The 72,089-nt window shown below is 41.2% G+C and overlaps 1 long non-coding RNA gene across 2 annotated transcripts; it reads right to left on the reverse strand.

Moving 5' to 3' along the window:
• Positions 1-5,646: 5,646 nt before the first annotated feature.
• On the reverse strand, positions 5,647-44,736 carry LOC105721694 (uncharacterized). Of its 2 annotated transcripts, none has more exons than XR_001108405.2 (4): positions 44,498-44,736; positions 29,731-29,829; positions 15,802-15,913; positions 5,647-5,759 (listed from the first exon to the last, which is right to left on the reverse strand). It is a non-coding gene; the product is annotated as an uncharacterized LOC105721694 (long non-coding RNA). The 2 variants fall into 2 exon arrangements; XR_010340924.1 differs by lacking the exon at positions 5,647-5,759 and adding an exon at positions 15,466-15,575.
• Between the last annotated feature and the right edge of the window lie 27,353 nt (positions 44,737-72,089).

Consider the following 72,089-nt stretch of genomic DNA (forward strand, 5'->3'; position numbering starts at 1 on the left):
CATTCACTCACTCAACAAAATAACCCTGATAGATCAATGCATTTCCTTTTGTCTGTAGAGCCATTTATTTGGCAACTGAAAATTGCCGCAGGTCCTTTCAGGAGGATCCCAAAGTTCTAGCTGTGTTCCAGTGTGAAGAAAGGGCAAAACATGTAAGAAACATTATCTTAAATCTGTATTTTGCTTTTGATTCCTCACAGTAATTTTAGATGCACAGTGCCCTTGAATTCTCACAAGTTTATGAGGAAAAGAAAAAGGTAAGGCGTGACCAGGACTGAGGTACAGAAAGGAATCTCAGATGTGAGAGAGACACCTTGGGAAATGGGTAACCAAAGGAGGAAAAGTCTTTTTTTTTTTTTTTTTTTTTTTTTTAAGAAAAATCCTTCTTTTCTTCCCTTGGAAGAGGGGCTTATGAATGAAATGAAACCTTACCGATGAAACATCAAGCTCTCCTCATTTTGTGATGAAGAAACTGAGGCCCTGGGAGTAATTGGCATTGAGTATTCCAAGAATAGTGGCAGGACTTTCAGGTAGCTTTTCTAACTCCAGTACAGGGGACAAATTTGGATTCTAGAAGAGAGGGTGGAGAAAGTAATGCCTCTCTATTCTGTCTGCTTCTTATCCTATCAACTCTTTTTAAGCTCCTAGCTTGGGGCACGGATAAACTGATTGGCCTGGAGATTCAGCATTTATAGACCTTACAGCTGCCAAGTATGGATGGCTTCGAGGAGAATTTGATCACAACTATAGATGGTTGCTCCAGTCATTGTGAATAGAGTCAGCAGATGTATGAAAAATATGATGCAAGTCAGTTTTTTTGAGCCAAGAATGCTAGCACTTTGAGTATTTGCTGAATTGAATAAACACACCATTGCAATTAAGAGCTTTAAAATATGAGTTGGAGCCCACACCAACTTAGCATTTTCCATAGGATGCAAAAATTGGGGGGCTCTATGAGCTAGAGATCTGGAAGAACATGATTTTCTTTGGCTTTGCGTGCTCCGGAGTCAGCATGGAAACAGTCATAAGCATGCATTTTTATCCTTTACCTATTTCCCATGTTACCCAGAATTTTCCACGTTACCCAGAAGTCCACTCTTGCTGCCTTAAAGTTAACTCTCTTCATCATCCAAAGTTCCTCCTAGCCATTAGCTATGCCTCCATTGCAAATCTATTTACTTTTCTTCTGTTCAGCAGCAGACATATCACCTGTCTTTAAAAGCACAGTTCTGGGTGCATTGCTGACTATCGAAATCTGTCAGCTAAATAATTCTGAATCCTATAACTTTTCCTCTCAGACTCCATTTTTACTCATTTCTTTTTTTCTTTTTTTTTCCCCAGGGAGGGAGTCTCACTCTCTCGCCCAAGCTGGAGTGCAGTGGCGCAATCTTGGCTCACTGAAACCTCCACCTCCCAGGTTCAAGCAATTTGTGTGCCTCAGCCTTCTGAGTAGCTTGGATTAAAGGCAGGCACCACCACATTCAGCTAATTTTTGTATTTTCAGTAGAGACAGGGTTTCACCACGTTGGCCAGGCTGTTTTCAAACTCCTGACTTCAAGGGATCTGCCCACCTCAGCTTCCCAAAGTGCTGGGATTACGGGTGTGAGCCACCGAACCCGGCCATTTCTTAATCCTTTTGAAAGCTCCTTAGTATTCTCTTAAATATATTTTCTCCTGTTAATGGTGGTTGAAGACTTCAAGTTGTGCCTCTGGGAAATTGGGAAATTTGGAGGAGTCAGCGTTTACTTGGTAATTCTTATAGGTTATCATCAACCACAACAGAGTCAAGTCCTTGGTGTTTTACTCAGCATCCCTTTAACCCAGCTGCCCTTTAAATAGTTTGCGCTTATTAATAGCGGTCTTTGTAAATTAAACAGTAATAAAGGATTCTTTAGTTGTTTCCCATGTGTTTTATACCAGATCCTGAGCCAGCATTCTGTCTTCTCCCTCGGTACTCTCCCCCCATACAGTTCTACTCCCCTCACCCTAGTTCACAACACTATGTGAAGTTACAATATTCTGCATTTAAAAACTCACCAACTGTTTTCTGCGAATCAACAACCACCGAGGCATTGCAAAAAAAAAAAAAAAAAAAAAAATCAAATGGTAACAAAGAAGAGATCTGGATTGAAAACTATTCTACTGCCAGAGTCCCATCTTCATCCAGCCAGCAGAGACACAGGTTCAGGCAGGCTTGCAGCTCAGTAAGGGCAAGCCCAAAGCTGGGAAGAGGTGGCAGGAGGTAACTGGCATCTAACCCTTCCTGCTCTCCAGGGAGTACAACCACAGCACTAAGAAAATAAGTGCCATCATCATGGTGGATAGATGTGCTATTCTTGGCCTTCAACTCTTCCATGGAAAAACAATTGAGAGAGTTCTGTGGAAGCTGGTCCTACTGAGAATAACACTCTTCCATAGATGCCTTTGTACTAAAGCTGGGTTTCAGAGACTGTACAGATTGTCGTTTCGGTAAAGAACTACCTTACGAGAACAGAATACAAAACCATCAAAAAGTGGTTTGGTTCATTTATAAGAATGGAAGTTTTTGCAACAGCAGAAGTAACCAAAAAGTAGGCCAGGTGCAAAAATAGTAACCAGCTCAATTCATTTTTAACAGCTTATGTTTTACTCTGGAGGCTTCCATTTTGGTGATGGTGACCTCTACATGTGGACTTTTACAAATAAGCCCTAAGAAGGGTTCCCTCTTTTTTCCCCATCTTATAAAAAGCATACTCCAGTCCTTAACTCTGGTACTATACAGTGTTTAACAGAGGTAAAAACTAGTTTATGTGAAAAATCAGAATAAACATTATTGAGTATCTACTCTGAGCCTAGCACAGAGCCTGCTGCTGGTGAATGAAGATAACTAAGACACACTCTCTATCCTCAAATAGCTCACCATCTGGTGCAAAGAAAGACATGCAAAGAGACATTAGTAACACAGTGAGAGGTGCTGTGTCTATGCAGGCCTTGATGAGGGCATGAAGGGAGAAGTGGCCAGCTCTGCCTGCAGAGTGGGAAAGGCTTCCCTGGAGGGAACTTGAAAGATGGACAGGAATTCATTGGATGGGCAGCATGTTAGGTGGGACCAGGGGGATGCCAGCAAAAGGAGCACGTGGGCAAGGTCTTCAGGACAGAAGCAAACTGAGTGTTGGAGGACTGGCCGGTAAATTAAAATGGCTAGAGCCTAGTTGTGAGAGGGATGGCAGCAGGAAGTAAGCTTGGAGAGGTGAGCAGAGTCCAGATTGTGGAGGACTTGGATGTCATCAAAGGGCTTGGACTTTATCCTATGGGCCATAGGGAGACACTGCGGGGTTCTAAGCAGAGGCGTGGTATGATCAGATTTGTGCTTTGGAAAGATTTCTCCAGTAGATATGCCTTCATAGCCAGCACATTTATGAAAGCTTCTCTGATCACATTATTTAATTCGGAATCTCAAGATACCTGCATCTCCTTGTGTATTTTTGTCATGTTGATTTTATTTTCTTCCTTTTCTTGTGCACACACATGCAGCATGCCTTAATCCCCATTACCATCCCTATGATCTACTCCTTCCCTTGAACAGAAGCTTTCAAATTGCTGGATATGATGAAAAACTGGAATTAGGACACAATTTTAACAATTGGTCAACATGCAACTCCCTAGCCTCAGAAGATAGTTCAATTTGTTGGGAAGGCTCAGGCGTTTTATCTGATTTCCCGGTGTTTCTTGCTGAGCCAAATTCCAAATAGGCCAAGGACTTTGTTCGTTTCTACTTCTCTTCTCACCAGTGCTTGATGCAACCCCAGTGACTGAAGAAATGTTAAGCTGCCTGGTGAGCAATCTCACATATGAAGACGGAAATCATAAAGGACACAGAAAAGAAGGAAGAGGCCAAGTTAATGAATAATTTAGCTTCAATTGTCCAACTACCTAGGTGAGAGGGTCACCTGAGGCCAAGAATTTGAGACCAGCCTGAGCGATATAGTGGGACCCGCCTCAAAAAAAAAAAAAAAAAAAAAAATTGTCCAAATAGCTCAAGTCCCTGCCTAACACATCTCTGCTTTTCTTTTTTGACAAGTCCCTGTCAACTTAACATTTGACATCCAGTCATGGACACCGTGTTAGAGATAGCAGTGGAGACAGAGAGGGGGGTGGTGGTAACGAAGGTGATGGTAGGAGGTGTGGGATGGTGGTGAGGGAGGTGGTGGACCCAAAGTAGTTGATCACATGACAGGATTCTAACCAACTACCTTCTTCAAACAATGTATGTGAACATGAAGCTTTTTATCTAGAAAAACTATCTAACTTAGTAACTCTACCAGTGGGTTGCTATGAGAAGCAATTGACATGATATACTTAAAGCCCTAGAACATTGCCCGCCATGTAGTCACTGTTTGAAGAGTGCCAGCGATGATGTTGTCTTGATTTCAAATTCCTACTCAGTCGGGGAGAAATAAGGTCCAAGGAAGAATGAAGGCAGCTACAAAAATTTGTCTGTAAGAGGAGAGAATGAAAGCAGAATCTACTTTATGCTGGCTCACTTCTTCCCACAGCACTCTCCTTTATCCAAAAAAGAACCCATCTACTGAAACACAGCCAGCTGAGTGCACCGAGCTGGGTGGTATAGGTCAGTCAGCACTCCACCTGTCTGAACTGGTCTGGTTATTACCAAACCTCAGGCGAGGACCGGGAAAATAAGCCCACTAAAACATCACAGCCGCAGCCCAGCTGATTAATTTTCACCTTCAGAACAAGAAGCCTGAATATCCAGGATCTAGACAGCATGGGCTACGTCGGGAGAAAGAAAGCATTGTCTCCAAATGCAATTTAAAACCTTTTCTTCTTTTTCCTTTTTACTTAAAAAAAAGATACCATCTGCTAATGCAATCACTAATTAGGGAGTGAGAGTTATTCTAGCTTCCTAAGAACAAACTCAAGAGGAGGCTGAGTTTCAGGACCATGACTCCTGCTCCAGGAATAAGAAGAAGAAGAAGCAGAGTGGGACAGACACAGTGCTGCCGGCTGGAACTGCAGGAAGCGGCAGAGGCCAGGGACCCAGTTCCCTCCCCTCCCTCTAATCTCATAAACCAGAAGTGCTCAAACTCAATGTATTCTTTTTCCCCTCTCATTTTTCATAATGGAAAAAAAAAAAAACGCTGTTAAAGTTTTGAATTAAGAAACAGTTGCCATCTGGGTAATTGAATTCTGCTTGAAGCAGGCCACCTGGTTCACATCAGCGGCTCTTGGCAGGTATGGAAGTGTCAGCTAAGGTCCTGCATTGACTTCTAAACACAGTCTTACATTCCCTGAGCCACGGAGAAACCTTAATTTCAAAATAGTGAAAGCAGTTTTATATCAGGTTACCTCAATGCATGGTAGATTTCTTAGGCTGCAGACACGTAAAATTGTAGCAGTAATGATTGGTCTCGTCCACTCCTAGCCACATGCTGCCTTAAAGAAACAAAAACTGCAAAACCAGTTCCCTTTGGCTTCCTGTTTGGACATCCATGTCACAGAAATATGTGTGGCTTAAATCACCTTACTCTCCTAGAGGATTCAAGAGGCTGAGTGTTTCCAGCTCCTCCGATAGTGGAGAGAGGAGAGGGCAGCCTGGGAGAGATGTCAAGGATGTACCTCAGGTTTGGATGCCAAATCCTATCCTTCTCTGCTGCCTTCTTCATTGCCAGTTCCTCCTGTTCCTCCAGGGGAGGCATAATCATGCAGCATGAATGGTTTGCGGAAGTTGCCGTCCTGTTCCCCCCCACTCAGACTCTCACCTACGAAGAAAAATGGAGTCAGGAGCTTTGCATGCACCTCCCCACCCAGAGCTGCCTGGGCCAACAATGCTGACCATCTACATGCACAGCCAGAGCTGATGTCAAGAGAAACACTGACATCAACGTTTGGTTTGCTAGGATAAGACACAGCATAAAACAGAGCTGCTCTGAACTTGGGTGGTCTTGAGCAAGTCCTCTGAGTCCATTTTCCATGTGTCTGAAATGTCTGTAACCGAATTGAGTACAATTGGGAGCTTCCCTGAGGCAACATTGGATTCAAGAATTGGGGGTAGCTATGCATGGGATAGAACTCTTGTTCACAAGTAGGTTGGGTTTTACAAAGCTCCACACTGAGCTTATGGAATGAGAATTCTACACCAGAAATAATCCGGTCTCCCCTCCTCTTTTACAGGGTGGGATTGATGCTGAGTGGGTACACGTGCTTTCTCCAGGGTCAAGAGCTGCTGCTGAATGTGCGAGATCCCTAGTCCCTTCTCTTTCCACTGCACCACACTGTTTCCTCAGCTTCAGGGCCACCAGAAAAGAATCAGCCGTGAGAGCAGAAATGTTCTGCTTCTAAACAAAAAAATGAGGCTTATCCAAAACATGTAATTTAAAAGGCCAGCTCTTTAAAACAGAATTTTCCATGATGCCCTGTATACTTATATAAGTCACACACACACACACACACACACACACACACACACACACATACTCACAGTTTTCAAGTTGAGATAATTCATGGAATCATCTTCCTTTTAACAAAATGATATCAAGATAAAAGTATTGTTATTATTATTATTATTTTGAGATGGAGTCTTGCTCTGTCACTCAGGCTGGAGTGCAATGGTTTGATCTCGACTCACTGCAACCTCTGCTTCCCAGGTTCAAGTGATTCTCATTCCTCAGCTTCCCAAGTAGCTGGGATTACAGGTATGTGCCACCACACATATTTTTAGTAGAGATGTATTTTTAGTAGAGATGGGGTTTTGCCATGTTGGCCAGGTTGGTCTCAAACTCATGGCCTCAAGTGATCTGTCTACAGACTTGGCTTCTCAAAGTGCTGGGAATACATGTGTGAGCCACCACCCCCAGCCTTGCAAGGTAAGATTAAAGTAAAATTTTTTTCAGTGTTTCCAGGCTCAGGATTAGCTCACTCAGCTTCTTTCCCGGGAAGCCACTTCTCCCTCCAATGATGGTCCCCTGGGCCCTGTGTCACACCTGCACAGGGGCTCCTCAGGCTACTGGGCTATGTTGCTCAGCTCTACTCCATGGCCATCTTGGCTCCAGTAGAAGCCAAGGAGAACAGGAGGATCCTACAGGAAAATTCTGATGAGTACAGGGAGGGGCAAGGACTTGAGGTCCCGGGACTGGTGTGCAGCTGGAGCAGGCCAGCGCAGACACTGGGGATGGAGAGTGAGGCTAACGCAGTCTCACGTAGCCTGGACCAACTCCCAGCAGGCTCACGTATGCTCCCTCAGCCTCACGATCTCCTTTCCTAATCCAATAAAGGTCCACTTGCCTAAATTTGAAAAGGTGCCATAATATTATTCCATCCACAATATCCTGTCCTCAGGCATTTAAGTTCATGAGCTTCCTCCTCAAAACTAATTTCTGTCCAATAAGACTCTCAATATCGATCCTGAATCACTAACATTTTAAGCCTCTGAGACAGTATTGTCTCTTCATTCTCCTCCTTCTTGCCAAATGGACAGTATCTCAACTCTCCTGGTTCCTTGGCCCACTCTTGCTTCTCTCTCTGATGCCACGGCATCCTTCTAGCCACATCTCTAAGGTAGAAAGTCCTCTTCTCCTGGCTCTAATCAGATGAGACTCCATCTTCCCACATCTGAATCCTCGCTTAGAGTTCGAAAAAATCAGCCTCCCCATGCTTTGGAATAGGGTGGTGGTGGGAAAAGTACTGATGCTAGGTCCACTTGCTGGACAGGGATGCAGGGAAGCTGGAGGGACCTGGAATCCCAGTACCCTAGGGACAGGGGCTATTGCCTTAGCAGCAAAACGCCCCTCTTTCAACACAGGTGTCAGAGATTCCTTAGGTAACCTCATTTTCCTTGTTCAGGCTATTCTTCTTACCATATCCCACTGATAATAGCAGATTAGGTTTTTGTAGGAGACCCATATTGTGATTTTTCCTGGGTACTCCCACAACCTCTACAAACATCAAGGAAACGGGTCTCTCCTAGGTACTTTTTTTGAGGGTATTGGAACGTTGGCCAAATATAAAATATCCAACAATACTGCAGTACGTTTCTGGAAACCACATGGAAAATCCTAAAACTGATCTTACCCGTGGGATCTGTGTTATAATTGGATGTTGCATTCTTGACCAAAGACTTGGCATCAGATAAATCACAGATACTAAATATGTCATAGAGGCAAAGATTCACAAAGATTCACAGTTTAAATCGGTAGTTCTCAACCCTGGCTGAGCCTTAGGATTGTCAAAAGAGATTTTTAAAAATATCAGTGCCTGCACCTCATTTGGGACCTGTTAAGCCAAATCTCTATGGGTGGGCCCAAGTAACCAACTTTTTTTTTGTTTGTGTATTAAGAGCCAGGACCAAAAGAAAGACATAGTTGTCATTTGGCACTTCAGAAAGTGAAAAGAGCCACTTTAAAGTAAGTGAAAAGATTTACTGATTCTCCAAATGGAAACTCAGAGATCCCTTATTTGTTGAACGTGCCATCATCTCACATGGCGGAGAGACAGTACATATTGCACGTGCTGTCCACCAGGTCCGAATGTGCAGTGGTGCTCCCAGGTGCAATGTTCGAAGGCTAATGACTAGTGAGTTAATACATATTTACAAAGATTTCATGATGAGCATAATGTCTCCGTACTGAGGACTTGTTTAGGAGTCTTTGGAAAAAAATAGGCATACTCCCTGTTCTCAAGCATTGTTCAAAGAGACAAGAGTCCAATTATTCTGAAGTCAGGCTTCTAGCAAGTTAGTAACATGGAAACATTGCCCTTTGCTGACAGTAGCATTTGTATCTGAAATGATCTCAACCAGATAGATCTAATTATTTAAAAGTTTTGAAAATCTGGAGCTATATTCCAGCATTCTCCTATTCCCTTAGAAGGGTTGAGAGAACTGACCCAGGGAAGGGAAGCCCTGGGCTCACTCACACACTGGGCCTCCTCCAGAGACACCCAGTGCAGAGAGGAAGGCAGTCCCACAGGGCCAGCCACCCAGAGGCCCCAGGGAAAAACTATCCCTGCGCATTTCTCACCAGGTTTATGTAAGTAAAGAGGACGATAAACTCTGCCAATCCAGGAGGTTGGTTTCTATTTCAGATTCCAGTTCTTTGCCATGAATTATGTGATTAGAAGCAGGGCATTTCATGATGCTTCAGTATTTCCATTTTAAAATAGAATAGTGTCTATTCCTTACCTACCAAAACAAATACCTTACAGATAAATTAAGTTCTGTTCAAAGGTATCTGAGCATTATTACAAATATTTTTTTCTGATTTTCAGACTGACATATTTACTAAAGAGAACTCAGAAATTGCAGAGAAATAGTTATATAAGTAAACAAAATTTACCTATAATCATACTCATAATCCCACAATCATTTTAAACACACACACACACAAACAAAGAGCATTCTCTATGTGTGGTTTTATACTCATTTATACAATGATTAAGATTGTATAATGAACATTTCTGTGAATCTTAAAACAGCATTTAAAACAGACTATTTCATAGCTGTGTAACATGATTAAAACAGACCATTTCATGGCTGTGTAACATAATAAACAAATTATGGCAGTGCCATGATTTGTTTATTCATTGTTAGATATACAACGTAAGTATTTTTTAAATTTAAGAGAAGGTTAATAACCCAATAAATTTTAATCACTATTATTTATAATAATCCATTTGGAGATTTTAAAAATATATGGACATCAACTGGAAAAAATCTCAGAAACACAGACAATGAGATTTAAAAGACAATCAAGAGCAATTTTATTTTTAAAGGTCAATTCACTTATAAAGAGACACAGAGAACATGCAATAATTGCCTGTAACTACATTTCCATTGACTTCTGAGTGGTAATTTTATCTTTAACACCCCCTGCTGGTTTGCCTTATGGTTTTAGTGTTATCACTTTCTTTTTTTAGAAAAAATTGTGGTTTCATTAGACTGACATTTTTCCAGTCCTATTCTCTTCATTCTCTCCCTCGAAAAATAAAATGAGAGGGATATGAGCAAAAGAAAAACAGAACAATTGATTATTACTTTATAGAAATTCCCCCCCCCCCCACAACTCCAGCCACCACATGTAAAGGAAAGAGGCTAGAGACGCACAAGAGAATGAGGAGATACACTCAGGCTTTCTTTTAAGAACTTTGTAACTTGTTGCATTACTCATTTATTCAAGGCCATTGTCATAGGCTCTATGTCTCGTATTACTCCACACTAATTATCTGAAAGATAAACCCAGGAATGTGTGGATTCACAGGTCAGGGCCAATGTATGATCATCCTTTTTTTTTTTTTTTTGCTGCCAGGGTTACAGGCAGATCAATTCAAAGCACTGCTTGAGATGGCACTTACCAAAACAGTTGTTTGTTCCAACCAAAGCACCTTATAGCAAGCTTCCATCCTCTAATTTTACTTCCTACCACAAAGGTCAGCTAATGCCCATGTGTGATGTAAAAAAATTAAGAAACAGCTATTACCTCATTTCTGATAGATCTGGACTTTCTTTGTTCATTCAAATAACATTTATTGAATGTCCATTCTGTGCCTAGTACTGATGGAGGGACATCAACAAGAGAGGTCACATCCCTCTTCCTCTAGAGTTTCCCCCCTAGTGGAAGAGATAAATAATAGCAAAGCAAGCAAACAAATAAGCAAGATAATATAACATAGTGACCAGCTCAAAGAGGACCGTGAAGCAAGTGCTGGTGGTATGACAGAGTAACTTGGGAGGAGGCAGGTGGTGTAGGGAATATTTTTGCTAGCGTGGTCAGGGAGGGCGGCTTTTGAAGAAGTGCCCAGTCATTTACCTTCAGTCTTTCAACCTGAGTGTTGCAAGTTTCATTCTCCAAATCCTCTTCCTGCCATGATTGTCATAGCTTAGTCTAATGCCTTTCCTCTGTCCTTTCTGCTTTGGGACCCTGGGAAGAGTTTGCAGGGGCTCCACACCCCCAGCCTTTCTCATGATAGCCTACTTCTTACAAATCTACATTCACTTTACAATCATCTTTCATCCCAGTATCTCCATTATGGAAACAAGAGATAAGGTTGGAAATAAAAGGGATTCCTGTTTGTTTCAAGTATATTTTTAAATGTGCATATTTGCATTTGAATACAGATAATTCTATTGTGCTATTTGGGAATCTGCTAAAATCATCTCTTTGCAGAGGAAAAGTATTGCATCACCCACAGTAGCTTTCACCCTCACACAAAAGACCAGATTTCCAGAGAAAATGTTTCTTGGGCTGCTTTAGGAAGTCCAGGGCCAGTGATGGTTTTCAGGGTGGTGAGAACTTCTTTTTTCAGCCACAAATGATCAATGTACATGTTATCTGGAGACATGATTATAAATTTTCTTTGATGTCCTTGACTGGAGTAACTTCGGTAGTAATTTTTAATCACTGGAACAGTTTTTGGAGTTTATAATGCTTTCCTGCCATTACTCTTCCCTTGGCTGTAGTGGATTTAAGTATTTCTTGCTTCTAGATTAAAATAGCAGAGCATTGGTTCCATGTGTCAAATTCTGTGTATGATAAATCTATTTTCTCTTTGCATTTTTGTGACAACCTCATTAATCATGTGTTAGGAATGGGGAAGATGAGATTCAGAGGGTTTATGGCCTGGCTCAGAGTCAGAGGTACAGAAAAGATTTCACTCAAATCTTTTGATTTCAGTTCAACTGTGTACCTCTCAGGCTGTAGCTGTCTCCTTCCAGCGCTCAACTAAGTCTTCAGGAAAGTAATATGAAATTGAGTATTCAGGTAACCATCTTAATGAAGATTCCAGTTTCACTGGGACCACTAGTTACCAATGGAGCAAGACATTGAATATATGCATGAATATATAGATATTAAATATAATTACAAACAAGAGGGTACATCCCTCATGTATTGGCTCCCTCTCCTCATATGCAACCTCGAAGAGACCACAGGGGTACGAATACAAAATATAGCATGAATTTATAAAATTATATATAAAGATATTTACTGAAACATCAACAGTGTCTGGTATTATAGTAATAAAGAATGTATAATGTGCTAGACATTATAAAATGTCTAGCACAACATTTTAGCTCCATTGCTCTATTAAAGGAAAAAAGAAAAGACCTAAAAACATGACTAGGGCAATTTATTATTGCTATTATGCCATTTGTCCCCACATGGTTTTATATATTTCATGACAGTTCCCATCAAAATCACAGTAGGAATTCCTGAAATTATGATAAACTGATTTTAAATTTTATATGAAAGAGTAAAGGCTCTTGAGGAACTAAGCAATTTTGAAAAAGAACAAAAGAATAGAACCATTTTACTAGAAAATGAGATCTGAGAAAGATATAATAACTGAAGTTACAAAGTTTAGGTGCAGAATAAGCAAAGAGACCAAAGAGAAAAATGAAAAGTCCCCAAATCAAACTGTGCATCCATGAAAAATAAGTAATGATGGGGACAGCTTTACAAGTGCATAGCAAAAGAAAAGGCCATTGAGAAAATACTTCAGAGAAAAGTATTTCTACAGGGAGAAAAATACGGTTAAATCCCTATAGTGACCCATCTAAAAAAAAAAGCTCAAATGGATGAATTTCGAAATGTGAAAGGAAACCTGTAAAGTTAGTAGAAGAAATGTAGGGGAATATCTGTTTGCCCTTGGGTGGTAGAGAAATTATTAAATAAAGCCTCATGTGCTCAAGCTGTCAAGAAACAAACTGATGAATTGTGCAATAATCAAAAATGAAAGGTTCGATGAAGGGCATCGTGAACATAGTTAACAGTGACAAGTGACTAGTGACGGTCTAAAAGTCTTCGCAATTCCTAAAACTTTTAAGGTATCAATAGCTAGAATGTACAGGAGATTCATGCAAGTCAGTAATAAAAAACGATAGAAAAAAGTGATAGAAAAAAAGACAATGGATGTGGATAGGCAATTCACAGACGGGGAATCCTGAGTAATTAATAATCTCCTGAGGATGCAGATACTCGACCTAACGACGGAGAACAGCACAACAGAGCACTATTAAGACGGTACTTCACATCCATCAGATCAGCGAAAACTATACAGTCAGACAACACCAAGTGCTATTGAGTGTAAGTTGGAACAAATCCTTTACCCTACTGGTATGGGAAGGTAAATTACTGTAGCTCTTCCAGAAAGCAATATGGCAATTTTTATAGAAATATGTATCTATGATCCAATGACTCAGCAATCTCCTTCCTCAGTACATGCCTCAGAGAAACTGTCCATAAATGGAAACTAAAAATTTCTCTTGACAGGCCGAGGTGGGTGGATCCCTTGAGGCTAGGAGTTCAAGACCAGCCTGGTCAATATCGCGAAACCCCATCTCTACTAAAAATACAAAAAGCTAGCTGGACGTGGCAGTGCATGCCTGTAGTCTCAGCTACTTGGGAGGCTGAGGTGGGAGAATCGCTTAAACATGGGAGGCAGAAGTTGCAGTGAGCCAAGATCATGCCGCTGCCCTCCAGCCTGGGCGACAGAGCAAGATCTTGTCTCAAAAAAAGAAAAGAAAATTTCTCTCTATGAACAGTTTCTCTGATCCTCATATAAAACATTAGTACAGTAAATTTGCAAGGAGGTTCATGAAAGAGTTTTTCAGGATAAGGGTCCATCTTGAAGTACATAGATGATTTTTGGTGTGTGTATTTGACAGAAAAGGGTGCAGCAGGCAGAAGTATTAAATCAGGTTGACATGTAACACATGGATATCTCTCAAAAACACGATGTTGAAGGAATTAAAGTTGGAAGTCAAGTAAGATTTCTAGCACAATGTAATTTATGCAATTTAAAAGCATAGATATATAAACACTTTCTTGTGGTACGCATTTATCTGAACAAACATTTGCAATTTGGACTGGAAAAACACACATTAAATATACTAGGATGGGTGCTGGAGAAGGGAGGGAATTGAATATCGAGGCTGGAGGGTGAAAAGGAGAAAATAAAAGAGAGGCCCTGCACGAAATAGGAAGAATAGAGAAGGAGTGATTCAGCACTGCATAGAAACTCCCCAGGAGGGAAAGGTCAGAGTGGTTTGGGAAGATCCAAAGGGCTTTTCAAGGAAGAGTTGGAATGCGAATGGTTATGGGTAAAGTAATTGGTACATAAAGATGATGGTAAATCACTTTCAGAATTTCCAGAAAAAAAGTCTCACTGAGAGTGAAATTAAAAAGAATCAAAATGCAATAGAAAATCCTACACAGACATGTCTACATTTCAGTAACATTGTATATACTTTCTTTTCTCATCAATCTTGTTCTTTGAAAACAGAAATCTATTAAAAGTGGCTACTACTACGATGCAAAGCTGAATGGCAGTGCTTACTTTTAACAGCCGTTCATGTATGTATTAGAGATATATATGTTGATTATGAAAAATGAAAATATAGGGTCTTACATGTCTTCTACATTAGTTTTATTCTTGGGGTGCTTATTTTTAAGAAACTTTCTCTTTTTTTTTTTTTGAGACAGGGTTTCACTGTCACCCAGGCTAGAGTGTAGCAATGATCTTGGCTTACTGCAACCTCCACCTCCTAGGCTCAGGTGATCCTCCCACCTCAGCCTCCCAAATAGGTGGGATTACAGGCATGCTCCACCACAGCCAGCTAATTTTTTGTATTTTTTGTAGAGATGAGCTTTTGCCATCTTGCCCATGTTGGTCTCAAACTCCTGGGCCTAAGCAATCCACCTGCCTTATCATCCCAAAGTCCTAGGATTACAGGCATGAGCCACTATGCCCAGCCATTGACACACTCATGCATTGTAATTGAGTCCTTGTGTTGCTTATAGAAAAGTACAAATTCATTTTGATTCAGAAGAACGCAGAAGGCTGAGTGTGGTGGCTCACATCTGTAATCCCAGCACTTTGGGAGGCAGAGGTGGACAGATCACTTGAGCTCAGGAGTTCAAAACTAGCCTGGGCAACATGGCAAAACCCCATCTCTACAAAAAACATAAAAATTAGCTGAGCATGGTGGTGTGCATCTGTAGTCCCTGCTACTTGGGAGACTGAGGTAGGAGGATCACTTGGGCCCAGGAGGTCAAGGCTGCAGTGAGCTGTGTTTGTGCCACTACACTCCAGCCTAGGTGACAGAGTGAGACTCTGTCTCAAAAAAATGAAACAAAACAAAATAAACAGAAAATATAATGGTTAAAAATCTACCTTCATAGTTATTTTGACATCCAAAAGTGTGTTGCAAGGTAGGTAAAATGAGATGACAGAATTAAGATAAAATATTACTTGTATACATAACCATATGGACCTAAAATGACAAGATAAAATTCAACAGGGATAAATGTTAGCTCCAGCATTTGAATTCAATACAATCAATTGCCCAAATAGAGAATGACAGAAATCCAGCTCTACAATAGTCAATGAGAAAAGGATCTGGGGTATTTAGTTGACTGCAGGCTTAATTTGAGCCAATGGTATAATGTGTCTGCTAGAAAATTAGCTCAGTATTTCGGCTTCAACTGCAGAAGTGCAGAGAGCAAGTCACAGGCAACCACATTTAACTGTACTCTGTGCTGGTCAGGTGTCATCTGGATGATAAGTCCAATACTAGATATCAAAATCTGTTTAAAAATAACAGTTTTGGTTATTATAAAAATAATTCATGTTGAAAAAGATACACAAATGACAAAAAAGCACATGAAAAGATGCTCAGTATCATTGGTTATCAGGAAATGCAAATCAAAACCTTAATGAAATACCACTTCACACCCAGTAGAATAACTATAATAAGAAAGTTGGGTAATAACAAGCATCAGCAACAACGTGAAGCAATGGAAAGGTACATACCTTGCTGGTGGAAATATAAAATGGTACAGCCACTTTGGAAAAATGGTTTGGCAGTTTCTTGAAAAATTGAACATAAATTCCCATATGGCTCAAGAATCCCACTCCTAGGTATCTAAGAAATGAAAACAGGATCACACAAAAATTTGCAGCATTATTTACAATACCCCCAAAATGGAAACAACTCAATGGTCATCAACTGATGTGGATAAATAATGTATATATCCATACAACAGGATACCATTTGACAATAAAAAGGAACGAAGTACTGATATATATACTACAATGTGGGTAAATTTCAAAACCATTCTATTCAGTGAAAGAAGCTGGACACAAAATACCATTTGTCGCATTATTTCGTGTAATCAAATGTCCAAAATAGGAAAGTATGTAGACACAGAAAGTAGATGAGTGTTTGCCTAGGGCTGGGTAGGAAAGAGAAGTAATTGAAATGGGAGCAAAGTGTCTTTTTAGGGTGATGAAGTGTTCTGAAGTTAGAGTGTAGTGATAGTTGCACAGCTCTGTCAATATACTAAATTTTTTGAACTATATTCACTTGAAATGAGTGAATTTTATGTTATATAAGTTATATCTTAATAAAGACTTTTAAAAAAAAGTACACGTTCATCATAAAACTCAAGCAACATAAAAAGCTAAGAGAAGAAAACAAAAAAATAACAAAGAAAATATAAACAAACAAAATGCCCCAAATTCTATTGCCTAGGAATAACTATGATCAATATTTAAGGAATATCATTCTAGATTTTTTTTTAAGATGGAGTCTCACTCTGCCATCCAGGTTGGAGTGCAGTGGTGCGATCTCAGCTCACTGCAACCCCCACCTCCCGGATTCAAGAGCTTCTCCTGCCTCAGCCTCCCCAGTAGCTGGGATTACAGGTGCCTGCCATCACTCCCAGCTAATTTTTGCATTTTTAGTAAAGATGGGTTTCACCATGTTGGCCCAGGCTGGTCTCAATCTTCTGACTTCAGGTGATCTGCTCGCCTCAACCTACCAAAGTGTTGGGATTATAGGCATGAGCCACTGTGCCTGGCCATTCCGGATACTTTTAAATACACATAGACAGGCAGAAACAGAGACAGGTAATGGGAGAGACATAATTTTGCACAATGGTGTCATACCATATGTGTTATTTTTTCTATTAAATTATTAAAACAAACTTTTCTTAAATTTAATGGAATAGGTGTGTTTTTTCAGGAAGTGACTAAGAGAGAAAAGGCTCCTAAACCAGAATCTTGGGGTTTGTGTCCTGGCTCTGCCACTCGTTAGCTATAACATCCTGGCAAGTTCCTTAACCGCTCTATGCCCCAGGCTCCTCATCCACACATAATGTTCTTAATAACATCTGTTTCACTGGTTTGTTACAATAATCAATGAAACAATTCACCTAAAAGGGTTAGCACTGTGCTTGACACAGAGCAAGCATTCAGTAAGTACTTATTACCATCAGATGTACAGTGATTATTATTCCAACATCTTTAACGCAGGAAGAGTAGGAAGTCCAGGATGAAGAAAAATTTACAATCATGTCATTCAAAGAAATAGTTAATGGTCACTGGAATGGTTCACCTGGAAAGAAGGCTAAGGGGAAATACCATGACTCTTTATATTTAAAGGCCAGGCCTGGCACAGTGGCTTACCCCTGTAATCCCAGTACTTTGGGAGGCTGACGGGGGGCATAGCACCTGAGGTCAGGAGTTCGACAAGCCTGACCAACATTGTGAAACCCCGTCTTGGGAGAGAGATCCAAGATGGCTGATCACTAGCAGCTCGGAATTGTAGCTCCCAGAGAAAGCGCACAGAACAAGAGGATGTCACACTTTCAGATGAATTTTTGTTACCCACGGACTGGAAGATTCCCAGCGGAGGAGCCCCACAGGTCGCCAGGGTGACTCTTGTGGCTGGCGTGGTGGTTTTGCCGGCGCCTCAGCATGGCGGTGCTTGGGGCAGAGTAAACAGGACTGGGTCCCCTTTTGGTCAACGTTTGGAGTTCCAGGAACGTAGAGTCGCCCATTTACCTGATTGAAGAAGGGACTCAAGAGGGAAGCCAGACCGGAGATTCCCAGGCAGAAAAGCACCACGAATCTTAATGCCGCTGTTTTGGCCAGTGCAGTGGGTTGCTCAGATTCCAGCGCTGGGAATCAATAAGTTGGACGTCCACTCAGAGACCTAATTTGAAAGTAGGCAATTACAAAGACGACAGGTGGATGAACTCACAATGATGGGAAGAAACCAGAGTGAAAAGACTGAGAATACCCAAGATCAGAATGCCTCTCCTTCTACAGGTGATCACAGTTCCTCATTAACAAGAGAACAAGGCCTGATGGAGAACGAGTGAGTTCCATTAACAGATTTAGGCTTCGGAAGGTGGATAATAAGGAGCTTTAGTGAGCTAAAAGAACATGTTCTAGCCCAATGTAAAGAAACTAAGAACTTTGAAAAAAGGTTTGATGAAATGCTAATGAGAATTGACAACTTAGAGAAGAATATAAGTGAATTAATGGAACTGAAGACCACAATACGAGAACTTTGCGAAGTTTGCACAGGTTTTAACAGTCGAATTGATCAAGCAGAAGAAAGGATATCAGAGGTCGAAGACCGACTTAATGAAATGAAACGAGAAGACAAGATTAGAGAAGAAAGAGTAAAAAAAGAATGAGCAAAGTCTCCAAGAAATATGGGACTATGTGAAAAGACCTAATTTACGATTGATAGGTGTACCTGAATGTCATGAAGAGAATGAATCCAAGTTGGAAAATATTCTTCAGGATATTATTCAGGAAAACTTTCCTAATCTAGTAAAGCAGGACAATACTCAACTCCAGCTAATCCAGAGAACATCACAAAGATATTCCTCAAGTAGAGCAACTCCAAGACACATAATCGCTAGATTCACTAGGGTTGAAATAAAGGAGAAAATTCTAAGGGCAGCTAGAGAGAAAGGTCACGTTACCCATAAAGGGAAGCCTATCAGACTCACAGCAGACCTCTCACCAGAAACCCTACAAACTAGAAAAGAGTGGGGGTCAATATTCAATATCCTCAAAGAAAAGAATTTTCAACCCAGAATCTCATATCCCGTCAAACTAAGCTTCATAAGCAAAGGAAAAATAAAATTTTTCGTGAACAAGCAAGCACTCAGAGATCTCATCACCACCAGGCCTGCTTTATAAGAGCTTCTGAAAGAAGCACTACAAACAGAAAGGAACAACCAGTATCAGGCATCCCAAAAAATTAACAAAACGTAAAGAATATATCTATAAAGAAGAATCTACATCAACTAATGGGCAAAATAGCCAGCTAGCATTAAATGACAATATTGAACTCACAAATATTAATATTAATTCTAAATTTAAATGGATTAAATGCCCCAATCAAAGACACAGACAGGTAAATTAAATAAAAAGACAAAACCCATCAGTATGCCGTATTCAGATCTATTTCATAAGCAACGACATAACAAAGACTCAAAACAAAGGGATGGAGGAAGATTCACCAATTAAATGGAGAGAAAAAAAAACAAAAAAAACAGGAGTTGTAACTTTCGTCTCTCACAAAATAGACTTTAATAGTAACAAAGACTAAAAGAAACAAGGACATTACATAATAGTAAAAGGATCAATGCAACAACAGGAGTCAATGATAATAAATATATATGCATCCAATACAGGAGCACCCAGATACATAAGAAAAGTTCTTAATGACTTATAAAGAGACCTGGACTCCCGCACAATAATAGTGGGAGATTTTGACACCACATTGTTAATATTCAACGCATCAGCGACATAGAAAATTAATAGGGACATCTCTGATTTGAACTTAGACCTGGAATAAGTAAATTCAGTGAATATTTATAGAATTCTCCACCCCAGGTCCACAGAACATACATTTTTCTCAGTATCACATTACACCTATTTTGAAAGTGACTACATAATTGGAAGTAAATCACTCTTCAGCATTTGCATAGCATTTCACAGATTTAAATGAAATATTGGTTGGCTGTTCATTTGTTATTTTATTCTCTTATTCCTTCCTGTCTCCGTTGTTAAGTACAATTATCGGCATAAAAGAGATTTTTAATACCTATTTTTAGATTGCATTCCAGCCAGGGCAATAGAGCAAGACTCCCGTTCTCTCTCCCCCTTTTTCCTTCTCTCACACACAAAAAATAAATAAATAAAAGTCTACAAGAAACATTATGTTTAGCAGTGAAATATTAAAAGAGTCCCCATACACGTTACAATTGAGGATGTGACAAGGATTCCCTGTATCAATCTAGTTACCAATAACCAGAGGTCCTAGCCATTACAACAAGGCAGGGATAAAGTGGTATAAGCACAGGAAAGGAAGAAAAAAAAAAAAAAAGAAACGCTGTCTCTACTAAAAGCACAAAATTAGCCAGGTATGCTAGTGCACGCCTGTAATCTCAGCTACTCAGGAGGCTGAGACAGGAGAATAAGTTGAACTCGAGAGGTGGAGGTTGCGGTGAGCTGAGATCGTGCCATTGCACTCCAGCCTGGGCAACAAGAGCAAAACTCCTTCTCATGAAAAAAAAAAAAAAAAAAAAAAAAAAAATCGAAGGCCAAAAGTAAAACCAAAAGATATATTCTGCAAATGGCAACCACAGCAAAGCTGCCATGGTGTAGTAGGATGAATTAAGTCCTCACAAAGATTTCCACATAATAATTCCCGGTATCCCAAAACCCATGGATGTTACCTGACATGACAAAATGGATTGTGCAGATTCAATTAAGTTACGGATCTTGAGATGAGGAGAGGATCCTGGCCTCTCCAAGTTAGCCAGATTTAATTATACAGGGCCTTAATAGCAGGAGGCAGGAGAGTTGAACGCACAGGTGACATGAAGACAGAAGAAGAGACAGGGGTGTGGAGGGTGGAGAGTTGGAGGAGAAACAGAGAGACAGAGAAGGCGGGAGAGAGACAGAGATTTGAAGATGCTGTGTGGCTGACCATGAAGATGGAGGAAGGGACCACAAGCCAAAGAATGCAGGCAGCTGTTAGAAGTCGGAAAAGTCAAGGAAATGACTTTTCCCCTAGAGCTTCCAGAAGGCACTCAGCCCCGTAATCACTTGACTTTAGAACTTCTGATCTCCTCAACTGTAAGATAACAAATTTGTGTTAAGGCACTGATTTGGGGTAATGTGTTTACACAGGCAATAAGAAACTAATACAGGAGGTTGTACTGATATCAAACAAAATAGACTTTAAAGTAAAAAATGGGTCAGGTGTGGTGGCTCACACCTGTAATCCCAGGACTTTGGGAGGCGGATCACTTGAGGTCAGGAGTTCAAGACCAGCCTGGGGAACATGGTGAAACCCTGTCTCTACCCAAAATTACAAAAAATAGTGAGGTGTGGTGGCCCATGCCTGTAGTCCCAGCTACTTGGGAGGCTGAGGTGGGAAATTGCTTTAACTCGGGAGGCAGAGGTTGTGGTGAACTGAGATCTTGCCATTGTACACCAGCCTGAGCAACAGAGCTAGACTCTATCTCAAAAAATAAACTAATCAAATCAAATTAAGTTAAAAATGTTACTAGAGACAAAGAGAGATCTTTTCCAATATTTTTATTGTGGTAAAATACACATAAAATTTACCGTAACTTTGGGAGGCTGAGGCGGGCAGATCACCTGAGGTCAGGAGTTTGAGACCAGCCTGGCCAACTTAGTGAAACCCCATCTCTACTAAAAATATAAAAATTAGCTGGACCAGGTGGCAGGTGCCTGTAATCCCAGCAACTCGGATTCTCCTGCTAAGCCGGAGATTTGCTTGAACCCAAGAGGCAGAGGTAGAAGTGAGCCAAGATCATTCCATTGTACTCCAGCCTGGGCGGCAAGAACAAAACTCTGTTTCAGAAAAAAAAATTACCATAGTAACCATTTTTAATTTTTTTTTTTTTTTTTTTTTTTTTTTTTTTAATGAGACAGGGTCTTGCTCTGTTGCTCAGGCTGGAATGCAGTGTTAAGATCACAGCTCACTGCAGCCTGGACCTCCCAGGCTAAAGCAGTCCTCCCACTTCAGCCTCCCAAGTAGCTGACACTACAGGTATGTACTACCACCCCCAGATACGTTTTTATTTTTTGTAGAGACACAGTCTTACTATGCTACCCAGGCTGGTAACCCTTTTTAAGTGGGTGGTTAGGTATTATTAAGCACATTCACACTGTTGTGTAGCTATCACCAACATCTATCTTGCAAAACTCTTCATCTTGCAAAACTGAAACTTGATATCCATTAAACAATAACTCCTCAATCTCTCTCTCCCGCAGGCACCTGGCAACAAGGCTCTACTTTGTCTCTATTATTTTGGCTACTCTAAATATCACATTTAAGTGCAATCGTAAAGTATTTGTCTTTTTGTGACTGAGTTACTCAGCAAAATAACCTCAAGTTTCATTCATGTTGTAACGTGTCAGACTTGCCTTCCTTTTTACAGTTGAATATTTCATTGTAAGTACATACCATATCTTCCTTTTCTATCCATGGACGCTTGGGTTGCTTCCACATTTTAGCTATTGTGAGTAAATCAGCTGTGTACATGGATGTACACATTTCTCTTTCAGACTCTGCTTTCAGTTCTCATGGATATATACCCAGAAGTGAAATTAATGAATCGTATAGTAATTCTATTTTTAATTTTTTGAGGAACTGCCATATCGTTTTCCACAGTGCTGTATCATCATTTTTCATTCCTACCAATAGCGCACAAAATTTCCAATTTCTCCATATCTTTACCAACACTTGCTACTTTTTGTTTCTTTCAATTGTAGTCATGGGCTGGGTGCGGTGGCTCATGCCTGTTATCCCAGCACTTTGGGTGGCTGAGGCAGGTGGATCATGAAGTCAGGAGTTGCCAAGTGACCAGCCTGGCCAAGATGGTGAAACTCCATCTCTACTAAAAATACAAAAATTAGCCAGTCCCGGTGGCGGACACCTGTAATCCCAGCTGCTCAGAAGACTGTGGCAAAGAACTGCTTGAACCCAGGAGGTGGAAGTTGCAGTAAGCCAAGATCATGCCACTGCACTCCAGCCTGGGCGACAGAGCGAGACTCCATCTCAAAAGATAACATATAGTGGTATCATAATGATTGTGAGGTGATATCTCACTGTAGTTTTGATTTATATTTTTCTAATAATTAGTGATTTGAGGATCTTTTCATATGATTATTGTCCATTTGTATATGAAATGTCTATGTAAGTCTTTTGTCTATTTTTTTGTTGAGTTTTTTTTCTATATTTTCCATATTTTTGTTGTTACTGAGTTTTAGGAATTTTCTGAATATTAATCCCTTATCAGATACACAACTTGCAAGTATTTTCTCCCATTCTGTGGCTTTCCTTTTCACCCTATTCATAGTCTCTTTTGAGTATAGATTTTTTATGAAGTTCTATTTCTCTATTTTTTCTTTTATTGTTTGTGCTTTGGTGTCATATTCAAGAATTCATTGCCAAATCCAATGTTGTGAAGTTTTGCCCTATGCTTTTTCTAAGAGTTTTATAGTTTCGGGTCTTAAATTTAGGTCTTTGATTCACTTCGAGTTAACTTTTTGATGTGGTGTCAAGTAATGGTTCAATATCTTTTTTTTTTTTTTTTGTATTTGGATATCCAATTTCCCTGGTACCATTTGTTGAAAAGACTGTACTTTCCCCCATTGAATGGTCTTGGCACCCTTGTCAAAAGTAATTTAACCATGTATTCAAGGGTTTATTTCTGGGCTCTTTATTCTATTTCATTGGTCTATATGTCTGTCTTGCGTTAATATCACATTGCTTTGATTACTGTAGCTTTGTAGTAGTTTTGAAATCAGGAAGTATGATTCCTCCAGCTGTGTTCTTTTTCCTTAAGATTGTTTCAGCTATTCATTGTTCCTTGAGATGTCATATGAGTTTTTACATGGGGTTTTCCTATTTCTGCAAAAAACATCATTGGGATTTTGATAGGGATTGTATTCAATCTGTACATTGCTTTGGGTGATATTGATACCTTAATAATTTTTAATTGCATTAAATTTATTCATTGCTTTGGGTGGTATTGATATCTTTTAACCCATGGACATGAGATGTGTTTCTATTTACTCATGTCTTCTTTAACTGCTTAATGTTTTGTAGTTTTATTGTACTAGTCTTTTGTCTCTTTGGTTAAGTTAGTTATTAAGTATTTTATTATTTTTGATGTTATTATAAATGAAATTATTTTTATAATTTCTTTCTCAGATTATCATTGTTAGTGTATAGAAATGCAAGTAATTTTTATGTGCTGAATTTGTATTTTGCTACTTTGCAAAATACAAATGAATTCATTTATTAGCTCTAACAGTTGTTTGAATTTTAAGGGTTTTCTACATATAAAGTCATACCATCTGTGAACAGAGGTAATTTTACTTCTTCTTTTCCAACTTTGGTGTTTATTTCTTTTTCTCGCCTAATTTCTCTGGTTACAACATCCAGTATTATACCCAAAAGTGAGCATCCTTGTTTTGTTTCTGATCTTAGAGGAAAAGCTTTCAGTCTTTCACCATTAAATGTGATGTTTGTTGTAGGTTTCTCATGTATGGCTTTAATTACGTGGACATAATTTTCTTCTATTCTTAGTTTGTTGAATGTTTTTTATCATGAAAGGATGTTGAATTTTGTCAAATGCATTTTCTGCCTCAATTGAGATAATGATGTAGTTTTTTTCACTTCATTATGTTAATGTGGTGTATTGCATTGGTTGATTATTTATGCTGAGTCATCCTTGCATTCCAGGAATAAATCCTACTTGGTCATGATCTATTATATGTTTTTATCATGACTGTTAGATTTAATTTGCTAGTATTTTGTTGAAATTTTTTGCATCAATGTTCATAAGAAATATTAATTCATGGTTTTCTTTTCTTGTGATGTCTTTGGCTTTTATGTTAGGGTAATGCTGACCTAATAAAATGAGCTAGAAAATGTTCCCTCCTCTTCAATTTTTTTTTGGTGAGGGGCAAGTTTAAAATGAATTGCTGCTAGCTCTCTTTAAATGTGTAGTATAATTCACTAGTGAAGCCATTAGGCCCAGGGCTTTTCTTTGTCAGAAGATCTTTTGATTACTGAGTCAATCTCCTTACCTAGTTATACCTAGTTATAGGTCTACTCTGATTTTCTCTTCCTTTGTGAATTAGCCTTAGTAAGTGCTGTGGTTTGAAACTAACTATAGAAATTATTCCTGAAACTACAGTCTTTGGGTGATGATACGCTTTGAATGTTTGTGTCTCTCCCAAAATTCATGTTGAAACTTAATCCACAAGCGTACAGTAGCAAGAGATGGAGCCTTTAAGAGGTGCTTAGACCACGAAGGCTCTGTCCTCATGGTTGGGGGCAGTGCCTTATAAAAGGGATTAAGGAGGCAAGTTCACCATTCTCATTCCCTTTTGCTCTTCTACTTTTCTGCCATGTGAAGACACAGCATTCAGGGTGCCAACTTGAAAGCAAAGACCAGGGCCCTCACCAGACACTGAACCTGCCAGTGCCATGACAGATTTTCCAGCCTCTAATATTGTGAGAAAATAAATTTCTGTTATTTATAAATTATCCAGTGTGAAGTATTTTGTTATATAAATATAAATGGATGGAGTAGGTTTTGTGCTTCTAAGAATTCATTTTATCTAGGTTGTCCAATTTGTTGGCATACAACTATTTATAATATTCTCTTATAATCCTTTTTGTTTCTATGGAATTGGTAGTAATGTCTCCATTTTCACTTTTGATTTTAGAAATTTGAATCTTCTCTTTTTTTTCTTGGTCTGTCTGGATAAGGGTTTGTCAATTTTGTTAATCTTTTCAAAAAACCAACTTTTGTTTTTGTTAATTTTCTCATTTTTTCTTATTCTCTATTTTATTTATCTTTGTTCTAATATTTATTATTTCCTTCTGCTGCTAGCTTTGGGGTTTAGTTTATTCTTCTATTCTTTATTTTAAGCTCCTTAAGTTGTAAAGTTAGGTTATTGATTTGAAATCCTTCCTTCCTTCTTTCCTTCCTTCCTTCCTTCCTTCCCTCCCTCCCCCTCTCTCCTTCTTCTGTCTTTCTTTCTTTTTCTTTCTTTCCTTCCTTCCCTCCCTCCCCCTCCCTCTTTCTTTCTTTCCTTCCTTCCTTCTTTCTTTCCTCCTTACTTCCTTCTCTCTCTCCTTCCTTCCTTCCTTTCCTTCTTCCCATCTTCCCTTCCTCCTTTCCTTTCTTCAACATAATCACACTCTGTTGTCCAGGCTTGTGTGCAATCATGCAATTAGAGCTCACTGCAGCCCCAAATTTCTGGCCTCAAGCAACCCTCCTGCCTCAACCTCCCAAGTAACTAGGACTAAGGGTGTATGCCACTATACCTGGCTCATTTTAATGCAAGCATTTATAGCTGTCAATTATGTTAACACTACTTTTGCAGTGTCATGTAAGTTTTGGTATAGTATGTTTTCATTTTTGTTTGTCTCTATTTTCTAATTTCCTTTGTGATTACAGAAGGACGTTTTATAATAAAAATGAATCAATCTATCAGGAAAACATAACAATCAAAATAATGTATGCACCTAACAACAGAGCCCCAAAATACATAAAGCAAAAACCAATTGAATTGAAAGGAGAAATAGGCAATTGAATGGTAATAGTTGGAAACTTTAATAACTCACTTTCAGTAATGGATAGAACAGCTAGGCAGAAGATCAACAGGCTATGTATGACTTTAACATTATAAACCAACTAAACCTAAGAGATTGTTGCACCCAACAAGTACAAAATACACAGAATACACATTCTTCTCAAGAGCACATGAAACATTCTCTAGGACAAACTAAATGCTAAACCATAAAACAAGCCACAATAAATTTAAAAGAACCGAGATTATACAAAGTATGTTCTCCAACCATATGGAATAAAACTAGAAAGTAATAGAAAGCTCTCTGTACACAGGCAAATATATACTCAAGTAGAAATGGATGATCATCTGTTAGGAATATCAGCCTTTACTTTCCATATGCACATAGTTCTGGTACTGGTTACACAGCCCTTTCATTCAAAGAAACCTCTCACTCAAAGAAGGTATGTCCAGGATATTTCCAGCCTCAATTAGGGCTCTAGAAACTTAATCTCACTGGAGAATTCTAAGAGATTGCATAGACTATGCCTCAGAGTTATTTTCACAGAAGATGAGTTATTTATCTGTCAACTTCCTGCCAATCACTGGTTGAAATTTGCTTCTAGGCATTAAATCGCTGGAGATTCCAGCTTGTCCTGTACTTAAGCCAAATCTGTTCCTGAGGCCAGGACAAGGCAGGGAGTTGCACTTGTTCACATCAGCAGATCTGGAATAGAGAGTGAACGTCAGGGACCAGCATCTGCCACAATACCCAGGCCTTTGTTCTGGGAATTAGGCCAATGAAGACAACTAATCAATCACTAGATTTATCCACCTGTATCTACTTAATTCCACAGATATTTATTTAATACAGAAGAAGTGTCAGGTTTTACATTTGGAGATGAGACTTCAGTGGGGAGTAAAACAGCCATGGTCTCTGCCTTTTACTCCCCAGAGGCATTTCAAACCAATCTGTCTAACACTGGACCCATTGTCTCCTCCTCCAACTTATTCCTCTTTCTTTTCTGTCTGTGTAGATGATCACCCAGGCCCAAACTCGGGAATCTTTCTTGACTTCTTTTACTTCACCATCCAATCCATCACTACACTTGCCAGCGTCCTCTCTCATCTCTCTGGCCTTTTCTCAGTACGTGGTGTTTTAAACGTGTATTATTCATTTAAGTGATAATACGACTAAGCAAGAAAAGAGTTTCAATGATTTTCTTAGTGTCTGCCAAGCTGAGTTTTTGTGGTTCAACGATTGTTGTTTTCTGCTTTGTTCTTTTCTGCAGTTAGGCTCAAAGCCTTTGAGTACAGGTACCACACCTTACTTTTTCTCTTACCCCACAATGCTGGGCACAGGGCATTGTTCTTTCCTTAACCCACAGCATTCCTTATCCGACAGTTCTGAGCATTGGCGGAGCACCAATGACTCAATAACATTTGCTGTGTGCTGACGTATCCTCGGCATGGCCATCGTATCCACTGGGCACAGGAGGCTTGGACCTACAATACTTTCAGGGGTGTGTAAATATATTTTTATTTATTTATTTATTTTAAAACCAGGAAAAATGAATATTACATCATGAAAATAATAAATATGTATAAATGAATAACGTCTGGATCATAGTTGTCTTTATACCAGCACAGTCATAAAATATAATTTTTAATATTTTTTCTTTCTTTTTATGGAGGAATGGGCCCATGAAGGCAAAATTGCCGAGGGTCCATGAATGCGATAATGTAGCCCTGGCTCTCGGTTCATCATCGCCTTCTTACCATGAAGTCAGAAGCTTCTGGACTGGGTTGGAGGCTCCACCACTGTTGTACCTTTTCATTTATGCTGGAAGAACTAAGAGAACTGTGTATTCTGCCTTGTTCTGCCTCTCTTTAAGATTCTAGGACAAATATATCCTCAAGGCCTTTTGGACTGGTTGCACGGAAGATAACTTTAAATTTGAGAGGCTCTAACTTCCAACATGGGAGATAAGATGAAAAAAGAAATCCAGACAGCCTGCTTTAATTCTATCCCAATCAAACTTTTATTCAAAGAACTATTTAAAGGACCTGACATATGTGAAAAACAAAACTCTTTTTTTAAACCTTCAGTGATATGACAAAGCTCCTGAAATGAGACCCCCTCCTTCCTGCAGCATTAGATACCCTGTGAGTGCCAAGGTATGGGCCATGCAGGGAGGATAGCTCCGTTTTGCCTGTCCCAGGGCCATCTGTGATACAAATTGTGTGCTTCCTGGACTCCCTGCAAGTTGCAAGCTGCAAGCCTTTGCCTAGCAAATCAGGTTAAGATGAACAAAGGCAGCCTTGAAGGGGGATGTCTCAGAAGGGCACTGCAGGCCAAGGCGTGTGCATAATGTGTTGGGTAAGGGTGGCGTGAAGCAGGTTGGGGAGGCAGAAAGATGTTGCTAGGCAACCAGCCCCGGTGCCTTTGTATATGTGGATATATTTTGTTTGAAGCAGCAGCTGGCAGCCACCACCTTTTTTTCTCTCCCTCCTCCTCCTACCCATGCCCGGAACACAGACCTGGGCTATATCTCTCAGAGAGGTCCTGGGAGGATAAAGTAGGGAACCTGGTTCATACTGTGAAAAACACATGTGTATGAAAAGGCAAATAACTTTACAAGACAGCATAGACCTGGTGGAGTCTGGGCATTACATCTACTAACCAAGATCTTGGGCAAGTTTATTGAATCTCTCTGACATTCAGGTTTTTTGGCTGTAAAACTGGGGATATAACTTCCTTATAGGGATATTGTAAAGATTAAAAGAAATGTATGCAGATGACCCAGGCTGGGACATAGAAGATGCCCAATAATCAGTAACAGAATGGTAAGAGTGTGGGCTCAGGTACCAGGCTGCTTGCATCCGCATCTCAGCTCTGTCACTTATCTGCAGTGTGGGGGTAATGATAGTACTTATCTAACAGGGTTATTCTGAAGATGAAATGCATTAATAATGCAAAGTGTTTAGAATAGTGCCTGGTACATAGTAAGCGCTCAATACATGTTAATGATTACTTATGACACCATGTGCAGCATATCTGCATGCATCTGCAGAACAGGTGAGTGGGTGCTGGAGTCGCTGATGGGCATGAGCTCATTTTTAAAGGGCTTTCCATTTCAACTGGCCGAGACAGGGGAGAAACTGGTGACTTTGGTGCTGTGTCGATTGAGCAAGGACTTTTGTGGAATCTGGATTCTTCGATGCACCGGGTGACCTTGGACAAGTTACCTAAACCTTTCTTTATGAGAAACCATTTTGTAAACTGAGTATAATAAGGGCACCTACCTTGGCTGACGGTGAGGGTTAAATAAGGTGACGCATCAGGTGATTAGCATAATTTCTGTCCCAGAGCAAGCAGTCAAAATCTGGTGGCTGATACCCTTTCTGGAAACAGACAAAGAAGAGAGGTAGCAGCATGGGGTCTGTGTCCATTCCAACCAGTCCTCATCAATAAGGGCAGCAGGTGGAGATGGAAGATGCTGCTTTTCATAGGGCTCTGTCTTTCGGATGAGGATGAGGGTGCTGAGGCAGAAGCAAAGCTGCTTTGGCCTCCAGGTGCCCAGAGTGACCTGGACTAGGAGAAATGTCCTTCCTTTTACTGCATATGTGACCACATCTGTCCACTCCGCGACCAGGAGGATGAAGGCTCAGGGCATCATACCCTGGCATTCTCACAGTGAGAGGGGGTGCAGGGATGGGGGCCAAGTTTCCCAAGAGGAGGCCCCCAGTGAGGAGGGCTTAGTAGAAGTTGATGGTGATGGGATCTACAAAATAAGGTGGGAATCAAAGTCGTAAACGTTTTAAATATAGTGACTACTATTAGGGCTCCATCTGGTGAAACCTGAGGCCATCTGGGTAACATGTGCTTAGTTTTATACTCTAAGAGTCAAGAGGAAGAAACCTCACCAAGAACTCGGGCAATTTTGCATAATCTCAGGAATCAGCTTGCACTTTATGAAAGAATGAACTCACACAAGTGGAGAAGGAATGGCAAGAAAGTATAGATGAGGCAAGTCCAAGCGAAGGCCCAAGTGGAGGGATGAGCTGGAGGGATGAGCTTACACAGTTTGGAGTAGAGCGGCTTTGTGGAAAACCTAAATCCATAGCTAGAAAGTCTGAACATGCTCTAGAGATAAGGGCATGTGCATGCTCTAGGGACAATGTTAAATATTTTTGAGCAGAAGGATGACAGAAAAGAATTCGTGGTTCAGGAGGATACGGGGGAAAGTGTGCCATGTGGCACCAGGAGGCCGGGGTTTGAGTCTTGACTCATCCTTGCCTTGTGACCATGGACACACCATGAACTCTTCTGAGACATACGAGGAGGATAATAGTCCATTCTTCCAGGCGAGTGTTAGGATCCAAGGTGTCATGGGAAAGCAGTCTGTCAACTGTACGCTTCTGGGCCTAGCTTCTGTCCTTTTTTATTTCTTGACTCAGCTTCATGAAGTGTGTCTTTCTTTGGGCTTCCCAAGAACCTTACAGATTGGTGCCTATTAGCTGCTGTGGGCTGCAAAAACCAGATATCCCTTGAAGTATCTTCAATAATAAGGAAATTCATAGGCTCCTATAACCAGAAGTCTGTACGTACAGTAGACTTCAGGACTGGCCTTAGCCAGGAGCCAGAGGCCCAGGTCCCTGCAGTACTCCTGGCTGTGTCCTCTTGTGTGTATTTGCTCCACCCTCCAGCTGGGTTTGAGACAGCTGCAGTAGTGCTAGGATTCAAACCTGTGCATCAGAACCTCTGGAGAAAGAGAAACAGGGTTACTTCCGGTAGCATACCCGGAAGAGTAAGGGAGCTGTTCTCAGAAATGCCAGTAAAACGTCTTTTTACAGCTCAGTTTCCCAAAGTGGTCCCATACCTACTCCTGAACCAATCATCAGCAAGGCAACGAGTTACCTTTGGATCGATGGTTCCCAACAGGGGATGTTTTTGCTTCCTGCCTCTCCTGGCCCTAAACCTGGTATATTTGGCAATATCTGGAGACATTGTGATTGCCACAGCAGGAGGGCAGGGAACACGTCTGTCACTGGCTCTGGAGGATGGAGGCCAAGGACAGAGCGAAGCATCCTACCATGCACTGTACAGGACATCCCTCTACCACAAAGAATTATCCGGGTCAAAATATCAATAGTGCCAAAGCTGAGAAGCCCTGTTTCGAACTATTAGTCCTGCACTCGGCTGGGAGAACAGCTAGTGGCCATGAAGATATAAGTGAGGAGCAGCTACCTGAGTAAAAGTGAGTTTTACCTAGGAGAGGGGGACTAAATTCTGAAACGACCACCCACAGTTTACACTGCGACTTTTGTCCATCATAGCCATTTATCTTCGTGTATGGCCACCGCTTATTTATCCCCTTTGTTAGTTTTCTACTGCTGTATCATAAATTGCCACGGACTTCACGTCGTGAAACAACGGAGTTACTATTCCACAATTTCTGTAGGTTAGAAGCCTGAGGATGGTGTGGCTGGATGCTCTGCTAGCATCTTACTAGGTTGAAATCAAGGTGGTGGGTGGGGCTGCAGTTCTCATCTGGGGCTTGGGGTCTTTTTACAGATTCATTCTTTTATTTTCTTTCATTTTTTGAGATAAGATCTCGCTCTGTCACCCAGGCTGGAATGAGTAGTGCGGCCATGAATGGTTCACTGCAGCCTTGACCTCCTTGGCTCAAGTGATCCTCCTGCCTCAGCCTCCTGGGACCACAGGCATGTGCCACTACACCCAGCTAATATTTTTTTTAGAGACGAGATCTAGGCTGGTCTTGAACTTTGGGATCAAGCAGTTCTGCTGCCTCAGCCTCCCAAAGTGCTGGGATTACAGGTGTTAGCCACCACACCCAGCCCAAGCTCATTCTTGTTATTGGCAGAATTTCTTTCCTGTGGCAATGGGACTGAGGTCTCTGTTTCCTTGAAGCTATCAGCTGGGACCACTCTCAGCTCCTACAGTGCCTGCATTCCCTACCCCATGGCTCCCTCCGTCTTCAAGCCAGCCATGATGCATTGAATCCTTCTCATGCTATGAACCTCTGCTTTCTCATCTACTCCCAGAAGACTCTACTTTTAAAGAGCTCATGTGATAAGGTCAGGCCCATCCAGATAATCTCCCTATTTCAAGGTTAACTGGCCTGGAACCCCATTCCATCAACAAAATTCTTTGCAGCAGCAATTCTATACTCCTTGTCTTAGTCTGTTCAGATTGCTGTAGCAGAATATCTTAGACTGGACAATTTATAAACGATAGTAATTTATTTGCATAGTTCTGGAAGCTGGGAAGTCCAAGTCAAGACACCAGCAGATTCAGCATCTGGTGAGTGCCTGCTCTCTGCTTTATAGATGGCAACTTCTCACTGAGTCTTTTCATGGCAGAAGGGATGAGTGAGCTCCCTTAGGCCTCTTTTATAAGGTCACTGATCCCATTTGTGAGGGTGGAGCTCTTATGACCTAATCACCTCCCAGAGGCCCTATCTCTTAATACCATTGCATTGGGGGTTTAACATGAATTTTGGGGGACTCATTCAGACCACAGCATCCTCATTACTCAGACTCTAACCCTCAGGGTTTGTGTTCCAGTCACCTTTGTGTCCCTAGATTCTAGCAGAGTAACTGACAAATTTTTGTTTTTGCTGATAAATGTTGCCTGAATGAATACAAAAATAATAAAATAAACTCATTTTCTTTTTTTGATAAAATTACTAGATTGGTCACAAAGTGGATTGTTATAAGCAGAGGATGGTATAATCTCGGCCTTAGAAGGTACATATGGTCATAGAGGAATCTCTCAGTCATTCTAGGAAGCCATGTATTTAGTGTGGGGTTCATCACAACTAGACATCCCTGGTCCTAAGCACTATATTCTTCAAGATGCGGACTAAAGTTTTGCATTGCTTTTTTGGCAGACCTGGCAAACTGCTGACATATGAAATTTGTGGTTGACTTCAAGCTTTTCTGCATTAACTAGCGCTGCACCAGGTCTCTCCCATTTTGTACAGAATTTTATGTTGCTTCCTACTAATTATCAGGGCTTCCGACTTATCATTTCAGCCTGTTGGAGACATTTGGGAATTCTGATTTTATTGTTCAACTTCTTTGCTCTCCTGTCTAACTGTATAACACTTGAAAATCTAACAAGTACATTTTCTTAGACTTTGTCCAAATAGTTTATAAAAATGTTAAATGAGGCAAGGCCCAATTCAAAGCCCTGAGGTATATTATCTCTTCAAGCTGACAACAATGATTCAATCAACACTCTTTGCATAGATTGCTCAACTTATGATGAATCGACTCTTGTATTTCTCCATCATGCTTACAGGCATATTGTGAAAACCTTAATCAAATGCTTGGCTGAACCTAAGGTAGACAGTATAACATATTCTATTATACTCCCAGGTAGACAACAGACATCTTTGCAATCAGGTGCATCACATGTCAGGATCGTTTCTTCCAAATGCTCAGTTATGCCCTGCCTTGGGAGTACCTCATACTCTTTTAGTGCAGAGGCATAGGTATCCTTTAACCCTCAGTTTTTATTTGTTGCCTTCTAACATTTTCTAAGTAACAGATGATTCTAGTAGCCTTTATTGTTGATGTGTGAGCTGGCAAGCAATTCTGCTTCTTCGTGCATGGCTTATGGGGAATTCCACTTGGGAGAGGAGCTGTCTGTCCTGACTTGCGAAGATTAAAGGTGGGGCTGCGGGGTAGGTGTGAATAACGTGACCCTATGGAAGGGATTCTCATTGAGGCACCTGGTGTTTTTCTCTTTCGTCAATTATTTACACTTGCACTTTCTCCTGCCCTCCATCATCATACTGTGGGAAAATCGAAATACCCCTTGTTCACGGGAAAAGGTTGGAGTTCCATGAACTGGAGTTCCTTATTGGCCCATAAGGTTTTCTTCTGATGAAAGACTGAAGGCTCCAGGACCCTAAATGAATCAGTGATACTGTCTGCATAGAGTTGTTTTTACAACGTCTGTGAACTTTAAAAGGAGAAGAGAAAGAGGTGGAGAAAAATTCAGTTGTAGCATCTTTGAAATGGCCCTCAGTGATCCCTGTCTTCCGGTATTCACACTCTTCTGTAGTCCCCTTCCCCCCGTATTGGGTGCTAAGGTCAGCCTGTGTGACCAACAGGCCATAGCAGAAGATTTCCAAGGTTAGGTGACGGAAGTCATTCAGCTTCCGTCTCGATTGCTCTCTCTCTTTTTTTGACCAGTCACTCTAAAGGAAGGCAGCTGCCTTGTGAGCATTCTAGAGAGGGGCCCCCGTAGTGAGGAGCTAAGATCTCTGACCATTAGCCAGCAGAAACAGAGGCCCCAAGCCAACAGCTATGTTAGGAACTTGCTGGTGGGTCTTCCAGTCTGGTCCAGCCTTCAGGTGACTGCAGCCTCGGCCAACATTTTGACTGAACCTCATGAGAAACCCTGACCCGAGCACCCCACCGAGTCACTCTTGGTGTCCTGACCCTCAGAAATGACATGAGATAACACATTTCTATTGTTGTGAGCTGGTAAATCTTGAAGGTATTTGGTTATGCAGTAAAATATAACATATACTAGGAAATGCTGAGTGAGATGGTTGGATTTCCTTAAGGAAAGTGAATAAAATGCTCAGTTCCCAGAAAACAGTGAAAGAGTAGTGAATTTCTAAACTCAGAACGCTGAAGGATAATGTTATCAAACTTACATAGATAGGCCTTTTACCATTTTTTAAAAATATCAAAAAGAATACTGTTCTTTGCTGGGCGTGGTGGCTCACGCCTGTAATCCCAGCACTTTGGGAGGCCGAGGAGGGTGGATCAGAGGTCAAGAGATCGAGATCATCCTGGTCAACATGGTGAAACCCCGTCTCTACTAAAAATACAAAAAATTAGCTGGGCACGGTGGCGTGTGCCTGTAATCCCAGCTACTCAGGAGGCTGAGGCAGGAGAATTGCCTGAACCCAGGAGGCGGAGTTTGCGGTGAGCCGAGATCGCGCCATTGCACTCCAGCCTGGGTAACAAGAGCGAAACTCCGTCTCAAAAAAAAAAAAAAAAAAAAAGAATATATCATAACTCCTTCCCATGCCAATAGACTCGACTCCAATGTAATTGTTCTAAAAGGTACATTATATCTCATACTGTGGTGCTCCATAATTTATTTACATATTACCTTATCTGTAATAATTCATATTTTACTAATTAATGTACTTATTTGCCATTATACACAATGCCACATTCAAGCATCTTTGAACACATGTACAAATATTTCTTTAGGATAAATTCCTAAAAGTGGAATTGAGGGTGTGTAGGTTTAAAATTTTGATAGATATGAGGTGGGTGGACAGATCACCTGAGGTCAGGATTTCAAGACTAGCCTGGCCAACATGGTGAAACCCCATCTCTACTAAAAATACAAAAGTTATCTGGGCATGGTGGCTGGTGCCTGTAATTCCAGCTACTCAGGAGGCTGAAGCAGGAGAATTGCTTGAACTTGGGAGGCAAAGGTCACAGTAAGCTGAGACTGCACCATTGCACTTCACCCTGGGCAATAGAGCAAGACTCAGTCTTAAAAAAAATAATAGGCCAGGCGCGGTGGCTCACACCTGTAATCCCAGCACTTTGGGAGGCCGAGAAAGGTGGATCATGAGGTCAGGAGTTCGAGACCAGCCTGACCAACATGGTGAAACCTCGTCTCTACTAAAAATACAAAAAAATTAGCTGGGCGTGGTGGCACACGCCTGTAATCCCAGATTCTCAGGAGGCTGAGGCAGGAGAATTGCCTGAACCTGAGAGGCGGAGGTTGCAGTGAGCCAAGATCATGCCACTGCACTCCAGCCCGGGTGACAGAGTGAGACTTCATCTAAAAATAATAAAAATAAAATAAAATGTTGGTAAATAATGCCTAATTGCCCTTCACAAATGTTCTTATTTTTTTACCCACCAACATTCTCATATCCTGACATCAGATAGTAAGAATTTTAAATTGCTAATTTGTTGGGCAAAAATTTTCAATTTTTCTATATTTGAGTATTTCTTATTTCTGATGAGCAATCTACAATTATTTGAATTGTTCTCCTATAAGTAATATGTCATCTTATTGGACACTTTCAAAAGTTTTGTTCATCCAAGTTTTTAGCAGTTGGATTATAGCATGTCTAGGCATAATTTTTTGGGTTTATCAAGTTTGTAGCTCACGGAGCTTCTTGAATCCGTAGGTTTGTGTCTTTTGCCAAAATTGGGAAGATTTTAGCCATTATTTTTCCAGTATTTGTCCTCTGCTCTGCATTATTTTTTATCCTTTTCTGGGACCCCGATTTTGATATTCACTCACTCACTGGTCCCTGAGGATTTGTTCACTTTTTTCCCCCAACTCCATTTTTCTTTGTGGTTTATATTGGATAATTTCTGTTGGTTAATCTAGTAAGTTTTAAAATTATAGGTTTTATATTTTTAGTTCTAAAATGTATATTTGGATCTTTGTTATACCTTCTGTTTCTCTACTGAGACTTTTCTTTCCATTAATCTCAAGAGTCTCTTCCTTACTTCTTAGATTTTTGTTGTTGTTGTTATAGCCACTTTAAAGTCTTTGTCAGAAAATTTCCACATCTGCATTATCTCAGCATTGGCATTTGTTGATTGTTTTCATGTGGGTTGAGACTTGATGGTTCATTTTACTTTGAGGGCTGCAGGCAGGATGAAGTCTCATCAAAGATGCCCGTGTCTTAATTCTTGGAACCTGTGAATATGTTATGTTACATGACAAAAAGGAATTCAGGCTGCAATGCAATTATGGTTGCTTGTCTGCTGACCTTGAGGAGACGAGAGTATATTGGATTATCCAAGTAGACCAAATATAATCACAAGCATCCTTAAACACAGAAAACATTTCCTCGCTATGGTCAGAAAGGGTTGTGACAGCAGAAGAAGGATCAGAAAGATGACACATTGTTGACTTTGAAGATGAAGGAAGGGGTCTATAAGCCAAGGAATGTGGGCAGTCCCTAGAAGCCAGAAAAGGGAAGGGACAGATTCTCCCTGAGAGCCTCCAGAGGGAACCTGCCCTCCTGACACCCGAACTTAGCCCAGTGAGACTGATTTTGGACGTTAGACAAGCAGAACTTTAACATTTAAAAAACTGTGTTGTTTGAAGCCACTAAATGGCTTAAAATGTAAATGGCCACTAAGTTTGCAGTCGTTTGTTTTGGCAGCAATAGAAAACTAACATGCTGAGTAACTTTGTATTGTATCCTAGCTATGTTATGTTACGAGATTCTGGGTTTTGTTCACATCCTTTGTGAGTATTGCTATTTATGCTTTAACAAGCAATTCAACCTGGGTGGATTCAGGTGGAATATTTTGCCAGCCTTCTGTGGGTTGTAGTTCAATGTCAGTTTTGTTTTGCAAGCCTTTGTAGCTCCTCAGATCTTTCTCCTGTGTTTGCCAAAGTCATCCCTCATAGCCTTTGGTGTGCTGTTTAGGATCAGATCCACACATGCCCAGCACAGGACTGAGCCCAGTAGTTTATAAACAACTGTATGTGGCCACTTTCTGGAGTTCTTCCCTTTTCAGGCTCTCGCTAGTACCTTTCAGTTCTCTGTGGTTCCTCTTTAATGTCTTCTGGTCAAGAAGCCAGTGCTCTCTTTACCCTCCTGGGCTTCAGGCTTCCTATGAATGTGGACACATTTGGGCCAAGTAGTAGGAGAAGAGAGAGGGGGAACAAAAGGAATGGGAGACCAGAGCTCCTCCAATCTGAGTGGAAGGGCTCTCTGCGGGCCCCCACCGTGGCCACTGTCACTGCCACGGCTGTGTGTGCCACAGAATTGCCTGGGGTAGGGCGTGAAAGAATGAAGAAAAGAAAGATAAGGGGAAAAGATGGGATTTCCCCCACACTCTCTCAGCATTACCTGCGCCTTGAGCCGGAACTAGAGGGCACTCTTTCTATCCACACCTGCTGCTCACTTCTAAATTTTGGGCTGCCACACACCCAGGCCAGGGGCTACAGAGGACGAATGGAACACTCACTGCTGAGTCAGTGGCACTCTGGGTTCTGGTCTACTTTCCTAATCCGTCTGCTACCATTTTCTTCTCAGGGTCCTCAAATGGCCACTCCCTGTGCAATCAGGCTGCGATGTGCTTGCCCCTGCCTCTTCTTTTGGTAGCTGCTAACACACTTTTCCTTAGGGGTTCTGTTCTATCAGGGCGGGCTGTGTCATGTCCTCACCACAGCTCCCTCTTTTCTTGCTGCCCTTAAATGAGAACAGACCACAGCCCAACATAAATCAATTGTGACAGAGCAACACTCTTTATGAGTGCCATTTACCTGTCCCTGCCCACTCTGTGTTCTAGGACTTTTATTGGAAAAGCCACATAGAGGTCAAACTCTGTCTGGCTATCCCTCTATAAAGAAAACCAAAGAGTGTAATGCAGTATTTTATGAGCAACAAATGGATCTGCTGAGAATGACAGAATCCTCCCTATGAATTAGAAGCATGGAAGCATACACCTCAACATGTAAGCATGTTACCTATAACAAACTATTGCCATCCTAGTATAAACTAGTTTCTCCTCGCTGAAGAGCTGGTGGAACTCTTCTGATGGTGTGGCTAAGGGAATGGAGTTTGCTGAGGTGTGAGCTTGTCCTCTTGCTCACCTCTCCATGTGTGCCTGAACTTTGAGAAAGCATTCTTATATGAGGTTCCTTATTGTTTTTTGGGAATGTTCTAAGTCACTGCTCATGTTCAAAGTCCATCTATTGCATTGCAAGGGCGGCTTTTCATCTATCCTTTATACTCTGAGAAGTGCTGGTCCTTACTTTACATATTTTTCTCATAATGCTTTTCCCTGTTTGCTTAATATGGCAGCTCGGTTTCCCAACCTGAGCAGTGAGTTGTCTGACCATCTGCCTCTGTTTTCTGCCCTTTGGTATAATTAGTCTATGCCAAAAATAATGGGTTTTTAAACTCCTTGGTAAGAAAAACAGATTACCCTCATTGGGCAGAGAAAAAGGGGGCCAGGATGCTTCCGTGCTACTAGTAAACATTTTCACTTAATTATTTCTCACCCAATTGTCATGTAGGCCAGTGCTTATCAAATATTAATATACATATGAATCATCTGAGGATTTTATTTTACTTTTTATTTTTTTGAGACAGAGACTTGTTCTGTAGCCCAGGCTGGAGTGCAGTGATATGATCTCGGCTCACTGCAACCTCTGCCTCCCGGGTCCTGGTTCAAGTGATTCTCCTGCTTCAGCCTCCTGAGTAGCTGGGACCACGGGTGTGCGCCACCATGCCTAGCTAATTTTTGTACTTTTAGTAAAGACGGGGTTTCACCATGTTGGCCAGGCTGGTCTTGAACTCCTGACCTTATTTATGATCTACCTGCCTCGGGCTCGCAAAGTGCTGGGATTATAGGTGTCAGCCATCACTCCCGGCCTGAGGATTTTATTAAAATGCACTCTGATTCAGTTGGTCTGGGATGGGAACTGAGAGTCTGCATTTCAAATACACTCACCCATGATATTGATCCTGCTAGGCCTGCTGTTGGCACTTTCAGGAGCTAGGACAGAGGCCACACAAGAGCATTTATCATTTGTATTTTAAGAGTTTTACTGATAGTGGCAGTGGTTCAAAAAAGAATATAAAAAACAAATCTGTGACTGTTACGTTGTTTAAGAAATGTTACTAAGCTCTGCTGATCATCGTCTCAGGTTGGTTCCCTGGGAAGCTTATTCTGAGATGGAGATTAGCATGTGGGGACATATTAGGTAGAGCTCTTCCCTGTGAAAGAGGCAGAGGAAGCCGTGGGGTTGTGGTGCAGTCTCTGAAGCAAGGATGCTGTTTTAGAGTTGTGCTGAGCTCAGGGAAAGGGGGCTGAGCCTTTATAACTCTGACCAGTCATTGGCTGCAGGCTGCCCCAGGAAGGGGATGTGACCTTGACCAAGGGGACTCTTTTCACTGAGGCACTTCCTGTCCAGAACAGGCAGCTGGGGCTGTTTGTAGGAGGCCTTCCAGTACCAGAGGAACCATGCAGTGAAACATCCTGGCCCCACGCAATGTGGACCCTGGTCTCTCCTCTAGCTGATGAGCTAGCTTGAGCTCTCCTCTTCATTCTTATGCTGAAATTAACAACCTCAAACATAATTCCTTCCCACTACCTAGGCCTGAAAAGCCAACTGCAGTCAAGTAGTGTCAGTTCAAGCCTCTCAGTGGATAGTTCACATTTTAAAAAGTTTCTAGGCTAGATTTTTCAACACTGGGAAGATTCCTTTTAACATTTCTTCATAGCTTCCTTCTAAATCAGAGGTTCTGATGGCCATAAGAAAATCTCTATTTGAGGCTGAGGGAGTAATTTGAGGCCTAAAAAGAAACGATCTCTCTTTCTTGCAAAGAACAAAGGCCTTGAGTTATACGAAGGCTGAATTGAAAGGAGAAGGCTTAGGACTGAAAAAGTCAATTTGTAGAGGAGTGAGGACAGAAAGAGCGTAGGACAGGCTGTTTAATGATTTAAACTCGTGCCCCACTGATTGCATAATGTGAACTTTAACCTCTGCTAAGTATAGTTTCTGCCCTGAGAATCCTTCACACTTCAGTAAAAATAGCTGTGCACTTGCATGGTGCATGTGCGCTATGACTGCAGGGAAAGGGCTGGGAGGTGCTGGGAGAGGGAGGGAGAGACGCCAGGAATCCTTGGGGCAGGGTATCTTGAGTCATCTTGCCATTTAAATGCTCTAGGCAGCAATGGAGGGAGTTGCCCAACAGAAACAGCAGCAGGAGGCAGCTGGAGGCAGCTGGATGGTGGCCTGGAAGCTCCCTGGGCAACTGTGTAATGACGCTGTGGGCTGCACCAAAGTCCACCACCACCTCCATACACCTTGCCTCTGTTGGTATCTCCCACCTGAGCTGAACTGTGACATGTGGGAGACAAAGCTTCCTGCTCAACGTAGATTTTTGCAGCCCAAACGTCGGGAAATCTAGCCCTCCAGTGTGAGAAATGCTGGCATTGAAAAGTGTGGGTAATGGAAAAGAGCCAGATACCAGGGAGCAGGGGCTCACTTGGGGCCTGGGTAGGAGCTCTGCACAAAGGTAGGCTCAAGAGCAGAGGGCCACACATACCCTACAGCGGCCTGGAGATCCCCTTGACTGAGAGGGATCTCTGTGCCACCACTGGACACAGATTGATGCCAGAGATCAGGACCAGGGTTGCTGGCACAGAATCAAGTGTCCTGGTGGTGGGAACACTAAGTTTAACACTGACGCATGGGCTAAGGAAAATACAAGAGGAATAAAGGGAAAAACAGCGTGGTTTTGCTTTTTCACTGGGGTGATTTTGGGAACCAAAGGCATCAATTGTTGCTATTTACTTACACCAGCTCCGTGCTCCGATCCCTGCGGCATCAGAATTTTGCATATGCCTCATGTTCAGAGATGAGAATGGAAATGGTATCAGATGTCCCAGGGAAGGACTGTGTTGACTTATTTGTGCAATCACCTGAGGCATTTTATGATGGCTAGGTTGTCAGAGAATCATGTCATGCAGGTAGAAGTAACGTAAGAGAGCAGAGATGTCTCTGCCCCAGCCAATCTCTGCTAGCCTTCACCCTATCCCCTAAGAGATTCTTCTGATGACCAATGCACATAGGAAAACACCTTATACAAATGAAGGCACACAGAAACTTCTCAACCTGAACAAAATGAGGCAAAACACTGAACGGATAGAACCACATCCTGGGGGACTAAGTGTGCCCAGCCATTGATTTACATGAATATTTATTCCAGCAAGAAAGGAGAGAGCAGGAGCCAGGAAGAATTCAGTTGTACGGATCCTGTACTAAACACTTTTCACAAATGCCATAATTATCTTTCTTTTTTTTCCTCTTTCACTAGATGACTTCAGGCTACTTCTTTGCCATTTCCACCTAAATGTAGGGAAGAGTTAAACTTATTGAGAAACTACTGTGTACTAATCTACAACAACCTGATGGGATAAAACAATTTTTAAACAAAACACATGAAGGAAACTCAGAGAGGATAGGTCTATGTATCAGGGTTGGGGATTTTAAGCACGGTTCTGATACCAAAACCTTGCTCTCTAGTGATTCTCAACCTGATCAGCATATGCACATCACCAAAGGAACCCTGGAAGATGCCAGTGCTCTGGCCCCACCCCAGGCCAAATAAATCAGAAACTCCGGATATGTAGGTTGGCACTGTATTGTAACAAATAACAACAACAAAACGAAAAAACAAAACAAGAAACCTCTCTGAATGATTCTAATGCATCCAGGCTTGAGAATCACTGGGATCACTATACTTCCACCTTCTCATTACCAGAAGGACAAGCCCTGTGTTCCAGCCATCTGCACACTCTTTGGCTTTTCAGAAACATCCCAATCCTTCCAGCTTGTCCACAGAGGCCCAACGAATGAAAGAGACATCTGAAGGCCTAAGGATCAAGACATAACTGATGCAGGCGTTCTTGTCAGCTGCACCTAAACGGGTCTGATGAACCCAATTTGAATTGCACTGGAAGCAAAACAGCAGTTCTGAGAGAGGTTTACTAATTGCTCTGCATTTGTTACATGGTGTAGTAGGAAACGCACTGCATTTGGAGCCATGAACACGAGATTCTTATTTCTGTCTGCTTGCTAGCTAGTCTTAGTGTGTGAAGACAGTTTCTTTACCCACCTGGACCTCAATTCACTTACTTGTAGAATGTGAGTGTAGGATTTGATGGTATCTGAAATTCCTTCCACTATCTGCCATGTGGATCATGACATCACTGCTGTCTCAAAACCTTACAATATTCATCTAGAAGAAGGCTGTGTCATCTACTCAGTGAGAGTTTATCTTAATTTTAAAAATCCTTTTATGTAAGAAAACTTATGAAACCACAGAAAGTCATTTTCCCAAATAAAAATTAGGCCAAGTTCTCTCTGTCTCTCTTACTACCCTTTAAAGAACAGTCTGAGGTACCTTAGAGAATCTAATGCTTATGCTTAAGTGTTCATTTTAGGTTTCTTCAGTGACATCTGTGACCTTGACTTTTAATTACTCAGGAGTGGCAAGTGTGGAACCTAAAGTGGCTTGTTGACACAAGATGCCTGGAAATTAGGTTACCCTTCTCTCTTTTTCTAAAAGTAGTTTTTGATGGAATTATTAAGGATGCATTCATTCTACAGAAGATGAATTTAGTCCAATGGTGATTCCGTAATTTAGGCATTATTCATACTTGCTGACAATGAATATTAAAGGGAGTCCAAGGACATAGTCCAGTGAGGCTTTTACCGGCTTAGGACTTGTACATTGCAGATGCCCAGAAACCCAATGGTAGGCCCTGTCCTGGGATGGGAGCTGCCGATTTCCTAAAGAGCTAGTTTGCAGCCTCCTACCAATGCCTTGCTAAGGCACCATGGAGCAGCAGATGTACTCTGACAGATTGCTGAAGTGTGCAAGGCTCTGCTGAGAAGTCAGCCACTTAATCGTGTGTGGGAATGGGAGCTGGGAGCAGACACTTAGTGATATTGATTAATTCTGTGTTTCTAAACTGAGTTCAAAGGTGTCCGGGGTCTTGGGAGATGTCCCAGAGGAGGCCTCAGAGCGGGTAGGAGATGCTGAGCAGGGAAGGTCACTAGAACCACCTTCTGAAACAACCTGAGAGGCTGTACTTTTCTGCAGTGCACCTCTCCCGGTTTTCCTGGGGGAAAATGTCCCGTGGCAAACATATAAAACCTTGACTTGAACTCCATTGGAAATTGCTCTTTCTTCAATGTTATTCTCCAGAATTCTGTCCTTAGGTCTTCTCTCACGCTGCATCAGCAAGCATTTTCCCTTCTAACACTACGGTCTGTTGGTGATGTTTCCTTGTATTGCTTCTACTAAACAACTCTTCTAACCCCACGGAAGTGCATTCTCACCTGACTCAGCCAAGAAGCATTTAACCAACATCTACTCCTGAGAGTAGATTAAATACTTTTTCACCTCTGTAAGCAGGACCTATAGGACCTCATAAAAGGAATCCTCCCCTCTGTGAAGATAAATATGTATTTTAAAATAGCACAAATTAAAGAAGAGTTTCTTACCATTTGCCTGGGCCTTAAAGTTCAGCCTTTGATTGGCAGATGGGTGGTCATGCTCACCCAAGTCACTTCAGGGGCCAGCAATGAGCGTGGAGGGTGCAGAATGCAGCTTGAGCTCCCATCCCACTCCCTCCCATCCTCTCCAGAGCTCACAGCTAGTCAGGCTTTTTTCTCTCTTCTCTTTCCATGGGACACTAGCTTAGGAGATGGCCTGTATAGGCCCAGAGCTAAAGCCTTCACATTCCAAGGAGTAATCATAAACTGGAACAAATCTCTCTAGAAAGTTCACAGGTGCAGCCCGTGAGAATAGTATGTTCCAGCCTGAGGTACTTAAGAGCCTGAATACCACGGCTCCTGGCTGGCACAGGTGTTTACTGAGAGCTGGACGCCCATTTTTATCTTGAGGCAGGCTTTTTGCCCCATTACAGTTCTGTTTCAACAGTCTGGTGGTTTTAAAGTCACTTCTCTTCTCCCCGCACTGCTTAGCCATAATAAAGATAGACTATGGAGATCAGATTTCTCTTCGTACACTGTGTTTTCATTCCTTCTGATTAAACATTTCCTGTGTTTTCCTAGCCTGTGACAGTCCTGTCAAAGCCTCAGTCAGGTTCCTCAGCCTCCAGCCCTTAGCCCCAGTTGTTGTGAAATCAAGATGGGAGCTACGTTCTCTCAAGATTTAGGGCCCAGGTTTTCTTCCTAAGAAAATAACTTTGAAGGTAACAAGGGATTGTTAATTACTTGGAGATCCCCAGGCCCAGATGCAGGTATGCCTCATCTTTTGCATAATATATTCCCTGAAATGAGAAAGTATTTTTATGCACGAATGCATAGTTAAATTCATTCTTTAAGGAGAGGAAAGAAAACTACTTTTGAAATTGCTCCCTAATTAATCTGTAGGTTTGGGTTTTTATAAACATTGGGTTTCCTTCTGGTCTAATTGTGAATCCCCTCACCCTAGAAGGCGGAGTGTTTCCTTCTTCCTGTGAATGCCCCTGTTGCTCCATCGTTGTCCTGTCCCACAGAGAATGAGCCCAGACTCCCTTCTAGTTTTCTGCCATTATTCGTCTTACTCTTCCCTGGGCTCACACAGCCTGCTTCTGAATGATGTCCTTGTGGGTGAGATGTTTCCTAAGCCTGTGGCAGCAACGGCGGGTGCCCTGGGGCTGCCTGGTATGGGATCCTGCTTGTTTGTGATGGTTTGGCCAAGCCCAGATGATAGCCTTGGCAGTATGAATAGGATCCATGTCAGTGTCTTCTTCATCCTAAGGAAGAGGAAGGTGGACAGCATTTAGTTTTGTGATGACTTAGGTTGATGATGTCTTTCTTCCTGTGGATGATTTCTGAGTTCTGACAAATCTAGGAATCTCACTCATGCAAAAATGTGTGGAGAAGAGACCCTCTCTACAGAATGAGCAATCAGGGTAGTTGCTTTGGAACTCTCTTCTCTAGAAACTGTGGCAACTGAGGAATTTGGAGGGGCAGTGCTGGGGATCACATTTACCTTCCAATTATTACCGGCAAGCATGTCCCCCTCTATGGCCTATTGGTGATTCCTTGCATTGCTTCTTCCACCTAATGGCTGGGTTGGATTTGTGAGTACCACTGACCGAAGCTGAGCTTGATGTCCATTTAAACCAGAATTCACTGTGTGTAGATATTATGAGAGTAGTAAACAGGAGACCTGTCCTCTGTCATGAACCTTCACTTCAACTCCATTGGGAACTGCTCTTAAATGTTGTCCTCCAGAGTTTTGTTCTTAAGGTGTCTCTCATACTACACCCTCTGCGGGCAATTTCATCTATTCCCGTGGATATAACTTCCACCTATATGCTGAGGTCTTCTAGATTTCGGTTTCAAGATTTCTCTGCGACATCTAGAGTCACATGTCTCACTACCCTTTGTATCTCTATGTGGGTGTCTTCTAGGTGCCTTGAATTAGGCATAGAAAGTTTAACTCATTAGCTTCTTTCCCAACCAGGTTTTTCTTCTGCGGCACTTCTCCTGGTGGGTTGCATCATCATCGTCACATACACATAAACTCAAGACAGAAACTTAGGCGTCAGCCTAGAGCCCTTCCTCTCCCTTTGTCTCTATTTCATGTCACTGACCTGCTTTAAAAACATCAAAGGTTCCCATCTCCTTCAGAATTGAAATGAAACTCTTTAGCATGGCACAAAGGGCCCTTGTCATCAAGACCCTGAGTATGGACATATGATCCATGCACTTGCTTCAGCCAAGGGTAGTTTTGGCAGCTTTGTGAATTAGCTGTTTTTTGTACACATAGCCTTTGGGTAAGGTTTTTTTTTTTTTTATTCTGGAAACACCCTTCACTTTCTTCTCCTTTACTAATTTCCATTGCTTCTTCAAGACTGCTCTGGTGTCATCTCTAGAAAGCTTTCGCTGACGTATCCCCTTCTCCCTCCAACAATGTCCCATCTTGGTAATTAATAGTTGTTACATTTCTCCTAGTGACTTAGCATTTTGAATATATTTACATATCTTATCTTCTTCTAATCTGCTCATTAATCCCGTAAAAAAGTATCATTATTCTGGTTTCATAATAAGGAAACTGGGCTCATAGAGGTAAAGAAACCAGGGAGCTTATTAAAAATGCAAATTTTCAGGCCTCCTCCCAGGCCTCTGAATGAGAATCTCTGTGGGTTGCTTCAGCAATCTGTTTTAATGGTTTCTCCAGGTGATTCTGAGGCACACTGAGGGTTAAGGAGCACTGCATTACAGAGCTTGAAGAAACTGCATGGTCCAGGAAGAGAGCAATTCTGGAAGGCTGGTCCTCAGGAAAGGACCTTTCTCTTAAGTGCTTGAAAACCAATTTAATGTCACATAAAGATAGTCAAGATAGGATTTTAAGATGGAAATTAGCTGAAGAACGAACTGGAATACATGGGTTATATAGGCACAGGCAAATTATAGTCAAATACAGTGATGAACTTTAGGAAAATCCTCGAGACCATGACTACAGACTAGACATGATCTTGTTTGGTAAACAATTAAGTCTCCTTAAAGTGTCCTCTGGGAAAAGAGTGATTTGGAGGCAGATTGTCCCAAGTATATAAATCACCTTATTTTTTTTAAGCCACCCACCTTTTCTCCTGGGTTAGCAAATATTTCACTTTCCAACTTAGGAGTATAAAGGGATATAACCAGGATTTAGGGTGACTGTCAGGAGTTCTTATTTTTTGTTAGGGGGTCTCTTGCAGTTGAAAGTCTTTCATTCCCAAAGGTATGCATTCTTCTCTAAAGATAAAATTTCAGGTCAGTATGGGACATTTGGGGAGCAGAAATCCTTAACTTAAGAGGATGACCTCCTACCGAGTCGACTTACAGAACTGACCCTGGCAATATAACCAAGAAGTGACACAGAGTATGTTACAGAATATTTATGGGGAATCCTTAGCCACTACCACTGCTGCTGAAAATAGTAATAGTAATAGCTGTCATCTATTAAGCACCATTTGACAGATAATGGTACTGAAATTTAGAGAAGCAAAGTAGTTTGTCCCAAGTTATAACATGGAGTTATTAACGGGTCTTTGTAGAGAATTCAGGATGATACAAGATGAAAATAATCTTTTTTTCTCCCACCTACTTCTAACAATATCTTACACTCCAAATATCTTGAAATATCATTTACACTCAGTATTACATCAAAATTTTGGTATTTATTAAACCTGCTGCTAAATCTTGTTAACGCACCAATAAAGAGGTAGAAATATTACTACAGCACAGTTTTTATAAGTATTCTGATAGCTTTTAACATTATTATATCTCAATAAAAATTGTTTGCTCTGTGATCTTATGCACTTTATTTTATGCATTTAAAAGCCTCATACTGGGAAATGGTCCATATGCTTCAATCCCAGTTGCTAAAGGGATTTACAATATTAGAAAAAAAAAAATAAGGGCAAGAGCCCCTGTGGGTGGTTGGGCTTGAATTCAAACCCAGCTCTGACTGATCATAATACCCTTTTTTTTCATGCTACCAGCCCACACGGTTTATTTTTGCCCAAGGTTAGCAGTATATTAATGACGCTCTTTGTCAATACTCAGAGCTGCAGCCAACCAGAACTATTCAGGCCATTAGACACGAATGGAAAGCAGCTGGGCACAGGGCGTGCCTCTCCCGGTGGTAAGTCACATTCTGGGTTAGTCCTTCAGCCGAATCCAAAATGCTTTGGCCTTGAGAATGAACCTGTGTGCCCTAAGACAGAGGAAATTTCAAAACCATCAGCAGCATTCATCATGTTTATTGAGTGCCAATATGTGTTGGTTTCTATCCTGGCACCTTAAGAGAAGTCTAGTAAATATTTATGGGGCAGACACGATGCACAGGCGTTGTAATAGGCAGTGGGAAGAAAGGAGGAAAAAGACTGAGTTTCTGTTTCAGACCAAGCAGTCCAACAGGGCAAAAAACAGGCCAACTATTTGTCAAAGTATTTATCAGAAGTTAGGGATGGAGAAGCCCAAGGAAGAGAAGGAATTAGCTAGAGCCACGAAAGGCAGACGGGGCGGGTGGACTGGGGGTAGAGGAGGGCCTGGGGCCATACAGGAAAAGGTAGTGTTTTTGGCAGAACTATGGTTGACTATGTGACTGTCACACTCTTGGGCAATGGCTTACCAGTCCCTACTCAACCTGGAGCCCCACGACCTCTCTCCGCTCTCCTCATGCTTTCTCCCCTGCTCACCCCAGGACAGCTGCTCTTCTTTGAACGGTTCGGGCCTGCGCCGCCTCAGTGCCTTTGCGTTTGATAGTCCTTCTCCAGAAATGCTCTTCCCTTGATATTTTGGAGGCCTGCTTCCTCATCTTGATGTTTTTGAGCAGATGTTACCTTTGGAGTAAGGCTTTTCGGATCACCTTGTTTTCTTTTCCTTCTTCTTCTTCTTCTTTTTTTTTTTTTTTGAGACAGTCTTGCTCTGTCGCCAGGCGCCAGGCTGGAGTGCAATGGCACGATCTCGGCTCACCGCAACCTCCGCCTCCTGGGTTCAAGCAATTCTGCCTCAGCCTCCCGAGTAGCTGGGACTACAGGCGCCCGCCACCACGCCTAGCTAATTTTTGTATTTTTTTAGTAGAGACGGGGTTTCACCATGTTGTCCGGGATGGTCTTGATCTCGACCTCGAGATCCGCCCGGCTCAGCCTCCCAAAGTGCTGGGATTATAGGCGTGAGCCACCGCGCCGGGCGGGATCACCCTGTTTAAAGCCACAATCTGTCTCCTCACCCCAGCACTCCACCCATTTCCTGCTTTGGTTCTCCAAAATAGTGATTATCACTGACACTGTATCAGTGATTCTTAAACCTGACTACTTATCGTAATCACCTAGAGGGCTTATTAAAACGACTGAGGCCACCCCCAGATCTCTGGTTCAGTAGACGTAGGGTCAGGCCCAAGAATCTGCATTTCTAAAAAGTTCCCAGGTGATTCTGATGCTGCTGATCTGGGAACTCGGTTTGAGAACCATTGCATTATACGTTTTATGTCTATTGCCTGCCTGTTTCCCGTAGAAGGTAAGCTGTCTACAGCAGGGATTTTTGTGTTTTGTTCACTGTTGTACTTCCAGTGTCGGAATCCAGCCTAGAACATTGAGAATGTAGCTGTTGAGTAGAGAGGCAGATGTGGAATGCTGGTGTGCAGTGTGCGCGAAGTTTAAAAAAGAAAGTTCAGGCCGTATCCATGCTAAATTGTTATAGTAATAATACTTTATTATTATGAATGTGACATTTATTTTAATAAACACAACTACCAATTATTGAATGTTTCTACTGTGCCAGGCCATTTAACCATGAGGTTAGGAGAGACTGCATGCTTTGCTTTGCCTCAGGTCACACAGTATACATAGGAAGTGGTATGGGTCTGCCTGACTTCAAAAGCATGGCCTTAACCACTGTGCTACAAAGCTGTCTAATAATTGACTCTTGAACTTTTTATTTCAAAATAGTTGTAGATTGACTGAAATATTGCAAAGATGATACAGAAAGTTTTCATAAACTCTTCATCCAGCTTCCTCTAATGTTAACATCTTACATAATCATGGTACATTTATCAAAACTAAGAGATTAATGCTGGCACAATACTATTAACTAAACTTCAGATTTTGTTCAGATTTCACCTGTTTTTTCACGAGAATGTTCTTTATCTGTTCCTGGATTCAGTCCAACATGCCATTGTCTAGCAATTTTTAGAGACTTATTACTTGAGAAACTTGAATGTGGGCAGCGTGAAGTCCTGCTGATACAAAGAGGATGAAAACACCGTACAGTCCTTGAGATGCCTGTGACAGGAAATAGGCCCAGGAGCAAAGGGGTCTTCCCGGGACAGAGGGAAGCTCAGGGTGTTCTAAGGGCCAAAGCAAAGTGGAAAGACAGGCAAGCCTTGGAGTTTGAGTAGGTGTCCTGGCAGCCATGCAGGGGGACCCGTGTGAATAGATACTGAAAGTCACTGAGTTTCAGCAGAGGGAAAGGCTGGAGGGTGATGGTGGTTAGGGAGAAGCAATAGGAAGAGACTAGTCAGGAGACACCAAGAACTGAGATGTTACCCATCAGTTCCGGGGATTAATGAGGCTCTCTTCCAGGGTGCCAACATAGTGCGTTGTTTGTATTGGAATCTTCTGGCTGGAGTGTGTAGGCTAAACGCTTGTCTTTTGATAATAAACCTAATTGTTTGTATAAGACTTCCAATGTCACTTGATCATTCAGTCATGTACCACATAGCGATGTTTTGGTCAATGATGAGCCACACAAATGATGATGGTCCCATAAGATTATGAGGGAGCATATGTAGAAATCTGATATATGGGACTTGATATGGGCATTGCAGATCAAGCAGGGTAATGACTGATATTCAGCAATTGTGCTGGGATATTTGGTTTTCCACTTGAAAAAATATATAAATAAAAACATATATACCATCTACGTTTGTGTAAGTACACTCTGTGATGTTTGCTCAAGGACTAAATTGCTTCATTACACATATCTCAGAATGTATACCTCATGTTAAGTGACATATGACTGTACTTATATATGGGGGGCAGTGTAAGATAGCAAAATAGCACAGGCTCTGAAGAGAAACCGCCTAGGCTGAAATTCCCCCGGACTCCACCTTTTCCCACTGTGTGACTTGGGGAGTTACTTACCTCTCCATGCCTTGCGTTTTCCCATTTCTAAAATGGGAATAACACCACTACCCATCCCACAGTGTTGAAAGGATGAAATGAAATGGTGACGGCAGGCACTTAGCACAGTGCCTGCACACAGTAAACAGTCAATGCACATCAGCTATTATTGTACAAGTATGTATCTATTTCAAGCCATGCTTGTATTTAGTAGACGAAAGCCAAGATACCTCAACAACCTGAATAACATTTTCTAAGAGCTTCCATGTATATAGTCTCATTATACCTTCAGCATGGTTATTGTACCTGTTTTATAGACAAGGAAAGTAGAACATAGCAAAGTTAAATGACAAACCTGCAATCAAGGAAAAGAGCCAAGTCTTATTTAAATTCCGAGATTTTTTATGCCACTACTGGAACATTGACCAAGGTTCATTAACATTAAGGAACAGTTAGAAAAATAATGAACTGTCTGTTCTTTGGGTCCTATCTAGAAGATTAGCCTTTATCAGCAGTTTTGCTGTGTAAAATATTTTATGAGTCTGCCTCACTGTGGTGAAATGTCAGACTTGTGAACATTTGAGCAACCTGCAAATGCAGACTGCTTTCACCTTCGGAGGGCCAAAGATCCCCGAGGGTCTGACAAATTGTTAGTTGTCATAAACACAGCTCACAGATTTGGGCCTTGGAGATGAGTCTTAGGGGTTGAGCAGATCAGAATCAATTCCCTGTGTAACTTTGGGTGAATTGCTTAACCTTTAGGATCCTTGGTTTATTCATCTGGGAAATGGGGATTCTAATACTGATCTCTTAGGGCCGTAGGGAGGTATACAAGACATATACATTGTACAGACCCTGGCACTCAGACAGTGTTCATTAAGTGGGAGTCATGCCTTCCTAGTCCATCCCTTTCTCATACTTGTAAATTATCTTTGATAAAGGGCATGAAATAGCATAGATGTACAAGGAACTCAAAATATAATTTTTCAGAGGTGTTAAATATAAGGAAGGAAGATGCTTTAAAAATTAGTTTTTGGGCAGATAATAAAACTAAGATGTGTTTTTCTCCATTAAAAACTCTGAGAAGTAAGGATCAGCAATTGGATACTGTAGTTCTCACTTTAAATACATTTGAATTTTATTGTGCTAATGAGGGCTGACATTTTGATGGCATTGGTGACTTCAAGTGTCTCCAGCGGCCTGGTGTCATTGTGGAGGACAGTGTTAGACTGCTATGCTGGACAGACCTTATCAGAAAGGGAGTCCTGACCACAGCAGGCCTCAGCTGACATGTATATGGGGCCCAGAGGTGAATACCATGTCACCTGTATGTCTAAAATGTGTTCGGGATATTTCTCTCAGTGAGGTTTCAAACATATTTATGTGTGCATGTATATAGATATATGTGAGCATATATATATCTGTGCGTGTATATATGCATATGAAAGGAAAATACATATGAAATAAATATGTAAAAGAAATAAAACAAATATGTGTATGAAAGAAAACAGCTGGCAAATATGGCAAGACAACTAGTCACCAAATTTATATGAAGGATCTTGTACACACACCTGTGAGCTGTCGTACCTTCCAAGCTGAATTCTCAAAGTGACAAGTCTTAGAAACACCGCTCCTTTTTGTTAAGTGAGCTCCCATTTCCAGCTACTGTGACAAAGCTGCTGTTGATCAATATTTGAACAAGCTCCTGTGCAGGCAGGGACACACCGAGGGGCACAGGTGCAGGATGTGCATGTGTCCCCTTCCCATGGCCTCTCTAACTGTACCCAGAATAAACTGCCCAATAGTGACATTCATTGGAGAACAGGCCAGTGTGGCTGAGGTGACATTAGCCAGCCAATCCTTGCCAAGACGTGTTGTCTGTGCTCCATAGACTCTGGGCTAGCTGGTGGTTACTAGTCACTCACTAGCACATTTATAGCTGCACACTGAAGTGGCAGGAGCGGGCAGGACAATGTTTCATTTACCTGCAGGGACTGGCCACTCTCAGTTGCCTTTCTTTTAATATTTAAAATGAATTTCAGATCTGTTCCCAGCAATGGATGAACGTGGTCCTCATCCTGCATGGGCGTTATGCTCTCACGTATGTTCCCATTTCATGAGCGTTCACCTTTCCATGCCAGACATGTATTTCTCTATGCTGACCTTCATAGTGGGAGCGGGCATCTGAAGACCCATATTCCAATTGTTTTTGTCTCTAGCCAACTAAAACTCATAGAAAACTCATTTACCTTGTTTTCATCTGTTTTTATATCCATTAAATAGATACTATTATTCCTGTTCCATTTACCCCCTAAGAATGTGGTAGAGATAAAGGAGAATCACACATAGTAAAGTAGCTTAAAAATTTAGAGGCAGCAGAAATGAAGGTGGTGGTACAGTTGTAACGGGGAAGATCAATTGCTTTGAATTCCACTTCTGCAGAATTCCTATTTAGAGGAAGCAGCACCAAAGTGTACCTTTCCCCTGTTATGAACAAAGGATTTGTTAAATAATTGAATGATGTGAAATAATATATGAGGAATATGGTTAACCTACTTATGAGAATGGTAGGGCTTCATAAACTTAGTCATTTACAAATTAAAAATTCATGAGTCATTCTTCTGTGTTCTCCACAGGAAGTAACAGAATACTTTGACATAGCAACATTTAGCCGTGAAAATCAGAATATAGCACTAAAAGGGAACTTTCAGTTCATCTAACCCGAAATTCTCATTTTACCAATGATGAGACTGACTTTCAAGGATAAATAACTCGTCCAAGTTTTCTCAATCTGCTGGAAAAACAAAAATTAACCCAACATGCAGTATCTGCCACCATTCCAGGCCGATCCCTTTGGTGGCCTGATTAGACAAGCTTTTCAGTTCTGAAGGACTAATTCCTGTTTCCTTGCAATGACCTTCTACAGAAACACAGACTCACCAGTTAAGAAAACTTGAATATTGCCTCCCTTTCTCCCTTGACCAACAGTGGATCCAGATTTTATGGGGGGCCTGAGCTTTTTAAATTTGAGGTTTCCTCTGTCAGAAAAAAATATATATATATATAAGTTAACAATTAGCTACAAATATGAAGATTTATTTGTTTCATTTTATTTTTTTAGAGACAGGATCTCCTTCTGTCTCCCAGGTTGGAGTGCAGTAGCACAATCAGAGCTCACTGCAGCTTCAAACTCCTGGACTCAAGGGATCCTCCCACTTCAGCCTCCCAAGTAGCTGGGTTCACAGGCACATGCCACCATGCTCTGCTAATTTTACCTTTTTTTTTTTTTATTGTAGAGACAGGGTCTTGCTATGTTGCCCAGGCTGATCTTCAACTCCTGGCCTCAAGCAATCCTCCTGCCTCAGCCTCCCAAAGTGCTGGGATTGCAAGTGTTGAACCACCATGCCTGGCCTACTTATTTAGATTGAAAGAAGAATCACAAGAAATTAAAAACGTTAAAGTTGATAGATACCACAAATATCACAAATCCTGAAAAATAACGAAATATTTTTATTAATTGCCTGGCACAACTCCAAAATCCTTTTTAAAAAACATCTTTGGTTTGCAGACTCTTTGATTACTTCTTCATTATAATTTTGAGATATCACTACCTAAGGAGAAGAGAAAGATAATCTAACATTTTCTCTGGAATGGTTGATCAGTTTTTAAAAAATTACTGATATTCTAAAAAATTGTCATTTAGCTTCCCAACCTGTTATTGGGAATGTCATGAAAATTTTTATGATTGCATTCAAATTTGAAAAAGCATCAGTCTTTTCTGTCATATCTGAACTGTTCTATATATGTAGGTATCCAGGTTTATAGGGTATGTACTCTGCCATTCTGCTCAGAGTACCTGCCCTACAAACGTAGGAATTCTCATAAACTCTATTTCTCAAACCTCCCATTCAAAATAACAGCAAAAGGGGATGATGTTTTTGTAATTGTATACACTACATTTTCAGGCGTCTTTATGATAAGGGAGAACTTGTAGTCCGATGAGGTGTTGTGAGAACTGAATCATCCACTTACAACTTTCCACATCTGCTGTTTGAAAGAATTCTCCACATACAATCTTTGGTTTGATACATTTCAGACTTTATTTCTCCTCCACTTTCCATCTGTAACTGGTGTTGGGAGCTGAAGGACACATTCTTATTTCCCCATGACCTCCCACCCTGCATCTGATACCAAAAGGTGGGTGCGTCAGCACAGCGGGTGACAGGAGTGTTTCAGAAAGCCATTTGTGCTCCAGAACGGCTGGCAGGAACATAACTATGAGTAGAGGTGGCTGTGACCTACACAAAGATATCTTCATAAATCCAAACTAAACTTGTCCCTCATTCATCTTCCCCTTAACTGCATTCCAGAAATGCCTGCAGCCCCCTCCAATCCGCCCCACCCAAAGAGGTATGTGAGGGAGTGGGAATGCGAGTGAAAGAAGCAGCAATCTAAATTGCAATGAAAATATCTTATCAGCTTTGCAAATTTTACAATAACAGGTGACCATGTAAACACATTGGCAAGACTCCTCCAGGGCCTTGGAAGGGGCCAATGCAAGTGACAGGTCCTGAGGTTAAGCTTCATTGACCTCACGGTGAAAGGGAGGTCTCTAGTCCACGGAAGAGAAAGCGCTACAGCTCTCAACATTCTCGACAGAATGTGGCACGCAACCACAAGGGCAGAGTTGAGGCTGTTGTCTGGACAAACTGAGAAGCAAGAAGTCTCAGGTGCTTAGTCCAGGGCAGGTCAGTGGTTGCACTGGCAGGTTCCAGCAGAGGCAACTGCAATTGCGCGCCCTAGAGTAGACGCCCTGCTACATTGACCTGCCTGGGGGAGGGGACCCTGTGGTGCCAACTGGGTGTCATCGTGTCTTCCGTCCACTGCAGCTCATCCTTCATGGGACAAGACACCCATGAAAAACCAAGTCATCAATTCTGTAAAATGACATCACTAAAAAACAATCACCGTTACAATGTAAACATAATATTTGAATCTAAATTTAGACTATCGCATCCTAACAAATATTTATGTTCTGTACATGTCAACTAATACTAGAGACAGTCTCGTGACCAAAGAGAGAACATCTTATTAAAAGTAAAGTTCTCAGCCGAGTGTGGTGATTTACGCCTGTAATCCCAGCACTTTGGGAGGCCATGGTGGGCAGATCACCTGTGGTCGGGACTTCAAGACCAGCCTGTCTAACACAGTGAAACCTTATCTCTACTAAAAATACAAATATTTGCTGGGCATAGTGGTGCATGCCTGTAATCTCAGCTACTCAGGAGACTGAGGCAGAAGACTCGCTTTAGCCCAGGAGGTGGAGTTTGCGGTGAGCTGAGATGGCACCACTGCACTCCAGCCTGGGTGACAAAGTGAGATTCCGTCTCAAAAATTAATTAATTAATTAATATAAAAGTAAAATTTTCATGGTGGGTTCAGATCCCACACAGAGAGCCATTGTCCTGGGGTCCCATTTCCAATTTATCCTAATGGTCTGTTTTACGATATGAGCTTGAAGAAAACTAAAAAAAAAAAAAATTTGTAAGTATCCTGAAATGTGATTTTTTTATGAAGTCAGTTCGGTCTTTGACTCCCAATGGAACTCAGCCTCTTAGAGCAATGTGCCCCACCTGTGTCTGCTGCTTTTCATTGTTTTTTCAGCCTCCATATTTGCACTTCTGCCCTACTGCAACAGCCTTTTAATGAAGCTCTCGGAATCCGGGTCCCGCTCCCCTAATCCACCCTGTACTTTGTTGCCACTTAAATAATGCTCTGAACTGGCCCTGATTAGGTTCGCCTTCCCTCACCAGCTTCACTGGCTCTCCCCTGACCACTGAGGCTGGGGGTGGTGCTCGGGACGCTGTGGCCTTCCTGTAGCCTTGAGGGCAACACTGCCACAGTGAGGATGGCAGAGAGGAAAAATGGAAAGAACCTGAAACCTACTCAGTGAACCCTGGAGCTGCTCTACCTTGGGACCTCTTAGTGTGTGTAAAAGGACATTTTCCACATTGTTGGACCATTTTGATCAGAGTTTTCTGTAAATTGTAGCCAAAAGCATTGAAAATTACAGAGCTATTACGCTAACTCAGGCAGGAAGAAGGAGAGGATATACCATGTCCACTTGATATTTTTAGACATCACATAGAGATAGTACATAACGATGGAAGGGATACATGCAAAAAAGAAGCAGTTATGAAATCAATCCCTATGGAGCTAAAGTAGAGCTTTTCTCGGGCAAAAGGCGGGGTTTATGAGAATTGCTGCTGAGTAAAAAGCAAGAAGAACTCTGTAGAGGCTAGCTGTGGCTTTGGCCTTTGAGAACTTCTTTTGCTCTTCCTTTTTGCTCTGTTCCATGGGGAATCATTCCTTGTGATTCAGGTAAGACTGACCCTACATCCCCTGTCACAGGAGTGGGCCGGAGATGGAGGCCTGGCCAGCGGGACATGGCATCCCTCAAGCCACGGTGATCGGTTGAGAAATAGGCATATGGATTTTCACTACAATCTGATATAGTTAATATAGACCCTGGGAGAAAGAAAGGGTGCTCTTCTCTCCACCTCTGGGGTCATGGGTTGTAAGGTTTCTATCCAGAGGAGACAGACCTATGAAAGTAAAGCCAGCGTCAGAACTCAGAGGAAAGTTGCACTGAGAGGGGGAGGATAGAGCCCCTGAGTGCAGCCATGCCTAAGGCCAAAGTCTTCCTTTCGACTTTTGTCCTTGATGGGCGTAAGTCAGTTTGCATCGATTTTCTGTCAGTGGACGAGGGAGGCCCTGGATCTGCCATTGTGATCAGAGTGAGGCCACGTGGAGAAAATGTGCAGGAGAGAAACCATGAAGGCATCGTGAGGCCTGGTGCAGTAGTCACAGCCTGGCAAGTAACAAGCATAGGTGTGGAACTGATTTGACTTTTAATACCAGTTTATCTCCTTATCTACTTACCAGATTGATGAATCTGAGAAGGCCACCTACACATTCTGAGTTTCAGGTTTTCCATCTATAATATGGGAAGAGACTACTTGCCTTACAAGTTTGCTGTGAGAATTAAGACAACATATGTAAAATCCCTAGTACAGAAGCGGGCAGATAATGCTCCCTTAAGAGATGTTATTTCTCGGCACCATAGAAAATCAGTATCAAAGTTACTGCCATAAAAATATTAAAGTTTACTACAAATGTCCCTTGGATTTTCTTTTCTCCTTATCACCTTTTGCTTTCATCTCTTTCTCTGGCTATTTAATCCTAATAGTTTTCATCGAAAATAATAGCTCCCATTATTAGAACATGTACTTTGTGCTAGTGCTTACATACATTATCTCTAATCTTGACAGTAATGAATCAAAGCAGATAACAGCATTTTACAGGTTAGGAGATGTGTGTTCAGAGAGATTAGTGACTGGCTCACCCTGTTAGTGTAAGACAAAGCCAGGATAGCATTTTGATGCAACTGGTCGGGGAGGAGAAACCCCAGTGGCACTGTTTACTGTTGGAATTTTTCTTTCTCAGGAGAATTATGAAAGACACACCATTGTTTTAAATTTCAAACCACAGTTACCTGTGTAACTAAAGAACCTGTAAGTCCCTCAATAGGAAAAAGTGGAAACTGACCCAGAGGATGCCAGACAGAAGGATATATCCAGTTGCAGTTCTTACCAGCATACAGGTAAGATAATGTTCTTGAACTTCACATAGGTTAATTTAAAATTGAGATTTTTTAATGAAATTAATTTCAATTAAATTTTAAAAAATACTTTTAGACTTATGGAGGTAGAGGATGAGATTCAAGCTAAATGGACTTTTCTTTCATTATTATAAAAATCTACAAAGTGCAAATATCTACCATTATCTTCACCATCCGTTTTCTCCACTTCCCATTGCAAACTTTTTTTTTTTTTTAAATATAGGTGATCCACTTCTGATCTGCTTCACTATCTTCATTAGGTCATAATGAAACTATTTTTGTTCCTATGGAAACACAAAAGTTGCAAAGACATATCTGAGGATGTTGGTTGCAATCTGTTTATAATAGCAAAAATGTGTCTGCCTTTATTGCTGATGTCCAGTAATAAGAGGCGTGTTTCCCTAAGTGGAATGCTTTTTATAGGTACTAACGTAAGGTACTATTGACAATATATTCATATGTTTCAAAAGTAAGTTGCAGGATGATACTCAGGATATAATCTTCTTTTTACATAAAAAAGAAAGAGAAAAGAGTTTTTATTAAGGAAAAGCCTAGAAGGACGAGCACCAACCCATTACTACTGGTTATTGAATTATTCTTTGGAGTGGTATCACAAAGGACTTTTTTTGGTTTAAACATTTCTATATAATTGTGAGATTAGGGCCTTTTTTTTTTTTTTTAAACAATGAGCCAATTTTAGTTCTACATTCAGAAAAAAAAAGTAAGATTTTTTTAACAATTGAAATTCACATCAAATTGATCAGTACTTAAGAGGGTATGATAAGCTATTAAATCATATTGTTGTGACTATTAGTCTCTGTATTCTATGAACTTTTCCTGTGTTTGTTTCCACAGCCCAGAATCATTTTTCTAATTATTGAATCTGTGGGACATTTTCCCCCTCATGTAACAGCCCGCTGACCTTGGAACCCAGCCGCCCTGTCTCCTGCTGTTCTGGCACTTTCTTTGCCTTCACTTGGAATGAGCCCACCCAGGGTATTGCAGCCACTTTGTTCTTCTATCTGTAAGATGTCAAGATCACATCTATGGTTCCCAAATACAATTAAGGATAAAATTTTTTTAAAAGATGGCCAGTTACTGTGGGTCATGCTTATAATCCCCACACTTTGGAATCGCTTGAGACCAGCCTGGGCAATATAGCAAGACCCCATCTCTATTAAAAATAATAATCATAATTTTTTTCTCCCTGAATAGATCAGATACTTACTTTACCTACATTCTCTAACGTTTATTCTGCACCTGCCTCTTGCCAAGCCTTGACAAGTGAGGCACAGTCTTTGTGCCAAGGTGCGGAAAGCACCCTGGGAGAGACAGACAGGTGGGCAGCCAGAGTGACAGCACGAGGTGACACCTGTATTGCTACACATGCTGTCTTAGAACCCAAATGTGTGTCTGAATTAGATGCTGGAAGTGCAAAGATGAGTAAGATATGATCCCTGACTTCTAGAGGCTTATAGTTGAAGCAGACGTCCAATAGAAATATGATACAAATCATACAGGTTTTTAAATGTTTCTAGTAGTCACATTAAAAACAGAAATATAAGAAATTAATTTTAATCATATATTTAATTTAACCCAATATGTCTCTAATATTATCTTGTTTAATTTTTTATTTTGTTGTTTCTCTCTTTTTTAAGTTTTAAAAAATATTTATTTATTTATTTACTTATTTTTCAGACAGGGTCGCACTCTGTCACCCAGGCTGGAGTGCGGTGGCTCGGTCATGGTTCACTGCAGCCTCAACCTCTTGGGCTCAGGCACTCCTCCTGCCTCAGTCTCCTGAGTAGCTGGGACTATAGGCATGTGCCATGATGCCCAGCTAATTTTGTTTATTTTTTTAGATACAGGATCTCCCTGTGTTTCCCAGGCTGGTCTCAAACTCCAAGTGATTCTCCTGCACCTAGGCCCCCCAAAGTGCTGTCATAACATGCACGAGCCACCAAACCCAGCCTATAATATTACCATTCCAACATATAATCAAGATAAAAATGATCATTGAGGTATTTTACATTATCTCTTTCGTAATATTTCACATGTAGCATGTATCTTATATTTACAACACATCTCTGTTCAGACTAGACACAGTTCAAGTGCTCAATAGGCACACATAGCCAGTGGCTACCACATTGAACAGGGCAGATCTAAGGGGAAGATGAACTTAGAAACAGGTCATTTTGCAACAACATATTCAGAACTCCTATAGGGCATGCCTAGCCTAGGTTGGTGTTGGGGGATAGCACTCACTTACTGGGGTGGGATGTGTAGGGGAGGAGGGAAGGGAAGGCTTCCTGGAAGAAGCGGCATGTGAACAGAGGTAGCCAGGTGCACTATGGGAAGACCATGTTCAGAGATGAAATAGGCAGCCTGAAAATGTGCTCAGTGACTTCAAACACTGCAGGGCATGACGGGCTCATCACTACTTTGGTGGTTATAGCTTAAAAAGTAAAACAGAAGAACAGAATTTTTTTTTTTAAAGGGAAGCTTTTGGAGGATAGGACAGAAATGTGGTAGAGGGAAAGTGCAGAGGAAGGGCCAGTACTCAAGGGAAAACCTGACCTGAGACCAGAAAGATGAGGAGCATTTTGCCTGGGCAGTGCCCAGTTAGTGAAGGGCAGGCTGGATTTCAGCCCCTGGTGGGCCCCGCAGCCAGGCCTTTTATGGATCCCACCAGCTGCACAACCGTCCATGGTGGCATTCATTCTGCTGTTCTGTTATGCTGCCCCCCTCAGGCTGGGCTGTTTCTCCACATTTACATGAAAATAAGTGTACTGAAGTTGGTCAGAGAATGTGACACTGATCATTTTTTCTCAGGCTTTGTCCATAGGCATAAAAGTTTCTAAATGTGCCTGAACCTTGCTGGGATGCCCCATAAGGAACAGGGAAAAATACAATCCCTGCCTTCTTGGGGCTTGTCTTTCCAAACACTCACATTAAACTGGCACTGCCATTTAGAGGGCATCTGTGCTTACAGACCTGGAGAATGAATGCTGCATGTGCTCAGCATGCGTCTAGGCTGTGGTTATCCGAGCAGGACGCTGATCCACTGTGCATGCAACCTTGGACCAGTCACCTTGCGTCTGTGGATTTCCTCTCTTCCTCTGTGAAAGTTGGGGTTGGGACAGATGACAAAGCTCATGGGTGTTGTAACTAGGAATCTGTAACAAACTGGAGCAAACCTGCCCTTAGCAAACAATGCCCCAGGCTGTCCCCAGTCCCCAGCTCCCAGCCACAACACAAGCAGACCTGAACATTTGGTCCTCCCAACCTCTCCTGAGCAAACTGCTTGCTGAAACCCAGGGAAATCTGGTTTTAGAGATTTCCTTATGCAACAGTTTTTTCCTCACTTTATGCTGCTGGTGCTTTAAGAGACACAATGTTGGCAAAATGGATTCTGCTCAGAATTAATTCCTAGGAACTGGATGGACCAGTTTGGTGAGAAGCCCAGGGCACCTTCAATTAGGGACTGGCATCTCTCTCCTCCCCCACTGCTTCCCTCTCACTGGGATACGATGGGATGACAACAGGAGTCAGGCTGGGTCACGGGAAGAGAAGTCTGAACTGGCTGAAGCTGCCTGGGACAGCTCTAGCGTATCCTTGCCTTGGCCTCGGCTCACTGAGGCTTTAATAATGCAATAATAACCAGCTTCTAAAGCACACAAGGCTTTTGGAAAGAAGGAGATAAAAGCGACTTTGTTCTGTTCTTGCCCAGAACAGCATACATCCATAGGTGTTCCCACAGAAACTGGCCACGTGGCTGCGGCTGTTGGATTTCCTCCCTTCTCCCTTACTGAGGCGCTATAGATAGCTTAGAATGAAAACTGGCACCCAGAAGAGACACTTTAAAAAAGAAAGGAGAAGGCCAGGCGTGGTGGCTCACGCCTGTAATCCCAGCACTTTGGAAGGCTGAGGCGGGTGGATCATGAGGTCAGGAGTTCAAGACCAACCTGGCCAACATAGAGAAACCTCATCTCTACTAAAACTACAAAAATTAGCCAGGTGTGGTGACATGTGCCTGTAATTCCAGCTACTCAGAGGGCTGAGGCAGGAGAATTGCTTGAACCTGGGAGGCAGAGGTTGCAGTGAGCCGAGATCACATCACTGTACTCCAGCCTGGGTGACAGAGCAAGATTCTGTCTCGGGTGGGGGGTGGCAAGAAGAATAAAGCAGAAGAGGGAAGAGCAGACTGGAAAGCTGGATCTGCTTTCTGCTGAGTGCTTCTCTTCTGAAGACTGCTGGCCCCTGCAGGGTGCTGCGTCCACTCCATCAGAGAGTCATTGCCGGCCCAGTGTGACCCTTACTGCAGTCAGAGTGTGGGCGGCTGCAGAGACAAAGCCATTTCTCCTCCACGCTCTGCCTTCTGCAGGCTGCATCGCCGCACACCCTGTGGAGGCAGCCAGTCACCTCGCCCTCCCTGCCACTGGGATCCTGCCCTGCCTCCCTCCCCTCCAGCTTCCCCACCCCCACTTGTCCAAAGGCCTTGGTTATATAGTGGCTTCTTCATCCCCAATTCTTCCATTTTGTTCTTTGCAGAAGGAAAACCACTCTGATTAGTGTGGAAACCACTCTCCACTATGTAGAGTCCAAACAGAGCTGGATGGTGGATGGGATTAACCCAGATAGACCCAGTTCTGCCTCTTGTGTTACAGAATGAGAAACAGAGCCCAGAGAGCAAAGTGATGGGGCCAGGGAGACACAGCTGGGGCCACGTTGGGAGCTATTAAGCCCTATTCTTACTGCTATGTGTGTGCAAAACCAACAAGGTGCTTTATTTATAGCCTCAATTGTTATCTTAAGGAGTGTGGGTCCTATAAACTGTGCTGGGGGAGGAGTGGGTCTTTATTTAAGCTGTGTTATGGGTTGATAAAGAAACCCTTGGTGGCTGTCCAGCAGTGGAAGAATTTGCAGAACATGTATGTCTAGTAGGTCTTTTTTTTCCTTTAATTATTTGCTGTGGAGTCCTTCTTCTCTCTCCCTCATGAAACTGTCAGGAGATTCTCCACTGCTCATTAACGTTATATGAGTGGATCTTGGCGAGGCATTCAATGAGTTGCTGAAATCTGTGTCCAAGTTGACATGCCGTGAACAGACAGCTGCTGCAAATGCCCGGTTGAAAGAATGAGGAGTCAGCTGTCACATGTCTACATGTGACATCTGGGTGCTACATGGAAGTCCATAGGGGGCTGACAGCCCTTGTCATAATGGGCCTATTTAGAACTGATCGTGAGTTTGCATGTGGTCTTATAGCTGTTTCCACTCAGTCAGAAAGAGTTGCAGCATTTCCCACAGCTGCATGCCTGACGAGATATCTTTGGCTGTCTTTCTCGGCTTCTGGGCTGTCTGGATAGAAGCCTCCCTCAGGCCATTCTAATTTGCAGTTCCATTTACCAGTGGGCTGCTTCCATGTTCCTCTTTTCGCCAAACGTTACTCCTACATGCTCACTCCATCATTATGGGACTGGGACAATGCATGCTTCAGCATTGGAAAACGGAATGTCTTTCAAAAAATTCATTATTTTAAAAATACTATACTGGTGGTTCCTCATTCCTGTTCCAAACTGCTATGGTTTCCTATTGCCTGTGATATCAAGTCTAAAGTCTCGATCCTGTTATTTAAAATTGTTTACTTTTTGGCCTTAACCCACATGCATTCATTTATTCATTCATTCACCAAATACCACTTTGGCATACATATTTAAGGTATTCCAGTAGCTTTTATCTGCTACCTAAAACAGTCCCCTTTCTACCCTTCCTTGAGGAGTCTGTGAGAAATTTCATCTGCGCTGCCATCCATGCTAACCTGGCTCCCGGGCTTCTCTTTCCCTCCGCTCTGCTAGTTGAATCCATTTCGCTTAGTTCTTAGCTCGTAAGGAATAGTATTCAAACAGTCACCTGGGAAAGAAATTCAAGGAGTGACTCTAAGGCTATATACCTGGATTTAGACCGGAGCGGAAAGACATCAAGTTCTAAGGCAGATCCAGGGACTAGCTGCTCCACCTCTCATTTCGGTTGAATGGTCTTTTTCTCATGGTATTGTCGCTTATTTTGAATGTTTGCTCCTCTGTTGACCAGCTCGTTCTAACTACTCATGACCTTGACTTACTCACGGTTTTTGCTTGCCCTGGACTCTCTGGTCCCACCATTACCTTAAGGTAACACTGGAGGCAAACCTTTTAGCATCTGCCTGTGCTGCCAGCTTTCCCATTTTGGTTTTTCAATTTCAGATTCCAGAAGGGAATCTGGTTGATGCAAACTATCTTTTTATGTGGGTCCAAGTTGTGGATCTCAGGCTGCCCAGGTATGAACCACACAGTTGAATCAGACGCTCTGTCTAGTTACTCAATCTTGGCTGCTTCCAGTTCCCTCAGTGGGAACTGGAATTGGGATATTTTCATATGGGCGGCTTCAGGCATGAGCTGGCACACACCTTGGTTACAATGGCCTTGAAAGCCTAGCTCATGTCATTGCCAGGCACTGTGGCTTATGTCCGTAATCTCAGCACTTTGGGAGGCTGACGCGAGCAGATCACCTGAGGTCAGAAGTTCGAGACCAGCCTGGCCAAAATGGTGAAACCTCGTCTCTACTAAAAATACAAAAATTAGCTGGGTATGGTGGTGCATGCCTGTAATCCCAGCTACTGAGGAGGCTTGAACCTGGGAGGTGGAGGTTGCAGTAAGCCGAGATCATGCTACTGCACTCCAGCCTGGGTGACAGAAAAAAAAAAAAAAAAAAAAAAGCCTATCTCAGGTCATATCTCCTCTGTATTTCTCTTCTCAATTATTTCCTCACTTATTTAGTATTTATAATATTGTATTTTCAGTTATTTATGTCCATGCATTTGTCTTCTGTAACCTAGATAATTAATAACTTAAGTTCTGAAACTTAAAACAGAAGCCCAAGAACCATAAAACCAAGGGTAAATGACCAACCAACCTGAATTCTTAGTGGCATTATGATTTCAAATATTCTCTACTACTGTCCCTGGAAATTGTTGAAATATTTTGAGAATCCCAGTGTTTTTGACCTTATGTCTGCTTCTCAGAATATCTCATATGTGGAGGTGACACAAAAATTTTATGTCTCAATTTTTGAGGTTGAAAACGTGACTGTAGTATTTAGAAGGGATAGAGAGCTTCCCTAAAGGAGGTGATGGAGGGCAGTTGACATCAAAGAGAGAATAAAGAAGCAGAATGTTTGGTTTGGTAACTCATTGGCTATAAGGAATGAGAAAGAGTATACTTATTAATAGAATTACCCATGTTTTCAGCTTGGGTGCTTAGGTGGAAAATTGGAAGATAATTCTAAACTTAGAAAATGGGAGGAAAGTTGAATGTGATCCATATTTTATGGACCTTCACATTACACTGATAGTATTTATTTAGTGCTCACTCTTCATCATGAACTGGGCTAGGGCAGTTGATACCAACATGAATAAGACATAGTACCTGCCATCAAAGTGTTCTGTCCAGAGGGGGAGATATTTGGAAAAACAAAAGATTGTAATTGAGTACAATGTGCTAAGTACCATAGTGAAAATAAACTCATGCAAGATGTACTGGTAGGCCAAAAAGAGGAATAATCTAGACTTCTTGGGAAGGTCATGGGAAATTTAAGAGGAGAAGACACATAAGAAGAGCTGGGAAGGATGATCAGGTGACTGGGGAGGGCATTCTTGCCATCAGAAATCTCTTTTGAAAAGTTGAGGTAACAATCACAGTACTGATAGAAAATGAAGCCAAGATCAGATCCTGGAGAACCTTAAAAGGCAAGCTAATGAGTCTGGATTTTACTCTCCAGAGAAAAGGGGCCATTGAAGTGTTTTAAGCATGATAGTAAGGTGGGCAGATTTGCAGTTATAAAATGATCACTCAGGTAGCAGTATAAAGGATGAATTAGATGGGGATGAGACAGAAGGCAGAGGGCATGGTTAAGAAGTTGTTGCAATAGTTCCCCAGAGAGATTAAGAAAACTTGATCTGAGGGAGTTGCAGTAGTGAGAGAAGAGAAGAGAAGGCTGGAGAGATGTTACAGAAATAGAATGCATAGGACTTGGCAACTCACTGGATGGAAGGATGGGAAAGAAGGAGTCCTGTGTAATTATGCAGATGGTGATAATAATATCTAGAACCAAAAATACAGAAGCTGGTTTTGGACAAACTAATGTTCTCCACCAGACTGCTGTTTCTTTGAGAACAGGGACTGTTTTATTCACTTTTACATTACCTGTACCTAGTACAGTATATGGAATGACTACTGATTCAAGAGTTTTGAGCATGTGGATTTAAAACATCTCAGGGATATCCAGGTAGACACATCCAGTACTTAGCTTTGAAATTCAAGAATTCAAGAGCGAGAGAGAGAGATCTGAGCTGGAGAGGCACCTTTGGGAATCATCATATATAATGATGAGCTCACTTACTCAGGGAGTCTACAGAGTGAGACCAAAGGATGGTTGGGAAGAAGAACTTGAGTAATGACAATATTTAAGGGGCAGGAGGAAGAAGAGGAGTCATTTGCAAAACTGGGAACATGGTGTCATGGAAGCCAAAGTGCAGAGAGTATCCAGAACATGGGAGAGGTAAACAGGATCAATGGTCACTAAGAGGTCATAGCTCCCAGGAAGTATCACTGCAGTTAACTGGCTGAGCTCTGGCCTCAGAATAATAGATTGCCATTCTAGCAAACCTAGTCCCGATAGGTACAGTCTCAGGCCTACAGCCTCAGTTTCTTATTCAAGAAGCCATAGCATCAGAAGACTAACTCTGTCCTGCTTTTCACACAATGCTGTTGTAAAGGTTGAATGAGATAATATGGTAGCAGCAATCAACAATTTTGGCTTCAGGACCATTTTATACTCTTAACTTATCAAGAACCCAAACAAGCTTTGGTTTACATATATCTGTCAAGATTTGCCATATTATAAATTAAAATAAGAAATTAAAAAATTCAACTCATTTAAAATTAGCAATAATCAACCATTCTATGATAACATAAATATTTCATAAAATATCACTATATTCTCAAGAACAACTTAGAGAAAAGAGTGGCATTATTTTATAGTTTTGTAAATTTCTGGAATGCTTGGCTTAATAGAAACAGCACTTTCTCATATCTGCATCTTCATTCACTCTGTTATGATATCACGTCACGTAACTTCTAGAAAATTCTACTGTACTCTTATGAGAGAATAAAAGCTACAAAGGGCACATAACAACTTAGCATTATTATAAAAATAGTTTTATTCTTAAGGATCGCCTGAAAACATCTCGGTGATGCTCAGATATTCCCAGACTAGACTTCGAATTGCTGATGTATGTGAATGCACATTGGAAACTAGAAAGTTCACAAAATAGCGTTTTGATCACGCTGAAAATCTATAACCTGGGAATCAAAAAGGAATCTCTCTCACGTGGCTACAATTTGTGCCCAGAAGAACATTATATATGATTTGTTCCAAACAGGTCCTCAGGCCAAGATAGAGTTTCCAGATAGAGTTTCCAAGGGAGAGTCCAGATTTCTTACTTTCTCCTTCCTGGCAATTAAATGAAAAATGTAAATGAGAATGTGCTATAAAAATGCAGGGTGTTAATCCAAACTGTAAGTTAAGATCTTGTTATTTCCAGGCCAACCACAAAGAAAATAACTCTCTCTCTCTCAATATACATATAAAATATATATATGTGTATATACACACACACACACACACACACACACACTTGCACACACTCTGTCTCTCTCTACATATATATACATGTATATATATGGCAGCGGCAAAGAAATATTTTATGCTAGAAAATATCTATTTAACACACAAGAAAACAGAGAATCAGTAATGAAGGAATGAAAGAACAAAAATACATAAGGTATATGAAAAAATAAACAACAACAGCACAAATTAAATTCTTATCAGTAATTACTTAAATATAAATGAATTAAACTTCAACAAAAAAGCAGAAGTTGGCAAAATGGATTTTAAAATCCTTAGTTCAATTATATGCTGTCTAGAGGAGATACACTTTAGATTCAAAGACACAATTAGGTTGAAAATAAAAAGGCAGGAAAAAAATATAACATGCAAAACAGTACCCAAAAGAGAGAGAAAGTATACAGAAAAGAAAGTAGTAAAACGATCTTTATTTGCAGATGACATGATCTTGTATAAAAAAAATCCTAAGGAATCCCACTAAAAATTATTAGAACTAATAAACAAGTTCAGCAATGTTTCAGGATGCAAGATCAATATACCAATATCAATTGTATTTTTATACACTAGCAATGAAGAATCCAAAAATGAAATTAAGAAAGCAATTCCATGCACAATAGGATCAAAAAGAATAAAACAGTTAGGACCAAATTTAACAAAATTAATGCAACAGTTGTACACTGAGAAATGCAAAACATCATTGAAAAAAGTAATAGAAGTTTTAAATGAATGGAAAGATGTACTGTGTTCATGGACTGGAAGGCTAATATTAAGACGGCAATATTCCCAAAATTGATCTTCGGGTTTGGTGTAATCTCACTCAAAGTCCCCGCTGCCTTTTTTTTTTTTTTTTAATATATATAGACAGGTTAATTCCTCAACTTCATATGAAATTCAAGAGACCTAGAATAGTCAAAGCAATCTTGAGAAATAAGAACAAAGTTGTAGGACTCACACTTCCTGATTTCAAAACTTACTACAAAGCTATAGTACTGAAGAGAGTATGGAACTAAAATAAGAATAGACATATAGTTTAATGGAATATAATTGATAGTTCAGAAAAAAGTCCCTTACATTTATGGTCAATTGATTTTGACATGGCTGAAAAGCCAATTTGGTGGGGGAAAAATATTCTTTTTTAACAAATATGCTGGGAGAACTGGATATTCACATACCAAAAAAAAAAAAAAAAAAAAAAAAAGTTGGATCCCTACCTCACACCATATAAAAGTTAATTAGAAATGGATCATAGACCTAATGTTAGAGCTAAAAGTATAAAACTCTTAGAATAAAACATATTTGTAATCTTTGTGGTCTTAAATTAGATGATTTGTTTTTAGATATGAAATCAAAAGTACAAGCAACAAAAGATAAATAAATTGGAATTTATCAAAGTTAAAAATTTTGGTGCTTAAAAGAACACTTTAAAAAAGGTACAACATTGACTCACTAAATTTGCAAATCATATTTTTAATAAGGAACTTAGGCCTAGCATATATAAAGAACTCTTACAACTCAACAATAAAAAGACAACCTAATTAAATGAGCAAAGGATATAAACAGACATTTCTTCAAAGAAGATATGCAAAAAGGCAATAAGCAAATGAAAAGATAACTTAACATCATTAACCATCAGAGAAATGTAAATCAAAACCACAATGGAATACTGCTTTATAGCCATAAAATAGCTATAATTAGTGTTGAAAAGATGTGAAGAAATGGGAATCCACATATTACTGATGCAGATGTTATATGGTACAATCACTTTGAAAATAGAATAGATAGAATAGTAAAGAATAAGGGGATACATAGAATAAAGAACTCTCCTTTCTGGCAGTTCCTCAAACAGCTAATCATTGAATGACTGTATGACCCAGCAATTTCACTTCTGGGCATACAGCAAAGGGAAATGAAAGCATGTGTTCATACAAAAACATACCTGAATGCTCACAGCAGCATTATTTATAATAGCCAAAATGTAGAAACAGCCCGATTTTCCATTAGCTGATATATAGATAAATAAAATGTGGCATATCCATACAATAGAATATTATTTGGCCATAAGGAAAATGAAGTACCGATACATACTACAATGTTAATCAACTTTTAAAACAGTATAATGTAAGTGAAAGAAGCCAGACACAAAAGGCCACTTATTGAATGTGTTTATACGAACTGTCTAGAATAGGCAAATCCATAGAAACAGAGTAGATTAGTGGGTGGGAGGGCTACACTGGGTAATTACTACAACGACTGTAATTTCTTTCTGTGAGGAAAGAAATGTTACGGAACTAGATAGTGTGATGGTTGCAAAACTTTGTGAATATATGAAAAGCCACCAAATTGTACTATTTAAAAGGGTGAATTTTATTGTATGTGAATTATATTTCAAAAAGGCATTTTTTTTTTAAACACTAGGTGGTTTTGCTTTTATCAGCAGTATTACTTTTATCTTCTTTCAGCTCATCCTCTATCTTTGTTGCCATAATCTATACAGTTCCCAGGCATTTAGAAGTTTGCTTCCAAGGAGCCCAAAACTGAGTTCTTTCTAATTTGTACTCTGGATAAAGATGCTGGTGGAGGTGGAAATAGCTTTGGAAAAGGGATCAGAAGACGGAGTTTGAATTGTGATTCTCTCCTTTACCTTTGGCAAATCACCTTGTTTCTCTGAGCCTCCGGTTTCTGTTCTGAGAATAAAAATGACCCTGGCCCTATTCATGTCCCAGGGCCGTAAGTGACAGAAGATACCCTGCAAGTGACTTACTTACTAATTAATCCTTACTAAGCTGTAAGCACTACACAAATATTAGTCTTCATGATCAGGATTTTCATGGCTTGAATCCAGGGTTTAAGGATTATGACGGGAGATACAACCATCATCCCAGGCCTCTTTAATCACGAAATGCTGAATCTCAAGTTTTACCATCATTGTTGCCTTCAGCTGCCTGGGAACAATGGTGATACGCTCCAGTGACCGAGAGACGACTGTTATTATTTTAAGTGTTTATTTAAATTATCTTTCTTTTAAGAATTTTCATCTGTTCAACTGGCAGTTTTGCTTTTTGTT

The sequence above is a fragment of the Aotus nancymaae genome, unplaced genomic scaffold, assembly GCF_030222135.1.
Source record: "Aotus nancymaae isolate 86718 unplaced genomic scaffold, 86718_ANA_hifiasm-v0.15.2.pri h1tg000007l, whole genome shotgun sequence".
Classification (NCBI taxonomy): domain Eukaryota; kingdom Metazoa; phylum Chordata; class Mammalia; order Primates; family Aotidae; genus Aotus; species Aotus nancymaae.